Genomic DNA, 72089 nt, shown 5'->3' on the forward strand with positions numbered 1-72089 from the left:
TTGAAAGCTTCGTTCCCTTGATCTTGTCAAAGTGAGGGTCTCAGCTCTCTGTAGGTATCCTTGTTATTTCTCAACTCTCAATATTCAGTTCAATAGCAACTATTTTTCAACCAAGCGATTTGATATGGCTTTGAGATACATACACTGACTGTAAAAAAAACAACAATAAGGACACTCTCCCAATATTCAGTTGCCTATAGGCCTCATGGTTAGTAGCCTACAACTGCAAAGTTTTTTTTAGCACATAAAATCTACGGTTGGATGAAAACAAGCTAGCCGTGGGTATTATATTTAGAGTTAGTGATCTAAGTAATTTGTTTAGAGTTTCCACTTCCTCAGGTGTTGAACCCAACATGAATTAGCCTGTTATATTACTTAGTGCATTTAAAGATGTATGTAATTAATCTTTATTGAACATAAAAGTCATATTTTGACATTAAAATGTAGCAACTACTGTATAGAAGACCCCAGAAGATAAACTGAAAATTACCAACACTGACATTGCCTTCCTCTCACCGGACATTTTGCATATGTCTGTAATTTTCGGTGATTTTGCTACACAACATTCCTGTATATTGTTCTGAAACCATTATTTGGTCAACAGTAATAGCTTATGCATTATGTTGATTCCTGGTATGAAAGTATCTGCCTGTCCCTGTTTCACTTTCGGCTGCTGTGTGAGCAAGCCACACGGAGGAGGGAGAGAAGCACACAGTGGTGTGTATTCATGAATGCCAAGGGAAGCCAAGCTTCCCCCCAAAATGTTTTTACAAAATATATATTTTGTTGGGTGAGCTGCTCAAATTTTGGGGGAGATTTTTGCGTACTTTCTCTGTTATACCAGTGCCCTCGCTGGGGCCTACTGCTGTAATGAGTGAGCCACCCCCCCCCCTTCGCATATACAATTATTTTTCTTTCGTCTCTCTGTGTTTCATCATTTTCCTTCAATTCGCAAGAGGCTGAACTGAGTGAGCTCATCTTTGAATGGTCCCGAAGCCAGTTTGAATTTGGCGTCCCTCCTAGTAAATCACATTGAGAGAATACGTCATTGACAGCAACAACTTGAATTGTTGCATCTCGTGTTGTTGTGCTTCGGTGGCTAGTTTAATAAAATTGTCCCTTTCCTAAATTAGCCATGGATGGAGACGGGGATTTGGACTTGTGGTTTTACTTAATTCTCCGTACTGGCCAATTACCTTTTTTTTTAAAGATAGCACCGAAGAACATGGCTGACGTTTTAAATTCTCCCACCAATTGTGCTATCTTGCCATTTTTTTTGCATTTTGTGTAACTTATTTTTTTACCTATTGTGTACATAATGTTGCTGCTACCGTCTCTTATGACCGAAAATACCTTCTGGACATCAGAAAAGCGATTACTCACCGCGGACTGGAAGAAGCTTTTTCCTTTAACGAGTCCGACGATAAGGATATCCTGCTTTCACTGGAATAGGCCCATATCCATGCCTTTGCTTGAAGAAAAGACAGTGGAAAAGGGGCCGCAGATCGGGCAGCCTTCTGAGAATCCGGAGGCGAGAGTAAACTTCCACTGCCTTCCGTTCTTCTTGCTAACGTGCAATCATTGGAAAATAAAATTGATGACCTACCATTAAGATTATCCTACCAAAGGGACATTAAAAACTGTAACATCTTATGTTTTACCAAGACATGGCTGAACAAAGATACGGACAATATAGAGCTAGCGGGATATTCCACGCACCCTCAGGACAGAGACGCTACCTCTGGTAAGACGAGGGGTGGGGTTGTGTGTCTTTTTATCAATAACAGCTGGTGGGCGATGTCTCATATTAAAGAAGTCTTGAGATATTACTCGCCTGAGGTAGAGTACCTTATGATAAGCTGTAGACCACACTATCTACCAAGAGACTTCTCATCTGTATTATTCGTAGCCGTCTATTTACCACCACAGAATGAAGCTGGCACTAAGGCCGCTCTCAACCAACTCTATAAGGCCATAAGCAAAGAAGAAAATTCTCACCCAGAATCGGCGCTCCTAGTGGCCGGGGACTTTAATGCATGCAAACTTAAAATCGGTTTTGTCAAATTTTTACCAGCATGTCACATGTGCAAACCTGACCATAATTCTATCCTCCTGATTCCTGCTTATAATCAAAAACTAAAGCAGGAAGTACCAGTGACTCGCTCAATACGGAAGTGGTCAGATAATGTGTATGCTACACTACAGGACTGTTTTGCTAGCACAGACTGGAATGTGTTCCAGGATTCATCCAATGGCATTGCAGAATACACCACCTCAGTCATCGGCTTCATTAATAAGTGCATCGATGACGTCGTCCCCACAGTCGTCCACCCAACCAGAAGCCATGGATTACAGGCAACATCCACATCGAGGTAAAAGCTAGAGCTGCCGCTTTCAAGGAGCGGAAGTATAATCCGGACGCTTATAAGAAATCCCGCTATGCCCTAAAACAAACCATCAAACAAGCAAAGCGTCAATACAGGATTAAGATTGAATCACACTACACCGGCTCTGACACTCGTCGGATGTGGCAGGGCTTGAAAACTATTACGGACTACAAAGTGAAACCCAGACGCAGTGATGCGAGCCTACCAGACGAGCTAAATGCCTTTTATGCTCGCTTCGAGGCAAGCAATAAGGAAGCATGCATGATGAGAGAATCAGCTGTTCTGTATCTGTGTGATAATGCTCTGGGTAGCCGATGTGAACAAAACCTTTAAACAGGTCAACATTCACAAAGCCGCTGTGCCAGACGGATTACCAGGATGTGTACTCAAAGCATGCGCGGACCAATTGTCAAGTGTCTTCACTGACATTTCCAACCTCTCCCTGACCTAGTCTGTAATACCTACATGTTTCAAGCAGACCACCATAGTTCCAGTGCCCAAGGAAGTGAAGGTAACCTGCCTAAATGATTACCGCCCCGTGGCACTCACGTCGGTAGCCATGAAGTGCTTTGAAAGGCTGTTCTTTGCTCACATCAATAGCATCCTCCCGGGCATCCTAGACCCACTCCAATTCACATACCGCCCCAACAGATCCACAGATGACGCAATCTCAAATGCACTCTGCCCTTTCTCACCTGGACAAAAGGAACACCTATGTGAGAATGCTGTTTATTGACTACAGCTCAGCCTTCAACACCATAGCGCCCATGAAGCTCATCACTAAGCTAAGGACCATGGGACTAAAAACCTCCCTCTGCAACTGGATCGTGGACTTCCTGACGGGCCGCCCCCAGGTGGTAAGAGTAAGCAACAACACGTCTGCCACGCTGATCCTTAACACTGGGGCCCCTTATGGAGTGTGTACTTAATCCCCTCCTGCATTCCTTGATCACCCACGACTGCGTGGCCAAACACGACTCCAACACCATCATTAAGTTTGCTGATGACACAACAGTGGTAGGCCTGACCACCGACAACGATGAGACGGCCTATAGGGAGTAGGTCAGAGAACTGGCAGTGTGTCATCAACCTCTCCCTCAATGTGAGCAAGACAAAGGAGCTGGTCATGGACTGCAGGAATAGAAGGGCTGAACAGGCCTCATTAACATCGACAGGGCTGTAGTGGAGCAGGTCGAGTGTTTCAAGTTCCCTAGGGTCCACATCACCATCATCATGGTCCAAAACATACCAAGACAAGGGCACACCAAAACCCTTGTGAAGAGGGCACACCAAAACCTTTTCCCCCTCAGGAGACTGAAAGATTTTGTATGGGTCCCCAGATCCTCAAAGGGTTCTACAGCTGCACCATCGAGAGCATCCTGACCGGTTGCATCTCCGACTGGTATGGCAACTGCTCCGGATCTGACTGTAAGACACTACAGAGGGTAGTGCGAACGGCCCAGTACATAACTGGGGCCAAGCTTCCTGCCATCCAGGACCTATATAAAGGTCCTGGATGGGGCGGGGGTGGCAGGTAGCCTAGTGGTTTGGGCATTGGGCCAGTACCCGAAAGGTCCCCGAGCCCGAGCTGACAAGGTAAAAATCTGTCATTCTGCCCCTGAACAAGGCAGTTAACCCACTGTTCCTAGGCCGTCATTGTAAATAAGAATTTGTACTTAACTGACTTGCCTAGTTAAATAAAGGTTAAATAAAATAGTAGGTGGTGTCAGAGGAAAGCCCTTAAAATTGTCAGAGACTCCAGTCACCCAAGTTATAGACTGGTACATGGCGAGCGGTACCGGAGCGCCAGGTCTAGGACCAAAAGGCTCCTCAACAGCTTCCAAGACTGCTGAACAATTAATAAAATCACCACCGGACAAGTTACATTGACCCCCCCTCCCTTTTGTACACTGCTGCAACTCCCTGTTTGTTTGTTATCTATGCATAGTAACTTCGCCCCCACCTTCAGTACATGTACAGATTACTTCAACTAGCCTGTACCCCCGCACACTGGCTCGGTACCGGTGCCCACTGTATGTAGACTCGTTATTGTTATTCTTATTGTGTTGCTTTTTATTATTACTATTTATTTTAGTCTGCTTGGTAAATATTTTCCTCTTCTTGAACTGCACTGTTGGTTAAGGGTTTGTAAGTAAGCATTTCACGGTAATGTCTACACTTGTTGTATTCGGCGCATGTGACAAATAAAGTTTGATTTTGATTTAATTGGATTATAATGCCAATTCTGCTCCAACCATTAATTCATATATTCTACCCTGGCCTGAGGATGAACGTTCAATATGTATCTAGATGTAGAAGGCTAATGTTAACTAGCTAACATTGACCATGAAAGTTAGGTTAGCGAGCAAGTATTTTAGCCAGGTATTTTTTTAAAGTGTGTACTGTAGAGTGATAGACCATTTCGTCAACATGAAATAGAGGAGGATGGCATTGGCATTTCTCTACAAGTAGGGTGAGTCAACATGTTTTTTCTACTTGCACAAACATACACACACACACACACACACACACACACACACACACACAGAAAAATCAGAACTATGTACAGAAACATCATATTTAGCTTATGTTGACTTGACTAAATTGTTTTTGGTATATTTTAGTTCTCACTGTATTAGACTAACCAGGGGTCAGTTGATGATGTTGAAATGTTGAAGTTGAAATGGTGCTGGAATAGTAGATCGGAAAGTATTCAGACCCCATTACCTTTTCTGCATTTTGATACGTTACAGCCTTATTCTGAAATGTATTAAATAAATAAAAATCCACACACAATACCCCAGCAATACACACACACAATACCCCATAATGACAAAGCAAAAACATTTTTTTAGTGTTTGCAAATTTATAAAAAATAAAACATAATTATTCAGACCCTTTGCTATGAGACTCAAAATGGAGCTCAGGTGCATCCTGTTTCCATTGATCATCCCTGAGATGTTCCTACAACTGGATTGGAGTCCACCTGTGGTAATTTCAATTGATTGGACATGATTTAGAAAGGCGCACACCTGTCTAAGGTCCCATAGTTGACAGTCAGAGCAAAAACCAAGCCATGAGGTCGAAGGAATTGTCCGTAGAGCTCCGAGACAGGATTGTGTCGAGGCATAGATCTGGGGAAGGATTGACGGTACCCAAGAACACAGTGGCCTCCATCATTCTTAATTGGAAGAAATTTGGAACCGCCAAGACTCTTTTTAGAGTTGGTAGCCCGGCCACACTGAGAAATCGGGGGAGAAGGGCCTTGGTCAGGGAGATGACCAAGAACCCAATGGAGCTCCAGAGTTCCTCTGTGGAGATGGGAGAACCTTCCAGAAGGACAACCATCTCTGCAGCCATCAATCAGGCCTTTATGGTAGAGGGGTCAGACGGAAGTCACTCCTCAGTAAAAAGCACATGACAAACCACTTGGAGTTTGCCAAAAGGCACCTAAAGACTCTCAGGCCATGAAAAACAAGATTCTCTGGTCTGATGAAACCAAGATGAACTCTTTGGCCTGAATGCCAAGCGTCATGTCAGAAGGAAACCTGGCGAGGATCTGCAGAAACAGGTGTGCCAAGCTTGTAGCATCACACCACAGAAGACTCGAGTTTGTAATCGCTTCCAAAGGTACTTCAACAAAGTACTGAGTAACGGGTCTGAATACTTATGCTTTGTCATTATGGGGTGTTGTGTGAAGATTGATGATGGAAAAAAAAAAAATTAATACATTTTACAAATAAGCTATGACTTAACAAAATGTGGAAAGAAATCAAGGTGTGTGAATACTTTCCGAATGCACTATATATCACTGTCGCAAGGCATCACTGTCGCAAGGCATGTGAACTAACAGGTTATAATGCAAACAACGCAATTATCACAGCACACAGGTTGTATTATGGCTTTTTTTCTGGCTTCCCCAGTGATTTTACCCACACACCGCTGGAAGCACACGCATATCACGTTTCTCAAAATGCAATAATGCTCAAAATACAGTTTTCAAATAAACTACTGTTGTTCTAGTTACAGAGAGGAGAGTCACAGCTTTCTGTGAGTATATGATTTATTTCTCACTTCTTAATATTGAGTTCATGGCACCCCTTTACAATAGGACTAGGCTGAAGGGTGTCGGGGGCAGTAGAGTGCACCATTTGCAGTGAATAGGCCAACATCAAGTAGCCTAGGCCTCGCGCTGGAAAGTCTTTGTAGGACATTATCCTACCTTTACTGATAGATTAATCAATTAGCCTAGATGGCACAGGAGGTTGGTGGCATCTTAATTGGGGAGGACGGGCATGTGGTTATGATTGGAGTCGGGAATCAGGGGAACGGTATCAAATACTCAGAGGGGAGGACAGCTCATAATAATGGCTGGAACCGAGCATCCGTTCCAGACATTATTATGAGCCTTCCTGCCCTCAGCAGCATCCTGTGCTGCATGGCTATACACTGAGTGTACAAAACATTAGGAACGCCTACCTAATATCGAGTTGCACCCCCTTTTCCCCCTAGAACAGCCTACAGTGCCTTGCGAAAGTATTCGGCCCCCTTGAACTTTGCGACATTTTGCCACATTTCAGGCTTCAAACATAAAGATATAAAACTGTATTTTTTTGTGAAGAATCAACAACAAGTGGGACACAATCATGAAGTGGAACGACATTTATTGGATATTTCAAACTTTTTTAACAAATCAAAAACTGAAAAATTGGGCATGCAAAATTATTCAGCCCCTTTACTTTCAGTGCAGCAAACTCTCTCCAGAAGTTCAGTGAGGATCTCTGAATGATCCAATGTTGACCTAAATGACTAATGATGATAAATACAATCCACCTGTGTGTAATCAAGTCTCCGTATAAATGCACCTGCACTGTGATAGTCTCAGAGGTCCGTTAAAATCGCAGAGAGCATCATGAAGAACAAGGAACACACCAGGCAGGTCCGAGATACTGTTGTGAAGAAGTTTAAAGCCGGATTTGGATACAAAAGATTTCCCAAGCTTTAAACATCCCAAGGAGCACTGTGCAAGCGATAATATTGAAATGGAAGGAGTATCAGACCACTGCAAATCTACCAAGACCTGGCCGTCCCTCTAAACTTTCAGCTCATACAAGGAGAAAACTGATCAGAGATGCAGCCAAGAGGCCCATGATCACTCTGGATGAACTGCAGAGATCTACAGCTGAGGTGGGAGACTCTGTCCATAGGACAACAATCAGTCGTATATTGCACAAATCTGGCCTTTATGGAAGAGTGGCAAGAAGAAAGCAATTTCTTAAAGATATCCATAAAAAGTGTAGTTTAAAGTTTGCCACAAGCCACCTGGAAGACACACCAAACATGTGGAAGAAGGTGCTCTGGTCAGATGAAACCAAAATTGAACTTTTTGGCAACAATGCAAAACGTTATGTTTGGCGTAAAAGCAACACAGCTCATCACCCTGAACACACCATCTCCACTGTCAAACATGGTGGTGGCAGCATCATGGTTTGGGCCTGCTTTTCTTCAGCAGGGACAGGGAAGATGGATGGGAAGATGGATGGAGCCAAATACAGGACCATTCTGGAAGAAAACCTGATGGAGTCTGCAAAAGACCTGAGACTGGGACGGAGATTTGTCTTCCAATAAGACAATGATCCAAAACATAAAGCAAAATCTACAATGGAATGGTTCAAAAATAAACATATCCAGGTGTTAGAATGGCCAAGTCAAAGTCTAGACCTGAATCCAATCGAGAATCTGTGGAAAGAACTGAAAACTGCTGTTCACAAATGCTCTCCATCCAACCTCACTGAGCTCGAGCTGTTTTGCAAGGAGGAATGGGAAAAAATGTCAGTCTCTTGATGTGCAAAACTGATAGAGACATACCCCAAGCGACTTACAGCTGTAATCGCAGCAAAAGGTGGTGTCACGCCTTGGTCATTGTATCTTGTGTTTTTGTTATATGTTTGGGTAGGCCAGGGTGTGACATGGGTTTATATGTTGTATTTCGTATTGGGGTTTGTATTAATTGGGAGTGTGTATTATTAGGGGTGTGTCTAGTTAGGCTTGGCTGCCTGAGGCGATTCCTAATTGGAGTCAGCTGATTCTCGTTGTCTCGGATTGGGAATCGTATTTAGGTAGCCTGAGTGCGCGTTGTATTTCGTGGGTGATTGTACCTGTCTCTGTGTTAGTCACCAGATAGGCTGTAATTAGTTTCACTCGTTTGTTGTTTTTGTATTTTCAGTTATTTCATGTACCGCATTATCTTCATTAAAAGTAATGAGTAACCTACACGCTGCATTTCGGTCTGACTCTCTTCAAACAACAGACGAACTTCATTACAGGTGGCGCTACAAAGTATTAACTTAAGGGGGCTGAATAATTTTGCACGCCCAATTTTTCAGTTTTTGATTTGTTAAAAAAGTTTGAAATATCCAATAAATGTCGTTCCACTTCATGATTGTGTCCCACTTGTTGTTGATTCTTCACAAAAAAATACAGTTTTATATCTTTATGTTTGAAGCCTGAAATGTGGCAAAAGGTCGCAAAGTTCAAGGGGGCCGAATACTTTCGCAAGGCACTGCAAATTCATTGAGGCATGGACTCTACAAGGTTGACTCCAATGCTTCCCGCAGTTGTGTCAAGTTGGCTTAATGTCCTTTGAATGGTGGACCATTCTTAAGTGTGAAAAACCCAGCTGCATTGCAGTTCTTGACACAATCAAATCGGTGCACCTGGCACCTACTACCATACCCCATTCAATGGCACTTATATATTATGTATTGCCCATTCACCCTCTGAATGGCACACATACACAATCCAAGTCTCAATTGTTTCAAGGCTTAAAAGTCCTTCTTTAACCTGTCTCATCCCCTTAATCTGCACTGATTGAAGTGTACTTAACAAGTGACATCAATAAGGGATCACAGCTTTCACCTGGATTCACCTGGTCAGTCTGTCATGGAAATAGCCCTCAGTCTTGTACCCTCAGTGTATAGCAACAATATCATATTTAGATTTAGCAATCCAGCAAAGTATTTTGAGTTCCCACCTCCTCAGGTGGTGAATAATGTAGCCAATAGGCCAATACGCACAAAGATGTCGGCAAATTCTCTAAAGAGTCTGAAATAAATTGGATCATTCTGGATCCTATTTTGACAGGTTACATATCAAAATATCAATAATTCATTTCCTGGATATGTTAGATGAAATAGCTTACTTTTTCAATCATAGGCTTCACTAGCAGGTATCTTACTTGGCACTAGGAAATAATGTCTAAAGACCTGCTGCTAATTTAAAGTAGCTGTCCATAAAAAAAATACATTGTTGTATTTTTTGCTATCGAGCAAATTAGTTTATCACAAAATAACATTTTGCCCATATCACCCAGCTCTAGCACATCCCCCCCAAAAAATATTTCTTAATTTATCCGTGATTTATCATTATCACAAAAACATTTTCCATTTATGCCGATATGGATTTTTTTGCCATATCGCCCAGCTCTAAACAACAGTCCAATTGTCAATCCAAAATTCCATGACCATCACTGGATTAGCCTGAACATCATAATATCTTGAATCATGCATTCCTGCTTGGAAGTGTTAGATAAAAAAATAGTTTGAATCCCTCAGTAGTCTAAGAAGTATAATAAATAATAAAGAACTGTGAATTACTTTACAAGACGGTTACTCATGACTTGGGTCCAACCAAATCCTGGGCTGGTGCCATCAACTGTAAAAGTTAGTGACACCAGTGGGGAAATGTTAGTCTGGAGCCCTGTAATAGTAAGTCAAACTTGTGGTTAGTGTTGCTGCAGAACACATATGACAGGCACTAATTTACAATATAGCCTATGTTGGTCACTTGGCTTTTATAACGTATATCTATAAAACTTAAAGCAGGCAGACAGACAGGCAGGCAGACAGACAGAGAACAAGAAGAAGCACAGAGTGAGAAGATGCTGAGACAGATCGGCAGCACAGCAGGGAGGTAAACAAAATGGCTAGAGAAGCGACACAGTTATAGTGGTGAGTTGTATCTCCAGTCCGACCCTGTTTCTTAGTGTGACTGACAATGAGGTTCTCTGATAGCAGGTCGAAAGAAGCGTCACACTCAAACATTTTGTCAGAAGCTTTGCTAAAAATGTAATAATGAATAAATATAGACATAACACTTTGTATCTAAACTTTACATGTAATAAAAAAAAGTGAATTTGTCAATCAAGTGTCAATTAGTGACTAAATAAATATATTGGCTAAACATATTTTCTGCCTTGTAGACATAAGCTTCAAGAGTTTTCTGGACAAAAACTTCCATTACTATACTTGACATGTTTGAGAAACTTTTCTTGGATATTACATTGCCATCTTACCCATTTCCAATTTACATTTAGGGTCTGTAAAATTAAGGGATTAAAGACTAATCTAGCTCTGGCTAAATATCTTATCCGTACCTTATCGATAAAAGCTTAAAAATAAAATCCATATACATTCAGTTTGTATATCACAAATATTTGGGATGAGGCTGTTTGTTTGAGTAAACAGTAGGCTACTTTAGGATTGTTCCCTCACCTTCTTGCAGTGGGCCTTCAGCCGGTGTAGTATGTAAAATCAGGGATGAAATGGTAGCTTCATCCTCACTGGTATGACTGTACACCATCCATACCCTCCATGGGTGTTCAAGTTAACCAATCTAAAAAAAAAAAAAGAAAGAAGAAAGAACAGAATTTCTGCAAATATACAGTACATTACAACTACATGAACATGTTCATAGGTACTGAAGAGAGGTTTTTTTCCAACATAGAGGAAATTGAGACCACGGTGACACAAAACGATGGTGACTCGTCATCGCGTTGTCATTGTGTCAGTATGAAAAGGTACTTGATATGTGATGGGGGAAATGGGACTATGCCATGTTATTGTTTGCAAATGTGTAAGATCTTGACATACATGTGTGTGGACATGTGTGAAGGCGTCCTAGGATTGTGTAGCTTGGAAGCAATTTGGACCATAATGCACTGATTCACTATGACTGGCTGTAAGGAAGGGGAGAAAAACAAATTAGTCAAATGAAATAAATAATGTCTTCAAAAGGTGCTAGCACCTAGCACTACAAAAATAAAATATAATATTTTTAAAAATCCCTTCAATCTTGTCACTGGATATGCCGTACTTGTCCTCAGACTTCCAAGGCACTGCAACACAATTCCAAGAATATTCCAGGGAGTTATGGTCTGGCCTCCAATTTTCATTCTGTGTTGTTACTGACAATGGTAGCAATGATCTCACCAGGGTGCCGTCTGACTCTGCATTTAGCCATGTCTCTTGTAGAATCACCATGTTCTTTCTCAAATATTCAGTTATTTTGATCTTTCCAAGGTTGATGATAGTACTTTACACCACACTATTTATTCTATCAGCATGGCTGCTTTTAGTTATATTCAAAGTTAATAAAAAAGCTGAATTCAAAGTCTGCTTTTTTGTGTCCTGTAGATTTCATGGCTATGTTATTACCATGGTATTGTGGAATCTTCTTTGTAATAATCTTGTAAATAATATTGTAAGGTAAAAATACATCAAATAAGTTATACCCGATATTTAATGACATTGTAAGTATACAGTAACATGTAATGATTTAGGAGTAATGCACCAGCATTGCTCACCATGGCAACTTGTGAATAGTGGTGGACACTACAGAAAATACATACAGACAGACTCACATATTACCAGAGGTTAGGCTTGTGCACTGATCGTGAGATTTTGCTACATTATTTAAATATATTTCCCTAAACACATCTCCCATTGAAAAATCCCTAGGGACTTACAGAGCAGCCACCATCTTGTTTTCCAGTTGAACCCTATGTGATAGGGCGTTTGTGTTGAGTCATCAGGGTCATTCAGCAACAATTATAGTTATGATGTAAGTTTATGGAGCCATAACACACTGACAACACCACTTGTGTGTGTGTGTGTATTTGTGTGTTTTTGCGTGTGTGTTTGAATGCATAGGTATGTGTTTGTATACCAGTGCATGTATTTGCAAGCATGCATCTGCAATGTGCATGTATGTATGTATGTATGTATGTATGTATGTATGTATGCATGTATGTATGTATGTATGTATGTATGTATGTATGTATGTATGTGTGAGCTGCATGTGACTGCCTTCCTTTGGGCTGACAAGAAAGCAAACAGCACGATGTGTACTTTGGTGTGTACAAATATAGATAATATCACATAACATATAATATGTGTATCTAGATACATTTTCCATAATAAACTAACCTGAAATAGCACCTTAATTAAAATATAGGCCTACAATATTGCAGAGCTTCACTTTCAGTCCATATGACCATGGCATAATTATTATAACACATTTTCAATGCCATGCATATTATGAAAGTTAAAAACACAGGAGAACCGAATTATTTGACATCTTACTTTGAATACAGCACAATGCATTGGGAAAATGTCATACACTCAGGGCTTTTTAGCTAACAAAAAAGTATGAACTCTAAATTAAACAAATTATTTATCAGGCATATTTTGTGCAAGTTTCTCGGGAATGTCAAATGACAATCACTTTGAGTTAAAGTTTAACTGCATTGTTATTCAGCATGAGGAGGAAAGCATTGTCTAGAAGTGTTTTCATTCACTATGAACCATTATGAACCTGTGGTTTTTGCCTTGAAAAATACATTTTGCGTGGCGTTCTGTTATCGTCAGAGCATTCACTAGTGAATAACGGGCAACAAATTAAGCTCTACACAATAAATGTAATACACTATGCGACACAGTTTTGGTTGAATAGTTTGTCATATTTCTAATAGTCTAACTTCTGAATTCTGTCAACTTGTCTATACCTAAATTACACACACACAAAAATGCAAGCAATAGCTTATAGAAAGAAAGAATCCAAACAAGAAAGACAACATTAGACGCTGCTGTTATGCTAAACTGCACACTGGACGGGGCGTACAACTAAGGCAGGGTGAAAGGTTGCATGGTTCAACATCGGATCAAATGTATAGAATTCCATAAGGTAAACATCTATATTAAGTAACACAAAACATATATTAATTGTTTTTGACTGTTGACCAAAAATTGTTAACTTAACACAGCTCATGGGTATCCTATGTCAAATTACACTGTCAAAATAATAATAACAACAATAATAAAAATAACAATTGTGTAAAATAATGGGGTTTAAGAATATGAAATGACAATTAAAATGTTCCAATAGTAAAACTGAACACTTACAACTGTAAACGCAGCTTGAGAAGTCGTATAATCTTTAAAAACTCAGGAGGCCTATTCACTGTGAAAAAGCTCCTATAACACCGTGCTCTGTCCATAATGTGCATAAAACTGTCCTTGTCAGCTCTACATCCCGATGCACTCACTATCTGATTGAAGATTAGTGACGTAAGAAACATCAATCGCGACAGGCATGCCGAGATGGATGGAGGGATGGGTAGATAGACAGATGTTGGGGCGGTACTTGGAAATATTGCCACATTATTAGCCTCTTCCGACAACCACGTATGATCAGTTTGATAACACGTTGGCAATGTCTCAAGAATGTCGCACACTGAGAAGTAAGGATTTTATTTTAGTGGGTAAAACGATGACAGTAGTCTCTTGGTTAATAATTTGATACTTTTTGACTTGAGAAAAATATCTAACATAAAAAAGGATTGAAGTCGTGCGGCGTGAAACTTGAACAGATAGAGGCTAACATATGGTGCAAATTCCGAGAACTCACCCAGGGTCAGTTTTAAGCAAGGTTCATCTGCCGGCCGCCAGCCCGGGCGTTGGAAAGTTAATCCGTCTCTCACAGACACATCCGTGCGCCCGAGAATTTGTATAGAGTTGGTGCATTTGCAAGAACCAGAGGCCGTGGTGGTGATGGAAGCTGGGCTGCGCTGGGAAATTCTCCCAAATATCCGCTGCATGGGGTGATGGGTAGAGAGGTGCGTATATACTGCTGTGCAACGTAACACAGCTTCAATGTCACCCAAGTTATAGGCTAGCCTATTTAGCGCCATCAAAAGTGCATTAGGTAACAGATGCACTCACACAGTAGCCAAAGAGCATCTCATAAAAAAAATAAAAGGAAAACTAACTGCACGGTCAATTGGGGTTCTCTTGATTTCGTAGGTATAGAATACTTTCAACAGCTTGGCTATCAGTTATTGTACAAATAGCCACTCTTTCTCGATGCGGTCGGGCAGAATCAGTTGTATCAGCATGTTAATAACATAGTGAATGTTAGAAATTGATGAATAAGTAATGAATAGGGATGGAGTGCAGTGCAGTGCGGTTGCAGTCACAGTGGACTTGTGCACTCGGCGCCCCTCCCCTTCCCATGCGAAGCAGTCACTTCTTAGCAAGGTGTAGCGAATCAATCTGCAACTTTCAATGCCCATTTTTAAGGGTGTCACTGAAAGAGGTAAAAAATGCTAAATACCTTTACAGAAGCTCTGCAATCTAATATATGGCCTAAAAAGTTCAAGAAAGAATGCATTTCTGAAGAGAAAATAATAGAATAGCCTACAGAATATCCTGTCACTGTTATTTTCTATTTTGCAGTCCATGCAAAACGAAGGCAGTAATAAATAACCTAAGACATAGGCCTACGCTTGTTGGCTTATTGTCTCGTATGCTAAAAACGAATTTGAAAACCAACCATCATAATGCATGGACGTGGTGACACTTTATTCAGCATAGCACTGCATTGGACAGGGGCTGTTTTATAATCGTGTTATAGAAAATAATGTAGAGAAAAAAACAGAACAATTAAAAAGATTGACACGGTGGGCTCTGACTGTCAGAGTGACGCTTCCAGAGGGGTGGAGTAACGGAGAGGCAGGAAAGGCAACTCGATGTGTCTGTCTATCAGTTGAGCCTGTCTGATCATTCGCGCATCCCCCCAATGTGCGATACATATTTCTCACTGCGGAGACGAGACCCCCGCCTCGCCATCTGGAGTAAAACATAAGCAATAGGTCCACACTCGTATCCTTTCGTGGAGTAGCTGTTGGCGTTTCGCTTGTTTATGAAAAGTCTTTGGAGCAGTAATACATCAACTGTCCACATGAAAGCCGAAAGGACATCATTTTTGTGAGTATCGTCGGAATAGGCTATCCGAATCGAGCTCTGGGTGTTTCGGTCGCTTGAAGAGAGACAGAAAGTAGCTTATTGGCGGCATAGCCGTTTGAGCTTTCTGCCGTGGCTATCATGACTGACTGACTGACACGGACTGATTGACAGAACCCTCTAATGTCCATATCCCAGCTCTCTCTCCCATTTTGTGTCGACTTGCAGAGATTGAACAACCGAACAGCACCTGTGCAGAAACAGTTTGGAACGTTATCCATCGCCGTGGAAGTTTGTAATACATTGAAAGACTTCTTTGTTACTTTCTACGCGAAAATCGGTTATAAAGTGTCGTTCTAGGGGTGGAATCCTTTTTTTTTGTCATGGAAGCACGGCGGGATTGAAGAGGCTTTGGCTGCTGTCCACGTTCTCCACGGTTATACTGAAACCTAAACGGAGGTCTTGCTATTTTTGATCACCATGCAATGAGTTATTACTCTGTTTCTACTCAAAACATCCATAGAGAAACATATATTTTTGTTTAGAGATATGCTATTGGGTTCTTGACATTTGCCAAACAATTGCTGAAAGATTAATTAGGTTTTTATAAAAAAGAATACTTTCACCGACGCTCAGACTTCCTTTGCCAGTCAAAGAACGGGAATCGACATTCCTATTCCGATTCTATTGAAGAGAAGGACAAAACGACGAGATATTTGCTTTGATTTCGTTGCACTGGTTTCCTCTTGGGTCGTCTTTTATTTTGGTCTCTGCATGAAAAGTCAAGCGGAAAGTCTACCAGCAGCATGCCGAGGAGAAAGCAGCAAGCGCCAAGGCGGTCCGTAGGTAAGCACAACCCTGAAGTATTGTTTCCTCAAGTTCCCCGTAAAATCCTCTCAAATTCTCTGTTTCCCATCCTTATTTAAAATAACCCTAAATATACACATATTCATAACGGACCTTCTGTGTTATACATATTTCGCTTACAACCAAAAGGAGATAAATGTTACACCTTTTTTCAAATTGGCCAGAAAAAAAGTATTTACCAGCCTGTAGATTATGGAAATACTTTCCAGTTTTCTGTCACAGGTTCATATTCACATATATGTTTTCAAACCCCATCGGTCTATTGAACGTTCACACACAGAGATAATAGACCTAATGCAATTGGACGTGTGTTCGCTCATTTTATCTAGTGTTTGAGTCTCTTCTCTGCATTCCACTCGTGGATTGCCATCCTTGATTTGATGCCTGATTGATCGCCTGTCATGCGACTGCCTTTGATCTATTAATTCCTTATAATAATCAGTAATTCATTCACCATGGAAACACGCATGCGCTTGACAGCTTGAGCCACTCAAAAGACAACTTTGGCCCCTGTCGAGAAGCAGGAGAAAAGACTAATTGAAAGCAAAGTTCCCAAGCAGGGGTAAATACTTTGCGATTAATGACCAAGGGGGAGGGACAAGGGAAGGAGGCGGAGGGAGGCTGCTGGGGCTTGTCAAGTTCAGAAAGTAACACCCCAATACTCTTAAGAGTATGTTGACAATATTCCTGACTCTCTAGGCTACTCCAAACTCACTAGGCTGCTCTGTCCCGATTCACTAGGCTACTCTAAAAAATGTACTCACCTAGATTATATTTGAGGTTATAGTAGCCAATGCAGAGTGCACACTTTTTGTTTTCAGCTTTGATAGTGTGTTGAACATCTCATTCCAAAATCATGGGCATTAATATGGAGTCGGTCCCCCTTTGCTGCTGTAACAGCATCCTCTCTTCTGGGAAGGCTTTCCACTAGATGTTGGAACATTACTGGGACTTGCTTCCATTCAGCCACAAGAGCATTAGTGATGTCAAGCATTGATGTTGGGTGATTAGGCCTGGCTCGCAGTCGGCGTTCCAATTAATTCCAAAGGTGTTCAATGTGGTTGAGGTCTGGGCAGGCCAGTCAAGTTCTTCCACCCCGATCTTGACAAACCATTTCTGTATGGCCTCTCTTTGTGCTCGGGGACATTGTCATGCTGAATCAGGAAAGAGCCTTCCCTTAATTAAACTGTTGACACAAAGTTGGGAGCAGAGAATGTAATTGTACGCTGTAGTGTTAAGATTTCCCTTTACTGGAACTAACGGGAGGGAAGGGGTGTGGGGTGTAAGGGGTGTGGGGTGTGGGGGGTTGCTCGAACCATGAAAAACAGACCCAGACCATTATTCCTGCTCCACCAGACTTTACAGTTGGCACTATGCATTGGGGCAGGTAGCGTTCTCCTGGCATCCTCCAAATCCTGATTCGTCTGCCGGACTGCCAGATGGTGAAGTGTGATTCTTCACTGCAGAAAATGTGTTTCCACTGCTCCAGAGGCCAATGGTGGTGAGCTTTACGTCACTCCAGCCGACGCTTGGCATTGTGCATGGTGATCTTAGGCTTGTGCGTGGCTGCTCGGCCATGGAAACCCACTTTATGAAGCTCCCAAAGAACCGTACTTGTGCTGACGTTGTGTCCAGAGGCAGTTTGGAACTCGGTTGTGAGTGTTGCAACCGAGTACAGATGATTTTTACGCGCTTCAGCACTCGGCAGTCCCGTTCTGTGAGCTTGTGTGGCCTACCACTTCACAGCTGAGCCGTTGTTGCTCTTAGACGTTTCCACTTCACAATAACAGCACTTACAGTTGACCAGAGAAGCTCTAGCAGGCTAGATATTTGACTAACTGACTTGTTGGAAAGATGGCATCCTATGATGGTGCCACGTTGAACTGAGCTGTTCAGTAAGGCCATTCTACTGCCAATGTTTGTGTATAGAGAATGTATGGCTGTGTGCTCGATTTTATACACCTGTCAGCAACGGGTGTGGCTGAAATGGCCAAATCAACTCATTTGAAGTGCTGTCCACATACTTTTGTTTATATAGTGTATATTTTTGGTGAGATGCACAATGATTTCTTTGACACTTAGGTATTTTTATGAAGTATCATGAAAGAAGACCAGAGTTGAGCTTGTCATTTTGGAGGTGTTTTTTTTCTTAGAACAGTGAATGATTGACAGGGATTTCCACCAGTCACCTAATGAGAAAACTGCCTTTGAAGTTCAGGCATTACCGACTGCTGCTGAACAAAACAGTTCTAGAATATTAAACAGTATTTGGAAATGTGAAGTTAAGCAGGTTGGGAAGGAGAGACTTTGAACTCTGTGGGGTTGTGATTTCATCTTGACTGCAGAGATATACATGTGATGATATTCAGATATAAGTACGTAATGGATAAACTAGTAAAAAAAATGGCAACCGTCACACAAGGGTTTTTGTCACTACGCATGTCAGCTAAAGTCAACTCCTAATATATACAATGGCTTGAGACTGTCGTGAATCGATGTACTAAATTGGCCCATGCAACTACCCAGAGCAAAAACATTATTTGGGACTGGTAAACTGCAATGCACTTCATTATAGTATGCCCGTATCCAATGTGTACACGTAACAGGAGGGGAATATATTGCATGCTTTAGCCTAGTTTTACCATGCACTGAAATGTACAAAAGGCTGCTGAATTATCTGACCCAGCAGCTTGTGCACTTAACCGACCATCGTCTCCCTGCTCGACTCCCATCCGGCTTTTGAATATTGATTTAATTGTCTGTTTAGTGAAAGGCACATGCATCACTGGCAGTAATGCTCAATCAAAAGTTGGCAGGCGTCGTCTTTCCATTATTTCCCGTGCGTGACATATGGTGGTCTCCATCAATACACTGTGACAAGAACTAGTTTGTGTGTTTGTGTGACAGTCTCCTTCCTTACTGAAAAATGCACCCCCACGCACACACTCTTACACTCACACACACACAACTCAAAACACATATTTTAAGTGAAATTAAAATCTTGACACAAACACACATGCAATGTCAGGGAAAGACGAATGTGAAAACAACTAGCCGAATTTTACTGAAAGGCGATTGAATATCACTGTTTTAAAATGGAGGTCTCTGCTTTAGTGGTGATTTCTAGCCCCTCGGAGGGCGCTGTACCTTGTTGCTATAATGGCCAGTTAGTGTACATCAAGCTCTCCTCCATTTGGAACAACATTGCTGCATCTGTTAGTTTTGGCAGTTCCGTTCGATGCGGTGCAATTCGAGCAGCAGCAATTTTTTGCTGCAGTCATTTGATCTCCGGGAGGGTGCTTCATTCTCATTTTGGGTGTGTTTTTATTTTGCAAGACGCTCTAATTTGGAGTGACTTTCAAGTCCAGGGTAGGCTTTCTGTACCTCATCCATTTTCAAGCCAGAGATAAACAATCGGTAGCCTATGTAACGCAAGTGCCGTTTATATAAGAGAGTACTACTTTTCTTTACAAATGTGTCCAGAGAAGCTTTGTTACACTACATGACCAAAAGTACAGTATATCACAAAAGTGAGTACACCCCTCACATTTTTGTAAATATTTGAGTATATCTTTTCATGTGACAACCCTGAAGAAATGACACTTTGCTACAATGTAAAGTAGTGAGTGTACAGCTTGTATAACAGTGTAAATTTGCTGTCCCCTCAAAATAACTCAACACACAGCCATTAATGTCTAAACCGCTGGCAACAAAAGTGAGCACACCCCTAAGTGAAAATGTCCAAATTGGGCCCAATTAGCCATTTCCCCTCCCCGGTGTCATGTGACTCGTTAGTGTTACAAGGTCTCAGGTGTGAATGGGGAGCAGGTGTGTTAAATTTGGGGTCATCGCTCTCACACTTCCTCATACTGACTGGTCCCTGGAAGTTCAACATGGCACCTCATGGCAAAGAACTTTCTGAGGATCTGATAAAAAAATCATTGTTGCTCTACATGAAGATGGCCTGGGCTATAAGAAGATTGCCAAGACCCTGAAACTGAGCTGCAGCACGGTGGCCAAGACCATACAGCGGTTTAACTGGACAGGTTCCACTCAGAACAGGCCTCGCCATGGTCGACCAAAGAAGTTGAGTGCACGTGCTCAGCGTCATATCCAGAGGTTGTCTTTGGGAAATATACGTATGCGTGCTGCCAGCATTGCTGCAGAGGTTGAAGGGGTGGGGGGTCAGCCTGTCAGTGCTCAGACCATACGCCGTACACTGCATCAAATTGGTCTGCATAGCTGTCGTCCCAGAAGGAAGCCTCTTCTAAAGATGATGCACAAGAAAGCCCGCAAACAGTTTGCTGAAGACAAGCAGACTAAGGGCATGGTTTACTGGAACCATGTCCTGTGGTCTGATGAGACCAAAATAAATGTATTTGGTTCAGATGGTGTCAAGCGTGTGTGGCGGCAACCAGGTGAGGAGTACAAAGACAAGTGTGTCTTGCCTACAGTCAAGCATGGTGGTGGGAGTGTCATGGTCTGAGGCTGCATGAGTGCTGCCGGCACTGGGTAGCTACAGTTCATTGAGGGAACCATGAATGCCAACATGTACTGTGACATACTGAAGCAGAGCATGATCCCCTCCCTTTGGAGACTGGGCCGCAGGGCAGTATTCCAACATGATAACGACCCCAAACACACCTCCAAGACAACCACTGCCTTGCTAAAGAAGCTGGGGGTAAAGGTGATGGACTGGCCAAGCATGTCTCCAGACCTAAACCCTATTGAGCATCTGTGGAGCATCCTCAAACGGCAGGTGGAGGAGTGCAAGGTCTCTAACATCCACCAGTTCTGTGATGTCGTCACAGAGGAGTGGGAGAGGACTCCAGTGGCAACCTGTGAAGCTCTGGTGAACTCCATGCCCAAGAGGGTTAAGGCAGTGCTGGAAAATGATGGTGGCCACATATTGACACTTTGGGCCCAATTTGGACATTTTCACTTAGGGGTGTACTCACTTTTGTTGCCAGCAGTTTAGACATTAATGGCTGTGTTTTGAGTTATTTTGAAGGGACAGCAAATTTACACTGTTATACAAGCTGTACACTCACTACTTTACATTGTAGCAAAGTGTCATCTCTTCAGTGTTGTCACATGAAAAGATATACTCAAATATTTACAAAAATGTGAGGGGTGTACTCACTTTTGTGATATACTGTATGTGCACACCTGCTCTTCCCACCCATCACTGATATAACAGCCTCCACTCCTTTGTGATGGCTTTCCACTAGACGTTAGAACATTTCTGCGGGGACTGGCTTCCATTCAGCCAGAAGAGCATTAGTGAGGTCAGGCACTGATGTTGTGCGATTAGGCCTGGCTCGCACTCGTCATTCCAATGAATCCCAAAGGTGTTCGATGAGGTTGAGGTCAGGGCTCTGTGCAGGCCAATCAAGTTTTTCCACACCGATCTCGACAAACCATTTCTGTATGGACCTTGCTTTGTGCATGTGGGCATTGTCATGCTGAAACAGGAAAGTGCCTTCTCCAAAGTGTTGCCACAAAGTTGGAAGCACAGAATCGTCTAGAATGTATGCTTTAGCGTTAAGATTTCCCTTTACTGGAACTAAGGAGGTGGGCCTAGCCCGAACCATGAAAAACGGCCCCATACCATTATTCCTCCTCCACCTTAGGCTTGTGTGTGTGCGGCTGCTCGGCCATGGAAACCCATTTCATGAAGTTCCTGGACGAACAGTTATTGTGCTGACGTTGCTTCCAGAGGCAGTTTGTAACTCGGTAGTGAGTGTTGTAACCGAGGACAAACTATTTTTACATGAGACGCGCTTCAGCGCTCTGCAGTATGTGAGCTTGTGTGGCCTACCACTTTGTGGCTGAACTGTTGTTGCTCCTAGATGTTTCCACATCACAATAACAGCACTTATAGTTGACCGGGGCAGCTCTAGCAAGGCAGAATATTGACGAACTAACTTGTTGGAAAGGTGGCATCCTATGAAGTTGCCATGTTGAATGTCACGGAGCTCTTCAGGAAGCCCGTTCTACTGTCAATGTTTGGTTATGGAGATTGCATGGCTGTGTGCCTGATTTTATATACCTGTCAGTAACGGGTGTGGCTGAAATAGCCAAATTCACTCATTTGAAGGGGTGTCCACATGCTTTTGTGTGTGTATATATAGTGGATTGTCACACTATAGCTTATGGGTGACACAAACGATCCGTTTGCCACTGTCTGCAAATGCTACTTAAATATGTAAACAAAATATTGATATTTGTACTTTGATGCAACCTGTACTACAAGAGCGCAGAATGTCACATTTCACGTCATCACCAATGCCGAGATTCTCTCCAAGGGTGGTAAGATATTGAGGCCTTGTCTTGTTGTAATAGTACCATTTGCCACTTGCAATACAGTACGTGTTGATAAGTGTTGATTTGCAATACAATTAACTTCTATACCTCTACACGCAAACATTTTATTGTACGACCTACCCAGGATAAACTCCATAATATTCAGATACTTATTCATCACCTCAACGACAAACAAGAAACTGCGACCAATACAATCACACCTTTTCCATAAAATCACGCCTTTTCCATAAAATCACACATTTTCCATAAAATCACGCCTTTTCCATAAAATCACACCTTTTCCATAAAATCACACCTTTTCCATAAAATCACACCTTTTCCATAAAATCACATCTTTTCCATAAAATCACACCTTTTCCATAAAATCACATCTTTTCCATAAAATCACACCTTTTCCATAAAATCAACACCTTTTCCAGTGATAATCTTCCCAGTCAAAAGGAGATGAGTCTCTTAATTATCAACCGAACGACAGAGGGAGCGCGGGGGGAAAAAAGTTAAGCTTCCTCCCTTCGCTCGACGTCAAGCCAGCTAGCGGCATCATTAGCCCGACTCCATAATTATCTGGGATGCTGACGGATCTAGTGACAGGGCCCCGCCGATTAATGCTGACAAATTCAGCAAGTGTCAAGTTCCGCAGCTGCCTTGATGTAATCAAGTTGATATTAGCCCGGGTCCCCACACACAGACACATTCGGTCGCGCACACACACACCTCCAGTCGCAGTATTAACTCAATTATTTAGAAGGGGTGTGGGGGGGGCAGCAGACAAATGGACTACCTGGCTAATCAATTCGAAGTTGCCGAGGCAAAATAACACTGCTAGATAATGGCTGCGGTGAGCCTCAGACCTAAGCTGAGTTTCCATGAGTCTTGTAGAAGTGTCCTATAACAGGGATGGTTTAGGCGTCAGTGCATTGTGTAGGTTGCATTGCATATTCTCGTGCATCACCTTGATACCTGTCTTCCGCCTGTCCAGTTTGTTTATATAGTGGGGGGTTCCATTACGAACGGATGTAAGCTTATGTGTTGCTGACTTTTTGGTGTTTCTCTTCCTGTGTTTTCAGACTAAACATTTGGCAGCCCTGCAGGTTGTCAGACATTGCAGGTTATCAGACGTGGCTTCTCTTTATGATAAGCTGTGTGTGTGTGTGTGTGTGTGTGTGTGTGTGTGTGTGTGTTTGCATCTCTTAACCTAAGCTGTAGTATGTGTGTGAGTCTGTGTGTAGCTGCCACTGTCTCATTACCCAAGCTATAGTGTAGGATATGCAAAGTTTCATTAACAGTTGATATTGACTCTTGAAGTCGATAGTCATGTTTGCCCCCTTATTCCTCAACGCAAATAGTTTCAATTTGCATCTGGGGTTGCAGCCAGGGGGCCTATAGGAAATCAAAGAGTTGTGCACACACACACACACACATACTCCCCTTCCTCATCTACATGGAGGTTAAGTGACAAATGAAGATCGATGACTGCTCTTATGGAAAAGAAAGAGTGGTGAAAAAAATATGCCTGGATTAAAAGAGTGCCAAGAGAGTGACGATGTGAAGGCGTCTGCCTCAGAAGCGCCGCCGAGGTAAAACTATCCCGAGGTTTAACAAGCATTTACGCAACCGGGGAGAGCTGAGTTTCCACACACTCTGAGGGAGTTTTATTCTGTCTTTCTCGCATATACAGTACCAGTCAATGTTTGGGCACACCTACTCATTCCAGGGTTCTTCTTTGTTGTGACTATTTTCTACATTGGAAAATAATAGTGAAGAAGTCAAAACTATGAAATAACACACATGGAATCATGTAGTAACCAAAAAAAGTGTTAAACAAATATATTTTTTTATTTGAGATTTTTCAATGTAGCCACCCTTTGCCTCGATCACAGCTTTGCACTCTCTTTGTATTCTCTCAACCAGCTTCATGGGGTGGCAGGTAGCCTAGTGGTTAGAGCGTTGGGCTGGTAACTGAAAGATTGCTAGATCGAATCCCCGAGCTGACAAGGTACAAATCTGTTGCTCTAGCATGTAACCCACTGCTCAGAGGCAGTCATTATAAATAAGAATTTGTTCTTAACTGACCTGCCTATTTAAATAAATAAAAACTATTCATGAGGTAGTCACCTGGAATGCATTTCAATTAACAGGTGCGCCTTGTTAATTTGTGGAATTTCTTTCTTTCTTAATACGTTTGAGCCAATCAGTTGTTGTGACAAGGTAGGGGTGGCATGGAGAAGTCATATTTGGTAAAAGACCAAGTCCATATTATGGAAAGAACAGCTCAAATAAGCAAAGAGAAACGACAGTCTATCATTACTTTTAAGGCATGAAGGTCAGCCAATCCGGAAAATTAAGAACTTTGAAAGTTTCTTCAAGTGCAGTCGCAAAAACCATCAAGCGCTATGAAGAAACTGGCTCTCATGAGGACCGCCACAGGAAAGGAAGACCAAGAGATACCTCTGCAGCAGAGGATAAGTTCATTAGACTTACCAGCCTCAGAAATTGCAGCCCAAATAAATGCTTGACAGAGTTCATGTAACAGAAACATCTCAATATCATCTGTTCAGAGGAGACTGCTTGAATCAGGCCTTCATGGTCAAATTTCTGCAGAGCAACACTACTAAATGACACCTATAAGAAAAAGAGACTTGCGTGGGCTAAGAAACACGAGCAATGAATAATCTGTCCTTTGGTCGGATGAGTACAAAATTTATATTTTTGGTTCCAACCACTGTGTCTTTGTGATACGCAGAGTAGGTGAATGGATAATCTCTGCATGTGTAGTTCCCACCGTGAAGCATGGAGGAGGTGTGATGGTGTGGGGGTGCTTTGCTGGTGACACTCTCAGTGATTTATTTAGAATTCAAGGCGCACTTCACCAGCATGGCTACCACAGCATTCTGCAGCGATACGCCATCCCATCTGGTTTGTGCTTAGTGGGACTATCATTTGTTTTTCAACAGGACAATGACCCAATGCACCACCAGGCTGTGTAAGGGCTATTTGAAGAAGGAGAGTGATGGAGTGCGGAATCAGATGACCTGGCCTCCACAATCACCAAACCTCAAGCCAATTGATATGGTTTGGGTTGAGTTGGATTGCAGAGTGAAGAAAAAGCAGCCAAAAAGTGCTCAGCATATGTGGGAACTCCTTCAAGACTGTTGGAAAAGCATTCTAGGTGAAGCTGTTTGAGAGTGCCAAGAGTGTGCAAAGCTGTCATCAATGCAACGAGTGGCTACTTTGAAGAATCTAAACTAGAAAATATATTTAATTTGTTTACATATTTTTTTTTGCTTACTACATTATTCCACATGTCTTATTTAATAATTGTGATGTCTTCACTATTACTCTAAAATGTAGAAAATATATATTTTTAAATGGAATGAGTAGGTTTGTCCAAACTTTTGACTGGTACTGTGTGATATACATCTGTCCACTCATTACTAACAGCATGAGACCGAGACGGAGAGAGAGTGAGGCAGAGACGATAAAATGAAATGGAAGAAAAGAAGAGTCATGACCTGGAGAGGAGGGAGAGTGGAAGTCTGGAGAACACTCTGAGGTCAATTTGTACTCTGGAGAGTCCCTGTCTGAACGGCCTCCATCACACTGTGTGTGTGTGTGTGTGTGTTTGTGTGTTTGTGTGTGTGTGTGTGTTTATTGTTTTTCCTCCTTTCCTATGTTTCCTTCGACTTGTCTGATATCCAACTGCCTTTCAGAAGGAGTCAACATCCGGGAACTTTGTGTAGCTCCTCCCCTAACTTATCAACTGCCTGTTTCCCACCTCCTATCTGTACAAAACGAAAACAAAATCACACAAATAAAAATCCTCTTTATTCCCTTAGCAGAAGCTTTGGACACTAATGTAGTAGAGTGAATTAAAGGGTGAGTGGAGGGAAGAGAGTGGAAAAAAAGTAGTGAAAGAGCGTGGGGCTGGGGACTGTGAGGAAAAGGTATTAAAAGTGACAGATGAACAGGAGTGGGGAGAAATTCTCCCGCGGCAGCTGGGACTGCCGCCATTACCCTGACAGGTGTCAATTAAGAATTACTGGCGAGGCCCCCAGTCATTTCTACTACCCCCCACCACAAAACACCCAGCCCAGCTGTGTTGCGTGCAAGAGAAATAACACTTTACCCTTGTCACTGTGTTAGCACTGTTAGCACGTAGCCACAGTCCCCCATTGAAATTGAGCCGTCGGGCGGCGGGGTAGCCTCGCTAATCGATAACCAGTGTATTAGCAATTATTCTCCCCATTGATTTACGAGGGCCAGCGACTCCCGCCGCGCTGTTATTAGCCCTTGACTAGATGTGTCTGCGCTACACGCGTACACACACACACTCCTGCACACTCTGCACTCTGTTCTGCCTCTGTTGCCAGGTGGATATGTGTTGGACATCAACACACACACGCATGGATACACACACACTGTCCTACAGCTGTTGCTAGGTGGATATATGATTCCTTAGAGGCAGTGGGGTCTAGAACAATCTCTCTCTTTCTCTCACACACTCTCTCTCTTATCACAGGCCTCCCATTTTACGCTGAGGAGCCCTAACACCCTTGGGCAAGCTGAGGGTAGGAGAGGGAGGGGGAGAATGAAATACAGGCCCATTTCAGGTAGTCATTTCTGTGTGTGTGTGCTCTGGATGGATGCTTTTGATAGGGTAGCATGTATTCACGACTACTTGAAGGTGGCAACATTGTTCCATGTTAGCTAGTGTAATGAACAGCCAATTGACACTTGAGAAGTTTCATGACATCAGCAGCAGTTTCCTCATGCTTAGATAGCGCAAAGACTAAGGTTTTGACGGGTGTTGACGTTTTAGTGCTCCAAATAAATTGTGTCAGAACATTCCTTGGATTCATTTGGCTTCAGCATTGATCAAATATCAGATTCTCTTCCTATCACTCAGAGCACATTGCTGTGTCAGCAAAGGTCTCCCCCCCAAACCCAGATTTAAGCCTATTCCTCAAATAAAAATAATGCCCAATTGAGAATCTCCATTAAAATTGCCTTTAGTCCAGAAGATTAGTCCCAAAATACTTTGTCTAAGTGCATTTCAGTTGCCAGGACCCGTGAAAAATAGTATGTTGAACCCCTAATCAGTGACTTGTTACAAAGACTTACATCTATAAGGCTTTCCAGACACACCAGGGGTATCAACAAGCCATAAGCATGTGTGACAAGGCTGCCATACTTGGAGTAACATCCCGACAGAAAAGTCAAACGTACCGCTTTACAAGGCGTTGTTGTATCGTTCGTCTCGTAAAAGTTTCACTTGAAATGTGTGAACCCCTTGCGTTTTTGTTTCCCCTACCTTACTTGTTGGGGTTGAGATGTTTACATTGCGACGCTACTCATCTTTCTCTCCTTTTGTTCGTGATTTGGGGCATTTCGATATAAATCCGCGGCTCTATATCTGCGTTCGCAGTATATCACGACTTAAGACAAACATAAAATTGGTGCTGTTTTTGCTGCGAGCTGATGGATAAAAGCTGGTCTCAGCACATTGCGATGGCGGGGGTTCTATCCCCGCGGAGTGTTTATTTAACCGATAAGGGTCTTAGAAAAGCAATGAATATAATTTTTTCCCGGACAACAGTTTACTGGGCCCTGTAGATAAGATATCTGGGAATGGATACTGCCCACAGATGACAGTTTGTCCTTGAGACTGGACCAGACGCTTTCTGCTGAAGCCTCACCTCCCTCTCTCTTTTTCCATTTCTCTCTCCTTCCTCAATCTCTCTGTCACAGTCTCGGTCTCATCTTTATTGCTCTCTCTCTTCTCTCTCTCTCTCTCTCTCTCTCTCTCTCACATTCTCTCTCTCATTTTGTCTACCCCTTCTCTCTCTCCCTCAGGTGTAACCGCGCAGAGCCAGCGAGCCTGTTGTAAGAATATGAACTAGAAGACAAAAGGAGAGAGTGTAATGCACTTCTCTCTTCGGCTCAGTGAGCTTGTGTCCTTTGCAGCACTCTGGCAAACCTGTTTTTTTTACATGTGCCTTTCCTCGGTCTAGCACTGTCGATGGTCATGAGGCGCCATACGTCCTCATTGTACAGTCTCAATAGGTTTTGGAGAGGGAAAGGAGGAGTGCAATCTACTGCTTTTTGTCTGGTTTCTTCGATGTGGCCACGAAATGGTCCGAAAGCTTTCTTTGATCCAATGCAGACTCAGACAGTGTCAGTCACTGGGTGGGGGGGGACTCTAAGTCTTCTGTCTTAGGGAACAGCGGGGTGCCTCCAGACCCCGTCTCGGTCTGTCTCTCTGTCTGTGTCATGTCTGCCCTGTCACGTAGTTTGTCATACAGTCTGTCTTAAGACTTGTCTCTGTCTGTTCGTAGGGCTTTTACTGTGCGTTGTCCGGACTCGGTCTTTCAAATTGTCTGTATGCCCTTTCAGTGGATCTCTTATGTGTCTGTCTCTCTTTCCCATGTCTGTCTTGTCACTCAATCGCTCATACAGCCTGTCGGAAGACTTGTGTGTGCGTCTGTCTGTCTGTCTGTCTGTCTGTCTGTCTGTCTGTCTTTCAAGTGGTCTGTCTGTACGTCCCTCTGTCTTCTACTCCTGCGGTCTGTTCATCTCTCCCACAGCGGCGAAAACGAATCAAGCCATCTGCAATGATTTGAATTCTGTCTGTCTGACACTGAGAGAGCGAGACAGCTGGAGTCAGGCAGTGATTTAGCTAAGTTGAACATCGGCTAACTATTGTGGCTGACTCAAACATCCATGTTTTTTAATATCTCTGGTCATCCGGCAATCATTGCCCCGGTTCGTTGTTGGCGCCTCCAGTATCTGTCTGCCTGTGAGGACACCGGCTCAGACGTTAAAAGGTTAATTGACTATAGATGCTTTTGGTTGGATTGAAACTAATGATAATTTACCCAATTATCAGTCCGACGGGATCCGTTTGATCAGACAATGTGACGCAAGGTGATTTTGTAGAGTGTTGACGCTGCGCACTCGCAACTAAAATGTAGTAGAGCTAAAACACACCGCGCAAGTGTGACGTTTCACTGCTCTGCAGATCATGTTTAATCGCACTTGGTCGTTGCAGTGATAATCCGGTGATAGAGAATTTGAAATATCCACTGTCTGTTTGTTGCCAATAATGGAAGGGCTATTAGCCCTGCGTGAGTGCGAGCGTGCGTTACAGCATAGAGGGACAGAGTGTCTACGTCTTGGGGAGGACAGTGAGGGGACAAATAGACGAGGTAAAGAGGCAGACGGCGTGATGTGAGAGGGGGAGTGGTGAAGAGGAAGAAAGGGGCTGAGCAGAGTGACTGTAAAGAGAGGAGGAGTGAGAAACAGTGAGGGGGAGGTTGGGTGGGAGAGTGCCATAGAGGAGAGAGCGAGAAACAGTGAGGGGGAGGTTGGGTGGGAGAGTGCCAAAGAGGAGAGAGCGAGAAATGATGAGGGGGAGGTTGGGTGGGAGAGTGCCATAGAGGAGAGAGCGAGAAACAGTGAGGGGAGGTTGGGTGGGAGAGTGCCATAGAGGAGAGAGCGAGCGGTGAGGGGGAGGTTGGGTGGGAGAGTGCCGGTGAGGGGAGGTTGGGTGGGAGAGTGCCATAGAGGAGAGAGGAAACGGTGAGGGGAGGTTGGGTGAGAAATGATGATGGGGAGGTTGGGTGGGAGAGTGCCATAGAGGAGAGAGCGAGAAACAGTGAGGGGAGGTTGGGTGGGAGAGTGCCATAGAGGAGAGAGCGAGAAACGGTGAGGGGAGGTTGGGTGGGAGAGTGCCATAGAGGAGAGAGCGGTGAGGGGAGGTTGGGTGGGGAACATAGAGGAGAGAGTGAGAAATGATGATGGGGAGGTTGGGTGGGAGAGTGCCATAGAGGAGAGAGCAAGAAACAGTGAGGGGAGGTTGGGTGGGAGAGTGCCATAGAGGAGAGAGCGAGAAACGGTGAGGGGAGGTTGGGTGGGAGAGTGCCATAGAGGAGAGAGTGAGAAATGATGATGGGGAGGTTGGGTGGGAGAGTGCCATAGAGGAGAGAGTGAGAAATGATGATGGGGAGGTTGGGTGGGAGAGTGCCATAGAGGAGAGAGCAAGAAACAGTGAGGAGGAGGTTGGGTGGGAGAGTGCCATAGAGGTTGGTTGGGAGAGTGCCATAGAGGAGAGAGCGAGAAACGGTGAGGGGAGGTTGGGTGGGGAGAGTGCCATAGAGGAGAGAGCGAGAAACGGTGAAGGGGAGGTTGGGTGGGAGAGTGCCATAGAGGAGAGAGTGAGAAATGATGATGGGGAGGTTGGGTGGGAGAGTGCCATAGAGGAGAGAGCGAGAAACGGTGAGGGGGAGGTTGGGTGGGAGAGTGCCATAGAGGAGAGAGCGAGAAACGGTGAGGGGGAGGTTGGGTGGGAGAGTGCCATAGAGGAGAGAGCGAGAAACGGTGAGGGGGAGGTTGGTTGGGAGAGTGCCATAGAGGAGAGAGTGAGAAATGATGATGGGGAGGTTGGTGGGAGAGTGCCATAGAGGAGAGAGTGAGAAACGGTGAGGGGGAGGTTGGGTGGGAGAGTGCCATAGAGGAGAGAGCGAGAAACGGTGAGGGGGAGGTTGGGTGGGAGAGTGCCATAGAGGAGAGAGCGAGAAACGGTGAGGGGGAGGTTGGGTTGGAGAGTGCCATAGAGGAGAGAGCGAGAAACGGTGAGGTGGAGGTTGGGTGGGAGAGTGCCATAGAGGAGAGAGCGAGAAACAGTGAGGAGGAGGTTGGGTGGGAGAGTGCCATATAGAGGAGAGAGCGAGAAACGGTGAGGGGGAGGTTGGGTGGGAGAGTGCCATAGAGGAGAGAGTGAGAAATGATGATGGGGAGGTTGGGTGGGAGAGTGCCATAGAGGAGAGAGCAAGAAACAGTGAGGAGGAGGTTGGGTGGGAGAGTGCCATAGAGGAGAGAGCGAGAAACGGTGAGGGGGAGGTTGGGTGGGAGAGTGCCATAGAGGAGAGAGCGAGAAACGGTGAGGGGGAGGTTGGGTGGGAGAGTGCCATAGAGGAGAGAGCGAGAAACAGTGAGGGGGAGGTTGGGTGGGAGAGTGCCATAGAGGAGAGAGCGAGAAACAGTGAGGGGGAGGTTGGGTGGGAGAGTGCCATAGAGGAGAGAGCGAGAAAGAGCATGAGCAGGATAGAGAGAATGGAAAAAAGGCAAGCAACTGATAAGTAGGGAGAGAGGAGCAAGTGAGAGAGGAGGAGGAGTGAAAGAGAAGCAGTAAGAGAGAGAGGGAGAGAGAGCAAATGGGAGGGAGGGAGGGAGGGTGTGAGAGAGAGAAAAGGCCTGGAGTAGGTCAGCCATGCCTGCCACTCATCACTCACTCCTTAATGACTCTTTTCTCTCTCTCTCTCCCTTTTCCCCCGGAGTCTCAGCCCAGCCCAGCGCCCAATCAAATCGGGTCATCCAAAGTTCACGACCCCCACTACCACCGCAGTCCCCACAACACCCGTGCATTGTTGTGTGTGTTTTGTGTGGCAACTAGATTTTTCAGACATCTGAGAAAATGGCAGGTGTGGATGGTTGATGAGACTTCTGTCAGTGAAGTATTACGGAATACAGAACTTTTTTCACTGTTTACAATTGTGCGCAATAAGATATTCTATCGAATGTCCCAGTTGTAGTTTTTTGTACTTCTGTTCAGTCTTCTGTTGAATGTCTGTGTGCGTGTGTCTGTGTGTGCACTATGCATTGGTGTGATGCTAGCATCAGCTCGGTTCCTATTCCAGCTTGCGCAGGGTGTTGACGGACCAGGTGTGTGTGTGTGTGTGGTGCCACATTGTCCCATTCCGCTTGGTTTGTCAGCTATCTGGCTCTGGGAAGCATCAAGCAACAAAACTCAAAGTAAAGGCTTTTCACTCTCCCCTGCACACCACATTTGGGAAACAGCTGGAAAGACCATGACTATGATTTGTCTCCCTCTGCTAGTATGTCTGACAGCTTCTATTGCACCACACACGAGAGAGAGAGAGAGAGAGAGAGAGAGAGAGAGAGAGAGAGAGAGAGAGAGAGAGAGAGAGAGAGAGAGTATTCAGTATATTAAATGAAGAGAGAGAGAGAGAGAGAGAGAGAGAGAGAGAGAGAGAGAGATTTGCAAAGTTTGAGAGGAGAGAGAGAGAGAGAGTGGAGAGAGAGAGAGAGAGAGAGAGAGTGAGAGAGAGAGAGAGAGAGAGAGTGAGAGAGAGAGAGAGAGAGAGAGAGAGAGAGAGAGAGAGAGAGAGAGAGAGAGAGAACACGCAGGTAGACACCCACATGTACTTATACTCCCCTTGAGGAGATATAAAATGAACAGTCCAATTTGGAGGTATTCAGTATATTAAATGAAGTTAGTGTCTCTGGGGTGGACAGAGGGAGATTGGATAGGGTTTCATGGAACGAGTGGAACTATTCATTGTGAGAGGTGTACTTTCCTACAAGGTGTGTGTATCAGATAGTGTGTGTTCTCAAATATCTATTTGCAAAGTTTGAACACACAGGGTCTCATATAAAGGAACACACACAGGGTCTCGTATAAAGGGCTGTGGTCTTTTGGTACTCGCTGCCAAAATGGCCCTGATTTCCTTTAGCCCAGCTTGGCCGGGTCATACATCACTAAGGGGCCTCTCAGCTCCAGTGGCAGGGGCTGACACAATGACACGTGTCATTTATCATGGAGGGGCCAGGCCTTGGGAAACTGTGAGAGAGAGACTGTGAGAGAGAGACTGTGTGAGAGAGAGACTGTGTGAGAGAGAGACTGTGTGAGAGAGAGTGTGAGAGAGAGTGTGAGAGAGAGAGAGAGAGACACATAGTCTCTCTGTCCTCTACATATCCCTCCTTCTTTCTCTATTTTTCTCTATCTCACATGTACCCATCCCTAACCCCGCCCATCCTCCCCCTTCTCCTACTCTCCATCTCTCCCACCAAGTCACTCGCCTGGCCCCCTTTTTCATTTGTCTTCATAAGCCTAATTTATTTTGGCTGCCACATGCAAGCTGACAGGGATCACTCACTACTGTTCTCCACACACACACATTTCTCTTCACGACTGTTCTGAGATCAACCCAACAGTCACCATTCCCTTGGTTAGAGGGCACTTTCAGAGACTGTGCAAAAGTTTAATTGCCAGGGAGGTAAGCTTCTCTTTCGTCTCCATTTCTAGAATGTTCTAGCACTCCATAGTCTGCCCTCAGTACGATATTATGTTGTGTTGAGCGATGGTTTCCTGTCTCTCTCTCGCGTCCATTTCTCACCGCTCATTTCTCACCATGCTCTCCTTCACTACAGCTTCTTCTTCGCTCTCTCTCACTCTGTCACTGTCCATTTCTCACCATGCTCACTCCTTCACTTCACTCTCACTCTGTCAGTCCATTTCTCACCATCTCTTCTTTACAGCTCTCTCTCTCTCACTCTGTCACTCTGTCCATTTCTCACCATGCTCACTCCTTCACTTACTGCTTCTCTCTTCGCTCTCTCTCACTCTGTCACTCTGTCCATTTCTCACCATGCTCACTCCTTCACTTACAGCTTCTCTCTTTGCTCTCTCTCTCTCACTCTGTCACTCTGTCCATTTCTCACCATGCTCACTCCTTCACTTACTGCTTCTCTCTTTGCTCTCTCTCTCTCACTCTGTCACTCTGTCACTCTGTCACTCTGTCACTCTGTCCTCTGTCCATTTCTCACCATGCTCACTCCTTCACTTACAGCTTCTCTCTTTGCTCTCTCTCTCTCTCACTCTGTCACTCTGTCCATTTCTCACCATGCTCACTCCTTCACTTACTGCTTCTCTCTTCGCTCTCTCTCTCTCACTCTGTCACTCTGTCCATTTCTCACCATGCACATTCCTTCACTTACTGCGTCTGTCTGTCCTCTTTCTCCTCCCCTCTCTCTCTCCCCTAAGCTGTTATGGATGGTTTACTAAGAGTCATGTCCCTACCCTGGGAAATCTCAACACACACCACTGTGAACAGGCGCACGCACACACAACACATACACACACACACACACACATACAATCAGAGATGTGGGTATTGATCCCCAGTGACGTGGTTTCTTCTGTGAGAGGCCAGTTTGTGATTTAGTGTCTCTCCTCCTTCAGGGCCTCTCGTTCCCCCTATGCCTCCCTCTTTTGTCAGTTCACTGTCACGGCCATCAGGAAAAGGCCTCACGCCCCCCCACCTCCTTTGTGCGCACACACACATATATAAACACACGCGCACTCCAGTGTGGACTGACAGAATTGTTACTCTTTCTTGTCCCCTTTTTGTTCATTGCAGGAACTTTCCAGTTCCGCTTTACGTAAAAGGTATAAATGAGGCTGTTTGACCACACAGATCAGTGCAATACTGTAACAAGATACATTTTCTGTCACGTTGTTTGCATTTATGTGAATGGAGTTGGCATTGTTTTGTGGAACGAAGACGATGTTCTCATGTGATCAGTGACTTGAGATTTGGCAATCACTGTGTTTGCCTGTGTACATGTGTTTGCCTGTGTACATGTGTTTGCCTGTGCATCCAGCTTTGCTGTCTCTGATCTGACTCATCCACAGGCTGTGTGGGTTTTTCCCCGTAGAGACACAGGGTCAGTTTCAGTTTCAGCCCTGTGTGTGTGTGCATGTTGTTCCTCAGCGGTGTACAAAGCAGACAGCCCATGTGAATATAGGGGAGGGCTGAGGGTACAGGGAAGGGTTGATTGATGGGTTATTGTGCAACCAGACCCAGACAGAACTGGTGAGGTCATGGCCTCTCCTTGCCCCCCCCCCCCTCTCTCTCTCCCCCCCTCCCTCTCTCATCATTCTCACCACTATTCACTCCCCCATGCTGCCTTTCTCCCTTCACAGTCCACTTTGTTTTCTTTTGTCTCTCCTCCTCTAGTGCAGTTTTTCGTTACGCGATTCATCTTATCAGGTTTCATTTTACAGCCTCTATTCACTGGATGTGGACCTAAAAAAAACGCTGCCTCTGACTTTCGAGAAACTCGCAAAGATCTGTCCAACACAAGTTTCAATGTCCCTTTTTTGATTTGCTGCCATTTTTGTTATGGCCAAGCCGATTGGGCAGCGACCGGTGATTATCCAATCAGGGAGATAGTAACCATCTAACTTCTCTTCCTCGTGGGAAATGTTCAACCAAACAAAGTGTGACTGATGCAACAGGGTTCATGGAAAGGTGTATCTGAGAGAGCCTTTTGTTTTCTCTCCCTCGCCATTTTCTCTCCTACGCAGAAAGAGTGATTTATGGTAATTATCCATCTTTGGGGTCATCCATCAACTGGTTGTTGCTAGGAGATGGGAGCAGCTGTTGTTTGGGCCAGGGAAGGTCCACTGTCAGGGGGCTGTACACAGGTGACTTCAGGGGGAGATTTAAAGGGACAGGCCCTATTTTTGTTTTCTTTTTTTCCCCAGAGAGAACTCTTGTACATGTGGATTTCAGTTTGTCTTAATGTGTTTTTAGGTTTAGTTCATGCAGAGAAAAACTAGGGCTGGATAGAAACACTAAGGACTGAATTTCGTCAAGCTCCCTGGAATTCCTTGAGGTCAAAGAATACCTGTGGAATTAATAGGTAGATAGTGATACAAATAATGTCCCCACATGATTCAATTTGGCCCTACCAATGCCACAGATAATTGGGAAGGATGTCACTGCAGGTGCTCTTAGGAAATGCTTATGCTAGAACATGTTTGGCGGAGTCCTACCCTTAGCGAAACCTGAGCGCTTCTAGTGGCTCTAGAAGCAGTCCGATATTGACTTTGTTAACCTTTCCAAATCCGTAGGTTTTTAAATGTAGCTCTTCAGAAATTACTAGACGAAGCAGAGGCTTCACTAACTACAATAGCCAAACCTTGCTGTCAGTTTCTCCCAAACCTTTACCGGGTGGGAGTCATAGGCTACACTAACGCTCAACTAACATTAGCAAAACGTTAGGACCTCTTTGGTTGGATTATTTCAGAGAAGCAGTGATATTGGGGGCAGAGGCTATACTAGTCCATTATGTTCAGTAACATTCCGCTAACATTAGCGCAACGTTGGGACTTTGTAGTTGCATAGGTTTTAACAGCAGCCAGCTAGATGGGCATTGGCTCTGCAGTGCTTATGATATAATGGCCATTGTCTCATCTCTGAGCAGCCTGGAGTTGACAGTGGAGGGAAAAGGTGATTTATAGACTGCACCCGTCGCTATGGCTGCTCAAAGATGGCTCCCAGAGAACATGGACAAACAGAGGAGGGGAGAAAGGAGAAAATGAGAACAGGGAAGGAGAGAGACATGTACTGCAATGCAGGAGCGAAGAGCAGGGGATTAAAATGAGTGATTACCAGAAGTTTTTTGGTGACATTTTTGTTTGTTTTTTTTGTTTGTTGCTGAATCAGTTAACTTTAAGGTTTCATGCTGCTTGTTCATAATAGTTTAAAGGTGCGCTACTATAGTAGCCACCCTTTGCCTTGATGACAGCTTTCCACACTCTTGGCATTCTCTCAACCAGCTTCATGAAGTAGTCACCTGGAATGCATATCAATTAACAATTTCCTTGTGAAAAGTGAATTTGGGGAATTTCTTTCCTTCTTAATGGGTTTGAGCCAATCAGTTGTGTTGTGACAATATATGGGTGGTATATAGAAGATAGCCCTATTTGGTAAAAGACCAAGTCCAATGGACATTAGACTGGTGGAAATCTGTCCTTTGGTCTGATGAGTCCAAATGTGAGATTTTTGGTTCCAACCGGCATGTCTTTGTGAGACGCAGAGTAGGTGAACAGATGGTCTCTGCATGTGTGGTTCCCACAGTGAAGCATGGAGGAGGAGGTGTGATGTTGTGGGGGTGCTTTGCTAGTGACACTGTCGATGATTTATTTAAAATTCAAGTCACACTAAACCAGCATGGCTACCACAGCATTCTGCATCGATATGCCATCCCATCTGCTTTGTGCTTAGTGGGACTATTATTAGTTTTTCAACAGGACAATGACCCAAAACACACCTCCTATAAAGGCTATTTGATCAAAAAGGAGAGTGATGCTGCATCAAATGACCTGGCCTCCTCAATCACCTGACCTCAACCCAATTGAAGTGGTTTGGTATGAGTTGGACCGCAGAGTGATTTGTTTAACACTTTTTTGGCACAATCGAGAGCATCCTGGCGGGCTGTATCACCGCCTGGTACGGCAACTGCTCCGCCCTCAACCGTAAGGCTCTCCAGAGGGTAGTGAGGTCTGCACAACGCATCACCGGGGGCAAACTACCTGCCCTCCAGGACACCTACACCACCCGATGTTACAGGAAGGCCATAAAGATCATCAAGGACATCAACCACCCGAGCCACTGCCTGTTCACCCCGCTATCATCCAGAAGGCGAGGTCAGTACAGGTGCATCAAAGCTGGGACCGAGAGACTGAAAAACAGCTTCTATCCCAAGGCCATCAGACTGTTAAACAGCCACCACTAACATTGAGTGGCTGCTGCCAACACACTGACATTGATACTGACCCAACTCCAGCCACTTTAATAATGAGAATTGATGGGAAATGATGTAAATATATCACTAGCCACTTTAAACAATGCTACCTTATATAATGTTACTTACCCTACATTATTCATCTCATATGCATACGTATATACTGTACTCTATATCATCGACTGCATCCTTATGTAATACATGTATCACTAGCCACTTTAACTATGCCACTTTGTTTACATTGTCTACATACTCATCTCATATGTATATACTGTACTCGATACCATCTACTGTATGCTGCCCTGTACCATCACTCATTCATATATCCTTATGTACATATTCTTTATCCCCTTACACTGTGTATAAGACAGTAGTTTTGGAATTGTTAGTTAGATTACTTGTTGGTTATTACTGCATTGTCGGAACTAGAAGCACAAGCATTTCGCTACACTCGCATTAACATCTGCTAACCATGTGTATGTGACAAATAAAATTGGATTTGATTTACATTATTCCATGTGTTATTTCATAGTTTTTATGACTTCACTATTATTCTACAATGTAGAAAATGGTACAAATAAAGAAAAACCCTTGAATGTGTAGATGTGTCCAAACTTTTGACTGGTACTGTATGTATGTGCATATATATTTTGGGTGATTGGATTGGAGTGATGGAGACAATTGCATTGTTAGAAGCTACAATATTAAAGCTGATCTACCCCCTAAAATGTGTTATTTATTTGACTAAATAATAATAAATTATGAAACGGCTGGTCACGGTTGGTAACTTTTCCCATGACTAAGAATGTGTGGTGGAAAACATGCATTGAGTAAACCGTTAGTAATGTCTTCATGTCGGACTTATCTCCCTCTTCTGGATGGGGATGTCACAGTGGTCAGAGATGATAGAACTCCCCCCTCAACAACCCAATAGTCCTGTCACCTCCCCTCCCCTTACCCTATTGTTTGAAGCTAATGTAAAATGCACGGTCTACAGTATATGACCCATTTTAGCAGGCCATTACCATAATTTGGCTGTGGCCAGCGAGTTAATGTACTCGCAGATGACAGGGAAATTGTGCTGCACAACCTTAGGGTTTAAACAAAAGACCTACGACGAAGTAGGCCACGCTTTGCATAAGGGTGGACATTACATTGTGTGTGTGTGTGTGTGTGTGTGTGTGTGTGTGTGTGTGTGAATTGCGCCGAATACAACAGGTGTAGTAGACCTTACCGTGAAATGCTTACTTACACACCCTTAACCCACAATGCAGTTCAAGAAATAGAGTTAAGAAATTATTGACTCCATAAACTAGAGTACATTTTTTATAAAAAGTAACACAATAAAATAACAATAGCAAGGCTATATACAGGGGGTAACGATACCAAGTCAATGCGCGGGGGGTACAGGTTAGTCATGGTCATTTGTAAAGTGACTATGCATAGATAATAAACAGCAAGTAGCAGCACTGTAAAATCAAAGGGGGGGTCAATGTCCGCTGGCCATTGAATTAATTGTTCAGCAGTCTTATCACTTGGGGGGTAGAAGCTTTTAAGGAGCCTTTTGGTCCTAGACTTGGTGCTCCGGTACAGCTTGCCATGCGATAGCAGAGAGAACAGTCTATGACTTGGGTGACTGGAGTCTGACAATTGGGCCTTCCTCTGACACAGACAGTATATAAGTCCTGGATGGCAGGAAGCTTGGCCTCAGTGATGCACTGGGCTGTTTGCACTACCCTCTGTAGCGCCTTACGGTCGGATGCAGTTGCCATACTGCTCGGGTTAGGATGTTCTCTGCGGTGCCACCTTAGAACGTTTTGAGGATCTGGGGATCCATGCCAAATCTTTTCAGTGTCCTGGGGAGGAAAAGGTGTTGTCGTGCCCTCTTCACGACCTGTCTTGGTGTGTTTGGACCATGCTAGTTTGTTGGTGATGTGGACACCAAGGAACTTGAAACTCTCGACCCGCTCCACTACAGCCGCGTCGATGTGAATGGGGGCCTGTTCGAAAGGTGGATGAGAAGGCACAAATATATTATACCTTTGATAAAAGGTGTATCATATCAAATGATCTTAATACAACTTTTGTTTCTTTAATGTATATCTTTATTATCTTTATCCGACATTTCACGTCTTGTCAAAAGTGAACGCGGGCACTCAGTTGCGTAGCAAACATTGTTGTCCTCCACCTCATGAAGATTTGGAAAGCCGAGTAGATGAATTTGCACGTCCTGCTGGAACAGTACACCAGCTATTGGAGGCCCCGCAGGTATTGTGCCATATGGGTAATTATTCCACATGGGCGGCGGGGATTGGGGGGGTGTGGAACTGTGAACAGACTTTTCTAAGGGGAAGTTGAGGGAAAAGCATATATTAATTTATAGCAACCACTCCACAGAATCCACGGCAACACAAATCAATGTCACCTTCTAGAGGTGGGAGGGGGCGTTATACTGGAGAGAGGTGGGTGGAGTCTGTGTAAAACAAGCCTCAGAACTCCAAAGCCCCCACCCCTGCTTAGGGTAACTCTCTAAGCAAGGATGGTATGGTGGAAAAATATAATTTATTTGTTTAACCTTTATTTAACTAGGCAAGTCAGTTTAAGAACAAATTCTTATTTACAATGACGGCCTAGCAAAAGGCCTCTTGCAGGGACGGTTACTGGGATTGCTCTTCCCTGCTGTAGGTTGTGCCTGGGCAAATTGGTTTGGACACCCGAAATAGCATTCAAACTTTGCTTGCTGAATAATACCTTCATTATTTCTTAAAGGAGATTGTATACCATCATCAGTCATGAGAGAGTGAAGAACAAAACAAAGATGTCCTCACCATTACAGTAAATAAAATGCCCAACAAATAGGATGCCCTGTGGGTTTTATTTTTATTTTTACAAAGAGAACTGAGAATCATCTCGAAATGAAGCCTACGCTGTCGACCCTTTTACACACAGACGTAAATGAAAAGGTCTGTTTTTCCTCAGTCTTAGGGAACGTAGGCACTAGGCCTAAACGCCAGTTTGCTTTAGCATCGGGCCCACTAGCGCTTGGAACAGACAGGATCACACCACCCCGGCATGTGCAGCAGTGGCTGTCCCAGAGAAGAAGACGACGAAAGAGAAGAGGGAGAATGAGATTGTTCTGTATTCTCCCTGACATGCTCTGCATTACCATAATTGGCTTTTCTACATGATAGGACAGAGGAAATAATAATGTCATTTTATTTACAGCCTGTCCCACTGTCCCCCTCTCCCTCACACACACACACACACACACCATGCAGGTCAAATGACACACACTGATCAGGCCTGTCCAAAGCCATCACAGCGGAGGGGCTGGTGACAAAGCGAAGCGGGGAGAAAGGAATACGACTCTCAGCGTTTCAGCCCCCATTTTGAAGGGCGTCTAAACGGCGACTCGGTTGCCCGTCTGGAATAGCAGAGAGCCCGACACAGGCTAAATCAGAGGAGTGAGAGCAGGCGGAATTGGACATTAGCACCACAAATGACTGCCGGGATTGGTCCTCTTCTCAGAGACAGAGTAAATAAATAAGGAGAGTTGAGAGGGGTGTGTGTGTGTGTGTGTGTGTGTGTGTGTGTGTGTGTGTGTGTGTGTGTGTGTGTGGCATGTGTGTGAGTTGCAATTCGGCGGTGCTGCTTCTCGCTCAACTGCACTCGCTCCCTGTCTCACGTTGTTTCTCTCCCGAAGGCTTTGGTTAAGTTTGACACCAGCCAAATGGTGTAGCCTCAGCGTCCCATGACAGATAGCATTATGGGTTTAAGTAGCAGATTTGCACAAGAGAAACGAGCAAGGAGAACTATACAGTATGTGAAATGACTCCATTTTTCAGATGTTCTAATATAACATTATATGGAGAGAGAAACTGCCGGTTCTCTCGGAAAGCAAAAGTTCATTTCCACCTAATTTTGTTTTGAAGCAGTTGATTCTCAAGTTGTTCCGATGTCATTTTTGAGAATGTCAACGCAGTAGTGCGTGTGAGAGAAAGCACAGCTAGTTGGGAATTCATTGTGCATAGTATCACAAACTCTGTGCCATAGACACAATGCAGAAACAGTACTGTGAGAGTACAAAGGTTATTTTCATTCTTAGCTATAACGGATGACAATTTTTTTCCGATTAATGTAGTATGGTATTGCAGATTGGAGCTTTGGCATAGAGAAGGCTTGTACATGTTTCCATGTGAGTGACTGTGAGAATGTTCGTCTGTTTTTATCTATGTACTATACACTTAGGGGTGGTGTGTGTGTGTGTGTGTGTGTGTGTGTGTGTGTGTGTGTGTGTGTGTGTGTGTGTGTGTGTGTGTGTGTGTGTGTGTGTGTGTGTGTGTGTGTGTGTGTGTGTGTGTGTGTGAGTGACAGCAAAGGCCCGGTAGTGTCCTGCCGAGGTGTCACCTGTCTGGAGGAAGCCCGGGCCAAAGTGACAGGCTCGTCTCTGGACGCAGATGGCCTGCTCTCCCTCTTCTTTCCACAGCCGTCACACGTCCCCTCTGTGTTTGACACACACACACACTGACACACACATACTAACACACACACACACATGTCATTGACACTGACACAAACACTTAAGTGACAAACACACACATGGGTTGTCAGATACAAGAAACACATGAATGTAGTGAGACACACACACACACACACACACACACACACACAGGGACACACCTGATGGATAGATGCACACAGAATATCTCCCTAGCACACCAGGTGGATAGATAGGAATAAATGCTTACAAACTAACCCTCACTGACACAAACACACATACAAATGCACACCTTCTACTTTGTGTCTTGCTGCCTCAGGTTACAGTCAATTTCACATACTACCATTTCAGACCCACCCATAGACAGACCAACTCTCCTGCTCACACCTCTGTCAGCTAACTTCCTAAATGCACCTTTTTTTCACTCTTTTTTTTGTTGTTGTTACAAACCTTTTCCTCTTCCATTCTCCATGACAGCACAAAGTGGGCTTGTTTTTTATTTTCTCTATATATTTTTTGGACTGACAACCACAACAGCATCCCCCTTCCTTCCCTGCCCCATTTTTAATCCTCCCCCTCCCTCGCCCCTCTCTCCATTGTTCTGAGTGAGGCTTGAAAGCGGGCGGCTCAACGAGTAGTGTCAGCATCTCCCCATCTCTGATTGCCTTATTAGCCGCCGGTGGCACCAGGAGCTCTTTTTCTTTCTCCCCGCAGATGCAAAAAGAAAAGGAGGGAGAGAAGAAGAAAAAATGTCTGACGTCTATGTTGTTGTTTTTTCTTCTTTCGCTTTAGAAAGAAAGGCTCGTTTTGTGGACACTTGACACCCACCACCCTGACCCGAACACCTGACACCCACCACCCTGACCCGAACACCTGACACCCACCACCCTGACCCGAACACCTGACACCCACCATTTGACCCGAACACCTGACCCTGACCCGAAACCTGACACCCACCACCCTGAGACACTTGACACCCACCACCCTGACCCGAACACCTGACACCCACCACCCTGACCCGAACACCTGACACCCACCACCCTGACCCGAACACCTGACACCCACCACCCTGACCCGAACACCTGACACCCACCACCCTGACCCGAACACCTGACACCCACCACCCTGACCCGAACACCTGACACCCACCACCCTGACCCGAACACCTGACACCCACCACCCTGACCCGAACACCTGACACTGACCCGAACACCTGACACCCACCACCCTGACCCTGACCCGAACACCTGACACCCACCACCCTGACCCGAACACCTGACACCCACCACCCTGACCCGAACACCTGACACCCACCACCCTGACCCGAACACCTGTGACCCGAACACCTGACCCAAACACCTGACACCCACCACCCCGAACACCTGACACCCACCACCCTGACCCGAACACCTGACACCGATACACGATGTGACACTTGAACTGCGCCGTTGGTTAAGGGCTCGCCAGTAAGCGTTTCGCGGTATTCGGCTCATGTGACAAAACCGATTTGATTTGATTTGATGGCTGTCGAGGTGGAGGCAGCAGACTGGGGACGTCGGGGGAAGTGTGTGTGTCGGGGGGGGTCTGGGAAAAGACAGTGCAGGAAAAGACTGACTTTATTTTTCAGAGATGTCAGGTTGTCCTGTCTGTCTTTTCAGTCGAGGCTGTCTCTCTTTACCCGTTCCACTCATTAAGAGCTACGGGTAACTATAGTGGAGACGGCAATTTTTTGGGGGTGGTGTGCCTTCTTTAGTGTGATGAGCTATTTAGAGACGGCGAGAGAGTAAGCGTGATGGGGGAGTTTTCAGTGCTTTGAGGTACTCAACCAAACGCTCTAATGAAATGAAATAGGGAATGCTCTCGACAATGCACCGACTGTTGATTTTTATATTCTTTTGACATTGGCTTGAATTTGATTCTTTTTGAAAGGGTGTAATGTCGGGCTCTGGGGTAGGCATAGTTGTAATATTGGACAGATAGATTGCAGGTATTATGTGAGCAATAGTGTAGTATTATCTTTTGTGTGTCCACATATTCAGTACACGCTAGCACAGCGATGGATGTTCATACACATTTATACCAGCACACGCACGCAGACACAGAGAGACTGAGACACACACACACACACACACACACACACCGTAGTCACAGTTGCTTATGGCCCTCCAGCTTTTCCCAGGCAGCAGTAAATGGCAGCTCACAAACATCAGGTATTATGTCTTCTCTGATTATGGGCCTGAGCGGCAACACGCTGTTCTGGGGCTGACAGCACATCTGCCTCCTCGCTAGAGACTGATACTGGCACCTTGGACAAGCATCTTATGGGAGAGGATAAGGTGAACTGCCCGAGCTCTGTCTCCATCTGTCTGTCTCTGTCTCTCTTTCACTCTCTCGCTCCCTCTCTCTGTCCTTTTCTCGATGTATTTCTCCTTCACGATTACCATGCAGCACATTGTCATATCGAATGAAACATTACGTAATATTGCAAAGTTCTAACAGGTTTGACAGTTGGAAATACGTTCCTCTACAACTCTTTAATTTGCTACTTAGTGCAGTTTAGAGAAAGTTCATGTCTGACATTGTCTCGGAGTCCAGAGGGCCTGGAATTATACTTGAGAGACGGTTGACACTGTGTTTATAGACTTATTCTCAAAGTAACATTTCTGCCATAATTCCTGCATGGCTACAGGGGTTGGAATCCCATGTCGTTTGTCTGCCATTAAAGATAACCACTCAGGCAGCTGATCAACACAGGCAGTGCCTTGTCAAGTGCTCGGTCCTCTTCCGTAATGGTCATTAAGTAAATGGTATGGATGGAGTATTTTTCTCTCATCTTGTGCCCCGACAAAGAGTTCCATTATTCTCTTTCCGAGGCTGGCAACACTTAAAAAGTGTCAAACCCAGAGGAATATGTTATTTCATTAGCCACATGCCATGCTGTTGTTACTCATTAAACATTTAATCCTCCTTTATCTGATGAACTACCACATTTACATTTACATTTAAGTCATTTAGCAGACGCTCTTATCCAGAGCGACTTACAAATTGGCCACATAAGGACTACATCACCTTTTTGGTATTGAAGAAAACATGTCTTTTTATAAACATGTAGGTCAAATGTGTAGTTTCTCCTCGATTCTGTTTTTTTTTTTTAAATAGTAAAAAGTACTATGATTAAATGTAGAGAAACCTTGATATAACCTTGACAGTCATTCTGTGTGGAGAAAGTATACTCACAAACTCACGCCCCCCCCATCCTCTGTGGGTAACACTGTTTCCCTTCTCCCCGCCAGCCGGCACACTTGACTCCCTGAGAACTAGTACAACGTGGACGGTGACAACATGGCATGTCATGTCCACCGGCAATTTCCACGCGTCATACTGTGAGGACTTCCACTGCCAATGCCAACTCTGTGCCATCCCAGCCGAGGGCCTGGCACGCTCACCCGCTATCGCTATGTCACACATCACAGGCAGGGTGTGAGTGGCACAGTGGCTGGTTCAAAGTCGGAGAGAGTCCGTGCCCTCCATCTAGAAGAGAGGGAGCCATTTTAGTACATGAACTGGCTTGTGACTGTGGGGGGTCACCTTTTTTTTCCTGGGCAGTCTAATCATTTGGATATTTGAAACGGATAGGATTTAAGACGGTCAACCTTCCTTTTGTATCTTTTTTGCATTCAACAGTATACATCCATATAGAGTGTATGACAGCGTGCAGTTGAAACGTCAAAGCACGACAAAGCAACAAACACGAGAGTTCTAACATACTGAATGTGGGCTACTGACCTTTTTTGTCAAACGCAGTGGACTCTCGCTGTTGATTAATATGCATCTGCTGCTTTGGGGAACCGGTTTTCCATCATGTAGAATTGTGCTTGTGTCCCTAGTTTTTGAACTCAAGGGGAAATATTCCTCTTGCTCATCTTTGTTCTCCTTTACCCTTGCTGAGCCATACTGTTTGATGCCTTCGTTAGGCTGCACAGTGTAGGGGACTATCTATCATCGTCAAGATATGGACGTTTGCCACTTTTATAATTGCAAAGCAGCATCCTCCTCCAGGACTATTGACTCAGATATCTTAAGAATCATTGCACCCACCCACTCTTACACACTCCGAGACACAGACATGCAGGGTATACACACGTCAAACACAGACACCCATTACGGGGTAAACACATCAAGAATCTCTATACACATCTGATGAGATGTTCTGCCCCGATGAGTTGGCTGATGTCCCTTTTTCCTCTCATCTTGTGTTTTTCAGCTTACGGGGACGAGGAAGAATTTAAGGCCGATGACAAGATCGACGAGGAGCACCTGCAGGACGACGGCCTCTCCTTAGACGGCCATGACGGCGAGTACCTCTGCACTGAGGATGACGACGCCGGGGAGCGATTCAGCTTCCAGAACTCCCCGCACAGCAATGGGACCAACCCGGACGCCGGCTATGCCTCTCCGCTCAGTGATACCAGCGACCAGCTTATTGACTTCCAGAGTACTCCCTCCAAGGACGGACTTGATAAGGAGGAGGAGGAGGCGGTCAGAGGAGAAGTAGAACACCTGAAGGTCCCCAACGGCCTGTCTCTGCAGGACAGCCTGGCTCAGATGAAAGCCGTCTATGCTAACCTGATCTCTGAAGCCTCTTGGTCCAGCATCACCATGGACATGCTGAGAAGTAACAGCAACAAGGTCAGCAGTGTGATCAGCAACAGCAATGGAAGCAGCCACAAGGGGAGCAACGTTATCCTTAACAGTCATGCTAACAGCCTTGTGAACAATAATAACCACACCAACAGCAGCAGTGGCACCTCTGCCCCTGCCAACACTACCAGTAACACTAGCGCTACAAGCACCGCTAATACTACCAACACTGGCAGCACTGGTGGAGTGGCCTACGACTGGCACCAAGCTGCTTTGGCCAAAACTCTTCAGCATACACCCTACAATCTCCTCCCCGAGCCAAGCCTCTTCAGCACTGTGCAGCTGTACCGGCAGAACAACAAGCTCTACGGCCCGGTGTTCACCGGTGCCAGCAAGTTCCGATGCAAGGATTGCAGCGGAGCCTATGACACACTGGTGGGGCTCACGGTGCACATGAGTGAGTCGGGCCACTACCGTGATGACAACAAGGACAAGGAGGAGGAGCGGGGAAAGAGGTGGTCCAAGCCCCGTAAGCGCTCCCTCATGGAGATGGAAGGCAAGGAGGACGCTCAAAAGGTGCTCAAGTGCATGTACTGCGGACACTCCTTTGAATCGCTGCAGGACCTGAGCGTCCACATGATCAAAACAAAACACTACCAGAAAGTGCCTCTAAAAGAACCCATGTCAGCCCTCGTCTCAAAGCTGGTGCCCCCTACCAGAAAAAGAGCATTTCAGGACTTGATGTCCCCATGCTCACCAGAGTCTGTACACAACACACCTGGTGTACACCTGGGAGAGACCTCAAAAGACCAGAAAGTGGTTAACCCCTATGTCACAGCAAATAACCGCTACGGCTACCAAAATGGCGCCAGTTACACCTGGCAGTTTGAGGCGCGTAAGGCCCAGATCCTCAAATGCATGGAGTGCGGGAGTTCCCACGACACCCTGCAACAACTGACAGCCCACATGATGGTCACAGGACACTTTCTGAAAGTGACCAACTCGGCGTCCAAAAAGGGGAAGCAGTTGGTGTTTGACCCCGTGGTTGAGGAAAATATACAGTCCATTCCTCTCCCTCCGACCTCTACACGACTCCCGGTGTCCAATGTGAAGTCACAGCCTGATTCTCCTCCCTTGCACTCCTCCTCCACTGAAGAGAAAAGGGAGGAGCATGAGGAGAACATGGAGATGATTGAACCAGAGAAGAAGATCAAAGAGGAGAAAGAGGATCCGCCTGAGAAATGTGAGAAACCTGGCAAGGCTGGACATTACAAGTATCTCACAGAGGAAGACCTGGAGGAGACTCCCAAAGGAGGTCTGGATATCCTGAAGTCCTTAGAGTTCACTGTGTCAAGTGCAATCAGCAAGGCCCAGACTGGCACGCCCACTTGGGGTGGTGCTGGCTACCCTAGCATCCACGCTGCCTACCAGCTCCATGGGTCTCTGAAGTCCTCCATGCAGAGTGTCCAGGTGGTTCAACCCTTGTTCAGCACTAGCAGCTTGAAGATGATGTCCTCTGACTCCAGCAATCTGATCCACTCTCCGAGCAGCCCTTCCCCACCTCCAAGCCACAAGAACAATGTGTTGGCCATGGAAGAGCTGGTGGAAAAAGTCACAGGGAAGGTCACTGTGAAGAAGGAGAAGGAGGAAAAGACTTCTGAAAATAAATTCAAAGCGAGATCTGCCAAGTCACCCTCTCCACTGTCCAAGGAGAGGAGGGGCTCACCCAAGGTGGATAGCCTCAACAAGCCAGTGAAACACATTGCTGTAGAGGATCAGAGTGAGCCTAGAAGCAGAGAGGGAGAGGCAAAAGACAACAAAGCAGATTTGTCAACGAAGAACGGAACAGATGTGCCAAAAACAGCAGTTGGAAACAGCTGTAACAGCTTGGGAATCATCACTGATCACTCACCGGAGCAGCCTTTTGTCAACCCCCTCAGTGCGTTGCAGTCCATCATGAACAATCACTTGGGAAAGGCCTCAAAGACGGCCACCCCCTATCTAGACCCTCTGTCGAAGCTGTACAAGATCAGTAACAACATGGTGGAGAAGCCCATGAACATCTCCACTCAGGTCAAACCGTTTCAATCAATCAATCCATTCTATGACAACAATGACCAGCCCATGGACTTGACGAAATCCAAAGTTACTAATGGACTAACTGCGAACAGCACCTTCACTACACTAAACAGCACTCCCAACTGTAATACCAATAACAGCAACAGACCCATCCTCTCAAGCTTGTCAGAATCTCTGTCGTCCCAAAATGCTTTGATGGACATCTCCGACATGGTCAAGAACCTGACTGGTCGTCTGACGCCCAAATCCTCCACTCCGTCCTCCATCTCAGAGAAATCGGATGCGGACAACAGCGCCTTCGAGGATGGCTTGGAGGAGCTCTCTGCAGTCCAGAAAAGGAAAGGCCGGCAGTCCAACTGGAATCCTCAGCACCTCCTCATCCTTCAGGCCCAGTTTACCTCCTGTCTCCGGGAGACGTCTGACGGCAAGTTCGTCATGACTGACCTAGGCCCCCAGGAGCGGGTCCACATCTGCAAGTTCACCGGTCTCTCCTTGACCACTATCTCCCATTGGCTGGCCAACGTCAAGTACCAGCTGAGGCGGACAGGCGGGACAAAATTCCTGAAGAACATTGACTCGGGCCAGCCCCTGTTTCTGTGCAGTGACTGTGCCTCTCAGTTTAGGACTCCTTCCTCTTACATAAATCATTTGGAGTCCCACTTAGGCTTTAGCATGAAGGACCTCTCCAAGCTTTCAATAGATCACATTAGGGAGCAGCAGGCAGTTACCAGAATGATAACAGAGAAGACTTTCAGTTCCCTGGGACTTACCGAGGAAGACTCGGGCTCTGTATTTCAGTGCACGCTTTGCAATCGGACCTTTGTCAGCAAGCACGCGGTCAAGCTTCACCTTAGCAAAACACACGGCAAGTCGCCAGAGGACCACCTCGTCTTTGTCACTGAACTAGAAAAGTTTGATAAAGCCTAGATGAGGTGGACGAAGCTGATGGCATGACTGATTACTGAACCGTTGCACTATATCTCAATACTGCACTGCATCTCAACTGAGACTTTGTGGAATCAGTCCGAAGTAAGTGCTGTCATAGAACTGGGCCATGTTCTGTTTTTGGATTTCAGTTGTCTTTTTATTTTTCAACACACATTTAGCGGATCGTTTCTATGATCTTTAGGATCTTTTGTCTGTGCATGTTTTTCAGTGAATTAAGATTAAACCAACGTTTAAACAAAACAAAAAATTGACGCAAACACACAAATTCTGAAAATATATGATTTGATATGAAGGTTTTTTGTTGTTTTCAACTAATCATATTGGAAATACATTTTAAGTGAAAAAGTAAGACGGATTTCTGCACTTGGGCTACTATGAAGAGGTAGACATTAGGATTGTTAAAATAAACTCAAAAATGGCACTGATATTTCAACGTTTAGATTCTCACTTCTCCTGATCACCTCCAAATTGCATATGGGGTAGAACATGTTAAAAGGATGATATGTAAGGCCTAATGACAAACTGCAGAAATAACAGAATACTCATGACTATGTTCAGCTTTTCTCTGCATATTTGTTTCACTAATCAAGTATGATTTAATGGCCATATTTGCTTTGATGCCCGTTGTAGTTTTATTATTGTGTGCCGCTTCAGTTTCAACTTGTAAATGATGGTTTTAAAACTGATAAATATATAAATGATCAGCAAGTATGTGTAAATGTATGTAATCACATCTTGCTATTTGCAGACGCTCAACATTCTTTGTACTGTGTGCATTTTTCTATTGTCACTTTATAGAAAATATGGAAAAAATAAATAACTATGTACTGTATATAGGTATAAATATATACAGTATATATATATATACTGTAGAGCCAGAACATGTCCTTTTTCAATGAAAAGTAAGTCCTTCGTTGTGGTTTACATGATTTAAATATAACTACACGGGCCATCTCTTCTGATGCATGGTACTGTGTGTTAAAATAAACATGCAATGCACAATAAATTATACATTTCAATGTTTTATCATTAATACTGTTGAGAATTCTATCCCCTAAATCATGAAAGTATTGTTTTTTTCTGCAATTGTAAAATAAACTCTAAACCTGGATTCTGCTTTGTTTAAATTTGAGTTTTTTTTTCTCAATAAGGCAATATAGCATCATGGAGGAAAACATACCTTTTATTTATTCGTAGTGGATATATAACCTGACCCTCAGAAAAATGTTTGTGTTTTAAGTGGTCAAGACATGACCTTTCATATGTAGTTTGTCTATCACTGATTTAGAGACACTCCTATTGACTGTCAAATTGTGTGTTTTGTCTGTCAGCCTCTTGATGACACACACCAATGAGCATTAATGAAGTCACAGAAACGAGGTAATGTGTTACAGGGACCCACAAACAACAAGCTGCACTTTGAAGAGATTCACGTGACAACGGAGTGGAGAAACTTGTGGGTTTGGCACAACAGCGCCTGTTAAGCTACTCTGTCTTCTCATAGCAGTTTGTTTCTGGTGACGGCCTTCCCCTTCTGTTAATGATCTTAGAGCGGTCCTAGCGCTTAGACTATGTCAATCGCTGTAATCATAAGTAAGGCCACAATGCAGCTACCTGCAGAGCAGACGACAACATCGGGAGGCACAGTTAAGCAGATTTGCATAGCTTTGCCTCGAACACAACACACTGGATTCCAGGGGGATTCGTGGACCTCAGGAATCAAACGTTTACTCCTTTCAACTCAATTAAGGGACGGTTATGTGTTGTGGACACAGGGGGCCACAGAGAGAAAAAATCAATACGGGGTATGAGAGAGAATATATCATCTCAAACTCTTTTACTTGAACAGACAAATAGTTTCCCAAAACCGTACACATCAGTCAATCAAATACTATTATGAATCTCTTGAATGTCATGGATTGGTAATGACAGGTGTCATAGTATAGTCATAAGTGTTGCGTATGTCATGTGCCATAAATCATTGGTTAAATAGTATCATAGGTACACCAGTGTGACCGGTAGAGAACTAAATGTATTGTTTTGATGATAGCAAAATCTAATATCCTCTGCCCAATCCAATGATTTCATTAGATAATGTAACATACACATTGTATATTACAGTGAGTTTCTATGCCATCACAGATAGGCCAGAGCAATTGTCCTCCACAAGTTCAGAGATCAGTAGTCAATGGCATCTGACTATTTGAAAAAAAACAGAACTCAGAGAATTGACGCTCAGCGCATTTAATCCCAGTAGGAATAGCTTCAAATTTAAGTTACCATAGGACATGGGTATATACAGTAGGCTTAGTCACTTCTCTTGCCAAAATATAGAGAATAAAGGACATTGTCATTAAAATCAGGATTTGTGAGGGACTTAACAGTTTCAGATGTATTATAGAATTAAGCCTCCAATTTCTCTGAGGCACCTGGGAACTCGATAAAGGGGGCATGGCAGGTTTCTTCCGGAAGGTATTTAAGATGACACAGTACTTCCACCCAACACATCTCTTTTACACTCGCCTGAGGCACTTTAGAGAGAAACAATAAGGAGCCGGGGAAGTCAGTACCTGGAAGTCATAAAAGGAAAAAAACACATTCTAAGGGATTTAAGTCACAGAGAAAAGTTGAGTCGACATGGGACATAAACATTGGGGGTAAACACTGCTTTGAATAACGAATATATGGGGTTTGTTCAGTTGGTACAAACAGGTGGAAATATTCTTAAATGGAAAACATTTATTGGGAGAAGTTCAGGTACAGTATCTTATGAAATGATGTATCGGCTTATGTTTAGTCACTGATTGGGTAGACGTGGGGTCCACTTACCAAGTTCCCTTTGTGTAAAGAAGTTGCTGGTTGAGTGGTATAGTCTGCTATCTACTGGAATTTAATAAAAAATGCTTTACCTGGGCTTGATTGAGCTTGCTTGGCACAATGGAACAGTCCCAAATGTGCAAACCATCTGGTACTAAAGGCTGGCTCCAGCAAACACTCAAGGCCATTTGAACTCATGGTCTGGTATCACATGGGTTAGGGTTAGGGTTAGGGTTAACCCTAACCCTAACCCATACCCCTTGATTTATTCCACATTTTGTTTTGTTGTGTTACAGCCTGAATTCAAAATGGATTAACTGATTCACCCATCTACACACAATATCCCATAACGAGAAAGTGATTTTGGTCTTTTGAAATATTAGCAAATGTATTGAAAATTAAATACAGAAATATCTAATTTACACAAATATTCACACCCCTGACCCATTGTCAGTGATTACAGCCGTGAGTCCTTCTGGGTAAGTCTCTAAGAGCTTTGCACACCTGGGTTGTACAATATTCACACATTATTTTTTTAACTATTCAAGCTCTGTCAAGTTGGTTGGTCATTGCTAAACAGCCATTTTAAGGTCTTGCCCTATATTTTCAAGGTGATTTAAGTCAAAACTAACTGGACCACTCAGGAACAACTACAGTGTATATTTGGCCTTGTGTTTAAGGTTATTGTTCTGCTGAAAGTTGAATTTGTCTTCCAGTAAATGCTGGAAAGCCGACTGAATGAGGATTTCCTCTAGGATGTTGCCTGTGCTTAGCTCTGTTCCGTTTATTTTTATCCCCAAAAACTTCCTAGTCCTTGCCGATGACAAGCATACCCATAACATGATGCTGCCACCACCAGCTTGAAAATATGAATAGTAGTACTCAGTGATGTGTTGTGTTGAATTTGCCACAAACATAACACTTTGTATTCAGAACATGAAGTTAATTTCTTTGCCACATTTTTTGCAGTTACTTTAGTGCCTTTTTACAAACAGGTTGCATGTTTAGGAATATTTTTATTCTGTACAGGCGTCCTTCTTTTCACGCTGTCAATTAGGTTAGTATTGTGGAGTAACTACAATGTTGTTGATCTATTCTCAGTTTTCTCTTATAACAGCCATTCAACTCTGTAACTGGTTTAAAGCCACCATTGACCTCGTCAAATCCCAAAGCAGTTTCCTTCCTCTCCAGCAAAAGAGTTGGGTAGGATGACTATCTTTATAGAGTCTGGGTGTATTGATACACCATCCAAAGTGTAATAAATAACTTCACCATGCTCAAAAGGATATTCAATATGTGCTTTGTTTTTTTTTAGCCATCTACCAATAGGTGCCCTTATTTGCAAGACATTGGAAAACCTCCCTGGTCTTTGTGGTTAAATATGTGTTTGAAATTCACTGTTTGACTGAGGGACCTTACAGATATGTAATGAACACAAGGGGAGACAGAGAGCTGGTTTCAAGCGCAGGGCGCAGCAGGTGTTTATTGCAAAGGACAACAGGAGGAGGCAGGTAGCTGGGTCTAGGAGCAGGCTGTTGGTCATACACAGAGGGTCCAAAAGGACAACAGTACAGGCAGGGAAAAGGCTAGTAACGTAGTCCAGGCAATGGGTAGATAACAGGAAATCCAATAGGCTAAAGGCATCATTAGCGAAGCAGGCAAAAACTATCATACACGGGAGGAGTAAAATCAAGGGGGTGGGGCTCAGAAAGACGTGTGTCACAAAACAAACAATACCTCACAGTGATGCCGGTGCAAAGAATTTAACTAAATAGTGTGATAATGACATACAGGTGTGTGAACAGGTGATTAGAATTCAGGTGATTGGGATCTGGGGAGTGAGCTGCGTTCAGGGGACCAACGTGTTTGAGGGTGTGAGCTGGAAGCGGAGGTTACAAGATAATTGCATGTGTGGCGTAAAGAGATGAGGTAGTCATAAAAATAAATAGTGTTGAACGCTTTTATTGCACAGGGTGAGTCCATGCAACTTATGTGACTTGTTAAGCACATTTGTAAACATTTCTGAAAACCTAATTCCACATTGAGCTAAAAGAGGGGTATTGTGTGTAGGCCATTGACACACAATCTACATTTAATCCATTTTAAATGAATGTGGTAGCACAACAAAATGTGGTCAAGGGGTGTGAATACTTTCTGAAGGCATTAGACGTAATAGAAAAGCCCAATCACAGAATTAAGTTTTAACATGGACCAGCATTGCTTTCAACCATGGGAAATATGAATATATGTTTTTCTGGATTTCATTTGCCCGTTTTGTAAAGGAGCTGTCATCACAAAAACACAGCCCCTCAATCAGTCAGCCAATGTTTTGTTTGTTCTCTTGCGATTCCTCTTTCTTTGCTTTAAAGATAGCCAGAAAAATGAATTGGCTAGATGTCACCAATAGTACCCGACAAAACACACACACACACAGGCAGTGGCATACATATGATGTTAAGCAAAAGGGTGTTTACAGCAAAAGAGCGTCTGCTAAATGACTTAAATGTAAATGTAAATGATGAATTCTATTTGTTTACGATTTATAATAATCGAAAGGAAAAGCCCTGAGTCAGAGTGCTGCAGTGTACTGCAAATGAATTTGACTATGTTTGAAAATATCATTCCGTGATGTATTGGTGGCCAGACAATTGGAGAAAGTAGCTATGTTTCCATCCAATTGGTGACAGATTTTCATGCGAATAAAAATATGCATCAAGAAAATATGCGCAACTTCCCACCAGTAGGGTGTGATGATGAAGTAGTGCACACAAAACAGAATTATTTTCCTTCAGTTTTCATGTATCGAATACCAAATAAAAAGTTAAATATGTTTCCGTTGCATTATCGACTCTACCGATAGTTTTGTCACAAAAACTGTTGCTTTAAATAGCAAATGTGCCTCCTCTAGTCTTAGTACGTGTGCTCTTCCCCAACAGCTCAACAGATAGCCTACAGTGCAGGTAGGCTGTGCGGGTAGGCTAGTCTACATGATGACATTATTATGGTTAAGAATATTTGTATTTGTCAAACTACAGTCAAGCATCGATCATTATGTCACCAGAATAAGACCCTTGATACTTATCGTAAAGGAGCATCAAACTCATCACCCTGCGAAGTTCATCACAATTTCTTTCATCTGTAGCCTAACAACGTGGAACTGGTTTTCCAGGTCCTAGTCAGAGGACCACACACCATGTCATCGATATGATGGTTATTATATCAATATTTGCGCATAAAAGGCATTTCCACCGTAATATCTCGCATTATGAATTTTACAGACACATAAAAGGTCCCACCAATGTATCGAGAGAACAAATGATCTGTAGGGATTTATAAAGTTGTACCGAAACATCCGGTTTCCATCACAGCTGTTGATTTTCTTTACATGGCGTTCCTTTACTTGCATAAAAACTGTGGCTGGAAACATGGTGAGTGAATGTAAAGTCTTGCGACTTGTGGCAGACATATCGTTGTACGTTCATTTCCTCCTCACAAAATGAATACAAAGGGAAACTGTGGAAATAATATAAATAAACCCGTGTCACTCATCTTATAGTTCTCTGGTCCACACAAGACACCTGCAAGAGTGCAAGTAAAAGTACAGAAGAATTACAATCCTCGAACGACATGCACTTCACCTATATCTCATAGTAGGGACTTACTGTATGTCATAGGGAGTAGGGATGTCCTAAACTGTACTCTGCATTGCTGCTATGATCCAATCATACTGTAGACGATTAGTCGCTAACTTCCATCATCTATCCCAGGGGTACTCAACTACCATTTGAGAAGGTCCGGTCACACACATTTCCTGTGGCAAAGGTTCCGTGGATATTGCCATTTATTGGCGTACAGTAGTAAGAAATCACCACCTTATTTTGTTTTTAATTTTTTTGTCAGGACCTGTGGTCCGTATGAGCCTCTTCTGGGTTCGACTTCACACCACAGTTCGCCTGTTGAGTATGGCTGATCTATCCTCTTCCATTTCCTGGCCTTCAGGCCTGAAGATAGGAAATGAAGACTCAAAACAAAAACAAAAACGTTAATGTCGGACAGTGTTCATTCCATTGCTAGAAATAGAGCCATCTTGTAAAGTGTCGTGTCCCTGTCAGAAGTAAACTGTGTTCAGAGATAGAGCTCAGCCGCTATTCATCAGGCTAACGCTCCTGAAGAATGGAGACGTGACAAAAGCTTCTCTTTGGAGAATAATGATGGCTGCCCAACTGTGTTTTTGAATCTATCAAACACTTTTTCTTGATGATGCCCGCAGGTGTGTGGTGATGACAGGCTATAGCATCTTCGCTTTGGCATCAGACACTGTTGGAAGCAACTGAAAGCATACCTCTTCATTGTTGAATAGCTTAACTTTTTATTTTACCTTTACTTTGTCTAAATGCTGTTGTACACTGAACAAAAATATGAACACAACATGTGTTGGTCCCACGTGTCATGAGCTGAAATAAAATATCCCAGAAATGTTACATACGCGCAAAAAAACATATTTCTCTCAAATTATGTGCATTTGTTTATATCCCTGTTAGTGAGCATTTGTCCTTTGACAAGATAATCCATCCACTTGACAGGTGTGGCATATCAAGAAGCCGATTAAACAGCATGATCATTACACAGGTGCACCTTGTGCTGGGGACAATAAACGACCACTCTAAAATGTGCAGTTTTGTCACAAAGCACACTGCCACAGATGTGTCAAGTTTTGACTGCAGGAATGTTCACTAGAGCTTTTTCCAGAGAATTGAATGTTCATTTCTCTACCACAAGCCACCTTCAATGTCATTTTAGAGAATTTGGCAGTACGTCCAACCAGTCTCACGACCACAGACCATGTGGAGGGCGTCATGTGGGCGAGCAGTTTGCTGATGTCAACAATGTGAACAGTGTACGCCATGGTGGTGATGGGGTTATGGTATGGGCAGGCATAAGCTGTGGACAACAAACACAATTGCATTTTATCAATGGCAATTTGAATGCACAGAGATAATGTGACAAGATCCTGAGGCTCATTGTCGCGCCTATCATCCCCCGCCATCACCTCATGTTTCAGCATGACAATGCACTCCCCCATGTAGCAAATCTGTACACATTTCCTGGAAGCTGAAAATGTCCCAGTTCTTCCATGGCCTTGATACTTACCAGACACGTCACCCATTGAGCATGTTTGGGATGCTCTGGATCGACGTGTCCGTCAGCATTTCCAGTTCCAGCCAATATCCAGCAACTTCGCAGAGCCATTGAAGAGGAGTGGGACAACATTCCACAGGCCACAATCAACAGGCTGATCAACTCTATGCGAAGGAGATGTGTCGTGCTGCATGAGGTAAATGGTGGTCACACCTGATACTGACTGGTTTTCTGATCCACACCCCTAAGTTTTTTTAAGGTATCTTTGGCCAACAGATGCATATCTGTATTCCCAGTCATGTGAAATCCATAGTTTAGGGCCCCATTTAATTTATTTCAATTGACTGATTTCCTTATATGAACTGTAACTCAGTAAAATCTTTGAAATTGTTTCATGTTGCGTTTATATTTTTGTTCAGTATAATTTACCTTGAAGTGACTCAATAAGCCATTACATCCTTTCTGACTGATGGGATATATACCATCTCACGGATAGGGATATACCATCTCATGTACAAACAATGAGAAGAAATACATTTTTATGTCTAATTTATGTATTTTTCCCTCAGTCCACATGCATTGTGGTAAGATTAGTATACATTTCCATGCATTCGAGACTAAATGATTGAATTGCACAAAGGCTGAATGATATTTATTCAGTCTGTAATTGCATAGGGCCTCCATGGGCAACAAAAGCTACTACTGCTGCAGTGGGATTCCTCTAGCAATCAAATGTTAAATTGATAAGAGAAGGAAAAAAGTCACCTGTGTACATTAGTAATAACAGAGATAGCTCTTTCCCCTTTTGTGTATAGGAACATGTAGATTTGTCCTTTAGGGCCTGAGGAAGAGAGATGGCTCGTTCTTTCTCGAAGCCCGAGGTTCTGTCGACATTCCCTTGTTACCTGAGACTATTCCTGGCACAGGTTGCCCGATTTTAATGTCAATGTGTTTCCCATCCCCCCGAGGTACAAGAGAAACCACTGTCACATGGTTGGTATATAAGCCTTGGACATTGTGGTGGGTCCCGTAACGTGTGGAGTCTCATTCACATTCTGTCCAATCCTGATTCCTGACATTTGCATGAGAATAAGCGCAAACTCTAAAAAGTGACACGTCCCAGACAGGCGATCACAACTTGGCTGTCATAATTATGCCTGTGAATTCAGGTGACACAGATCTTGTGTCCTCATCAAGTCCGACTTGACAGTGGTTCATGTTCTCTCCTGCTTTTTTTTTTTTTTTTTGGGGGTGGTTTTGTTTTTAATCAGCGAGACGGCTGTTTCCTGGTTGCGGGAGCCTACGGAGGGGCAGCGGTCTAGCCAGTGCGGCATCATTAGCCAAAAACCTGCGAGCTGCTGACACATGTCGGAGGAGGCTCACTCGACCCACGGACGATGCATCCGCATAATGTTGAGAGGTGAAGGCGTTTCTATGTACAGCAGCGCTGTCAGGTGGATTCTCGCAGGGAAGGGACTCCAGAGGGATGATGGGAGGAGATGGGGGATAGAGATTTCTACTTCAAAGGACTAGATAGGTAGTCATACACACTTTCCATAACTGCAGTGTCCTTATTGGCAGTCAACAACAACTCAAAGTCAACAACAACACTGACTGATCAAATTTACAGTATAGTATGTTTCCCCATCGGAACAGCAATGGTCATGACTTCTACCTCTGCAGTCCCAATCGGTCTCATGTTCATAGCATTCACTTGTCATGAGAGCGACAATCGCAACATTCAAATATTCATACAATATCCATCACACACACAAAAAAAGTCAACGATGATAGTGATTCATTGTCATGCATCCATGCTGAGAAGCCGACTAAACCTCACTTGCGTCCTGCCGGATGCACTCACAGCATGTACAGACATGTCCTATCGATTTGAAATTGATTCAGAAACGTTTGTATCTATCACTGCTGCCGGTGCTGCCGACATCATTGACATTGTCGGCCGTCATGTCACTTTGAAGGTACACTGTTTCTTCTCCATCCTCATCCATCAGTCTATCTATGCATAATGTATATCTGGGGTCATGTACATGGTTTTTGGGGTCATGTACACGGTTGGCTCTCCTCTCTCTGATGTAGTAACAAGACTCTAGAGGGGGAAGGGTCATTTTGTGGGGACTGGAGAGGCTTCCTTATGACCTCATCAAGGGTAACAAGACGAGTGTATGATGAGAACTGAGATCATCATTACAATTCAGAGGGTGACCTTTGAACCGAAATGAAGGTAAGGGCAAATTCCTCGATATTGTGCTTTCCCATATTAAGGAAAATGTTAGTGATTTAGTTAAACAAACTGTATCTTACAGCTCGCGACTTCTCCACACAGACCCAATGCTAATTTCTTTTTGCAGGAGTCACGAGGTGAGTTCAAATGGGAGGCCATAAATTAACCGGCGCAACTGCGGAACTCGGCCGACAGTTTGACGGCAACTATCAGACATACACAGTTCCTTCAGAATATATTCACACCCCATCACCTTTTCCACATTTTGTTTTGATACATAGTGGGATTAAAATTGATTTAATTGTCATTTTTGGTCAACAATCTACAGAAAATACTCTGTAATGTCAAAGTGGAAGACATATTCTAACATTTATTTTAAAAAGTTATGAAAAATCCAACTACTCTATCTTCATTAGATGGGTATTCACCCTTTGAGACAATACATGTTAGAATCCCCTTTGGCATTGAGTCTTTCTGGATAAATCTCTAAGAGCTTTGCACACCTGGATTGTACAATATTTTCCCATTATTGTTTTTAAAATTCTTCAAGCTCTGTCAAGTTGGTTGTTGATCATTGCTAGAAAGCCATTTTCAAGTCTTGCCAAAGATTTTAAAAGTTGAAACTAGGCCACTCAGGAGCATTTAATGTAATCTTGGTAAGCAACTCCAGTGTAGATTTGTCCTTGTGTTTTGAGTTATTGTCCTGCTGAAAGTTAAATTTGTCTCCCAGTGTCTATTGGAAAGAAGACAACCAGATTTTCTTCTAGGATGTTGCCTGTGCTTAGCTGTATTCTGTTCCTTTTCATCCTAAAAAACCTGCTAGTCCTTGCCGATGACAAGCATTCCCATAACATGATGCAGGCACCACCATGCTTGAAAATATGAAGCGTGGTAGTCAGTGATGTGTTGTGCTGAATTTGCCCCGAACATAACATTTTTACTTTTTTTGCAACAACTTTGGCAGAATTGCTTAAGTGCCTTGTTGCGAACAGGATTAATATTTTGTACAATTATGTATTATGTACAAGCTTCCTTCTTTTCACTCTGTCATTTAGGTTAGTATCTACAAAGTTGTTGATCCATCCACAGTTTTCTCATATCACAACCATTAAACTCTTAACTGTTTTCAAATCTCTATTGGCCTCACAGTGAACTCCTTGAGCAGTTTCATTCCTCTCCATCAACTGAGTTAGGAAGGATGCCTGTATCTTTGTAGGGACTGGGTATATTGATACACCATCCAAAGCCTAATTAATAACTTGCTCAAAGGGATATTCAACATCTCCTTTAAAAAATATACATTATATGCCCTTCTTTGCGAGGCATTGGAAAACCTCCATGGTCTTTGTGGTTGAATCTGTGCTTGAAATTCACTACTAGATTGAAGGACCTTACAGATAATTGTATGTGTGGTACAGAGATGAGGTAGTCATTCAAAAATCATGTTAACCACTACTATTGAACACAGAATGAGTCCATGGAACTTATGTGATTTGTTAAGCATATTATTACTCCTGAACTTATTTAGGCTTGCCATAGCAAAGGGGTTGAATACTTATTGACTCAAGACATGGCATTTTCTATTAATTTAGAAAATGTTCTACACACATAATTACCTTTTTACATTACGGGGGTATTGTGTGTCGATCAGTGACACAAAACCTCCATTAAATATTTGTTTTATTCAGGCTGTAACACAACAAAATGTGGAAAAAGTAAATGGGCGTGAATACTTTCTGAAGGCTCTGTAATGTCTTTAAGATATCTATTAATAGGGGAACAAACAATCCACTTAATGCCCAAAGTGAAGGGGAGAGTCCCCCAGATGAAATTCATTCCCTTCTGCCGCACCTACATCAGGGTCGATGATTTAGACGGACCTGCTGGTCCTTTGTCACTCAGCTCGAGTCCTCGTTCTCTGGCAGATGGCAGGAGAGAGGCTGAAGTTCACCACTAGCAATAACACTAAATGCATGGCTACACGATGGTCCGATAGCTCATGAATATGAATATAAATATAAATAGACATGTTGAAGAGGGGATGGATGCTGGCTTGTCACTTTTGTCTTACCTAACATTTCCACTGAGAGTTTGCCGTGTCCCAGATCTTGCCACGGAAGCAGCAGAGCTGACTTCAACTAAGTTTGCAGGGGACAGAGGCCTATAGTTTGTCACACTTTGAGAATACGTTGTCACACCTACTTTTCATGTCAATTAGATTCCCAGGTGATCAGGTTTTTGTCAGCGTGAACACAATTACAGCAGAATGGATTAATCGAATGCAGGGATGCTCACCTGCAAATAGCCGGCTGATTTTAAGTCCTTGTTTGGAAGTGCTTTAGAAAAAAATATGTCTTTCAATTACATTCATTGTGCTTTTTCATCTGTACTGACATTAAAGAGCAGACAACAAATCTTAGTTTTCAGATCAGTGAAGATGAAGGGGAGGAGATGAGATGAGGAGAGGAGATGAGTAGAGTAAACCACTTCTGACTGTAGAGATGCATCCATAGAGTCCCAGCTGACCAGAGGACCAATCAGAAGGGTGGTGGGCGTGGCTTACTCCCGTAGATGCTGAGATTCTCAATTGGGCAAAAATGAGTTCTCTCCTCGACTACTCCGTCGTCCTCTCCTCCGTGACCCGGAAACCGATAAGCGGTTGAATGGTCGAGGAAAGTGTCAATAAGTTAATTGGCAAACAGTGGAGTGTCTTCCTTGACTCGATAGCCTCCTCCTACTAAGGAACCTCGTGTGTCCTATTGGCTCCCTTTCGTGGGACCGTTTTGAAATCCACAACACCCCCTTTGAATCAGCTGTTGTTTTCCCGCAGGAGAAAAGCATGCACACGTTTAAAAACAATCAGCTACTTATCTTCTATCTATAAAATGTCTGGCACAACCAGCTATATTTCTTTTTACCACTTATATTTTGGGATTCCTCTGTAAAAAAAAACAACAACATTCTTCCATCGTCCGTGTTAGGGTTAGGGGAGGGGCTAAAGTCCTTCTGAAGGATACACTCTAATTTATGCATCCTCCTCCTTGTAGCTGGTTGGATAGTGAAGCTACTGTGCCCTGGTTATAACTACAAGCAATGCAAGGGCCAGTTCTATATAAAGCAAAGACTAGCACATTTGACTAAGTTAAGCCCCCTGTATTAGCGTAGCAGATTTGAACCACATATGGTTGTTGACATTGACATACTGCACACAGGGTTGTTTGACTGTAGGGCAGTACACTAAATAATGAAACGAGTGATGGCAGTTATTATTCACAAGCATTGTCACTTCTTATAATATTTGTTACGGTGGACATCTCTGGAGGTGCACAATCCAGGAATACACTCTGTACTGACGATTAGAAAGTGCTGCACGTATCCTAGCTGCCCAGTCATCGAGTTTGATGGGTATAGGCCTTATTTTGAGTTGAGCAAGACACTCGCCAAACCCGTCTTTCTGTCTCCAGCCCGGGCTGCGACTTCCACAGTGTCACTATCTTCGCTGGCTTCCATTTCACCTAACAGTGGGAACTTTGACGTGCGACATTGAATGCGACTCCCCTAGCACAACAACACACAGAGATTGAGTTCAACTGGTGGTGCACTCACTGCCTGTGTGTCTGTTGTTGTTGTGTTTTATAACTTTCACTCCGAGTTAAGCCAACCCCGACTGCCAGGAGATGTGTCAAAAAACAGGCGGAAGAGGGGAAAGAGGGAGAGCATTAGCGTATGCCAAAGCCAACCTGTCACTCAGCGACAGGCTGTTTGACAATCATAGGCTGTCATCACTTTCTGATCAGACATGTCAGCGGGAACGCGGGGAACGAGACAGCAATGCAGAGGAAAAATCCACACGTTTCAACCCCCAAACACACACACACACACACGCACATCACTGATAGGCGAGTCACTTCTGTTATTTATATACACACACGCCACATTTCGGAGAGCCAACAAATCAAATATGTCACGAAGTGCCACACAACACCATTGCGAAAAAGCCTACATTTTGAAATCAGTTCTATGGGCCAATGTATTGAAATAAAAAAAAATTGTATGTGTATGTAAGTAATGGGATGTTATATTTTACTTAATTGTTATGAGTTAAAACATTTCCTGAAAACTTGATTGGAAGCTATCGAATTACCCCGTGGTCTACTAGCAACTTAAACTAACAAATCCAGTGTAAAGTTCAGAAAACTAGCTGAATGTCCCTTTTACATGTGCGGGAGTATGTGTTGGGAATGTGTACAGTGCACTGACCTTGCACTCTGCCAATAGCTGACACTCTACTGATGGGTCGTTTGCAAATGAGACGGATCTTTGAACCAGCTCTTTTTGGCCTTGCTTCCTCACTTAGGATTTCTGGTGTGTTTAAGACTACAAGACGTGTTTCAGATCGAGGATGGCTCATGTAGCCCGTTCCTGCATTCAAATGACCAACTGGCCTCATCGGTGGAATGTTATTAACATTTTTCCAATATTTCATAATTAATAAATATTATAAAAAAAAATATATATATTCCTTCTATGTCAAATGATTTTGTTATATTTCAGTCTTCTGTCAAGTATTACTGAAAAAATATATAAACGCAACATGCAACAATTTCAACGATTTTACTGAGTTACATGTCATATAAGGAAATCAGTCAATTGAAATAAATTCATTAGGCTTTATGGTTTTCACATGACTGGGCAAGGGTGCAGCAATGGGTGGGCCTGGGAGGGCATAGGTCCACCTACTTAGGGGCCAGGCCCACAAACTGGGAAGCCAGGCCCAGCCAATCAGAATGAGTTTTATCCGACAAAAGGGCTTTATTACAGAAATAAATACTCCTCAGCTTCATCAGCTGTCCGGGTGGCTGGTCTTAGAAGATCCTGCAAGTGAAGAAGCCGGATGTGGAAGTCCTGTGATGACGTGGTCTGCGGATGTGGAAGTCCTGTGATCACGTGGTCTGCGGTTGTGAGGCCTGTTCGCCGTACTGCCAAATTCTCTAAAACTACGTTGAAGGCAGCTTATGGTAGAGAAATTAACATTAAATTCTCTGGCAACAGCTCTGGTGGACATTCCTGCAGTCAGCATGCCAATTGCACATTCCCTCAAAACTTGAGACATCTGTGGCATTGTGTTGTGTGACAAAACTGCACATTTTAGAGTTGCCTTTTATTATCTCCAGCACAAGGTGCACCTGTGTAATGATCATGCTGTTTAATCAGCTTCTTGATATGCCACACCTGTCAGGTAGATGGATTATCTTGGCAAACGAGGAATGCTCACAAACAGGGACGTAAACAAATTTGTGCACATTTGAGAGAAATAATATTTTTTGTGCTTATGGAACACTTCTGGGATCTTTAATTTCAGCTCATGAAACATGGGACCAACACTTTACATGTTGCGTTTATATGTTTGTACAGTATAGATGAAACAGTAGTTAGCCTCCGTCCAGAATGATTGGGTTAATCAAGACTTTTGGGAACCACTATGGCGCCGCTGGCAGAGGGCGGTTTAAGAATGTTCATAACAATGGCATGACGTGACCGCGTGACGGAGTTGTAAATCTATGAATTTAGTTAATTACTCTATGATGTCATAGAGGAAGTACTGGCCCCATGAATTTACTGATCCGTGCTACTGCAAGTTTACCGGCTAACGCCAGCTGAACACCTTTTAGTTTACAGGCTAAAAACATTACCTTTGATCCATGCAACTATCGATTTAACATTAACCTTATTGTCTGCTGCTATGGAGTTGCGATTATTGTGTTATTTCAATGTAGTCGTTTGTGATTGTGTGTGTGCGTGAGTGTGCGTGTCGGCCTGCTTGTGTATGTGTGCGTGTATGTGTGCGTGGTTGTTGGGATGTAGGGTCTGTCATCAGAGAGCGAAACCCCTATAGTGCGTCCATTTGACTCTGTAGTGGTAAAACAAACAAAATCAGTGTTCAAATCAGCCTACAGTACAACTAGTACTCATAACTCTCCCCTTTAAAACAGCAGTGGTATGCTATGTAAGGGTACTGCAATCTAATGCCAGGCATACAGTATGATGATGGCTCACTGAGTGTGTAGAGATGGCTGCCACTCTCCTTCTCCTTTAATGGGTCATTACCAAGGCCCATTCCAATCCTCTGCTTGGGGCCTTGTAATATTACCATTATCATCAGGAGCACACGTAGCCTCGTCTGCTGGAGACAGAGGGGTGTGTGTGTGAGTGAGTGAGTGAGCGTGTGTGTGTGTGTGTGTGTGTGTGTGTGTGTGTGTGTGTGTGTGTGTGTGTGTGTGTGTGTGTGTGTGTGTGTGTGTGTGTGTGTGTGTTGTGTGTGTGTGTGTGTGTGTGTGTGTGAGAGAGAGATAAGAGATAAGCACGGGTTGAACGCACCTTGGGGCCTGTTCGCTGTACTAATTGCTTTCAATATGACACACTCAGATCCAAACAACAATAACGCTGGTGTATATGCACGCACACACACACACACACACACACACACACACACACACACACACACACACACACACACACACACACACACACACACACACACACACACACACACACACACACACACACACACACACACACACACACACACACACACACACACACACACACATACACATACACACACACACACACACACACACACACACACACACACACACACACACACACACACACACACACACACACACACACACACACACACACACACACACACACACACACCCCAGAACAAGAATCTCACTCTCTGATAATACATGGACACTCAAAGGACTGTGTTACACCACCCTAGTGGTCTGGGAGATGGTTAATATGAAGCCCTAACAGCAAGCAGTGCCTGGAGCCATCAGAGGAGCTTTTTGATCAGTTTGATGGAAATGTGCTCGGCGGGCAGTGTCGGGAGAACAGATCAGTAGCCAAGGCGATGTGGAGTGACGCACAGGCCAAAACCGCCTGCCATCATATCCGTCTTCTGATGTCTAGCCGGCCTCACTCTGGGTTTTTTTTTCACCTCCCCCCCTCTTTTCGTTCTCTTTTCTCCAGGCCCCTCTTCATCGTTCTCTTTCAGGGGAAGCCTAGGGGGTGCTGGGTGGGTGTGGGGGGTTACATTTTCACCAAGGTCCGTATTTTAAACCTGAGCAAATGCGGTCATGTTCGATAACACAGCTTTTTCCTAAACGAGCCCAGAGAGGTCATTACATTGACGAACCATGGTGGGGGAAAGTCGACATGGTGAGTGGAGCCCAAATGGAGAACGGGTGAGGGGAGCACTAATGGAGAACGGGTTAGCCACCAGAGACTGAGATCAATGACCGTCATATCCTCTGATAGCAGCTCCACAGAGCACTTGCAAGTTAGACCACCAGCGATGTGTAACGAAGGGGTCGAAGGATGCAAATGGATCTGTGCAATGGAATCTGCAGTTCCAAGAGGATGAATCTACCCTGAGCCCTGGGTACCTTTAAAGCTGATCAGTAGGCATACAATTTGTGTGGATATGTACAGTAAGTGCAGCTGAATAGGGAGATGGCGAATCTGAAAACGACTCGACTTATGTTTTTGAGTTAGTTGCATTGGTGGGGCTTGAATATGTAAGACAAGCTTGACCAACTTCGTTCATTCTGGCCATTTTGCGTGCTGTGGCATGTATAGGCATCTACTTCTTGTCTACTTTCGCTGTGTTTTGAAACTCCCTTTTCTACAATTGAATTCCGGCCTGTGTGTCCTCAGCCTCTATTTACTGTAGGTGTGTAGTGGTGTAAACCATGTTTATCCCCAGAGAATGATGATAACCCAAGTCTGTAATTAACAGCCTGTCACATTATCCTCTTGTATTCAGCCATATGCCTTTTTTGGTAACGTTGTATCGAGGACTGTCTGAAGTTGTACACGATAATTAAAATCAAATGACAATTCCACTTGGCTTTTTAATTATCCACTTAAGATGCGCATTAACACATGAGCACAAACACACACACACACACACACACACACACACACACACACACACACACACACACACACACACACACACACACACACACACACACACACACACACACACACACACACACACACACACACACACACACACACACACACACACACACACACACACACACACACACACACACTCAAAGATAATGCCTCTTTTAACCACGTTGTGTTAAGTGTCCACACTTCAACTTTGATGTTATTCATGAAGAAATCACCTCCCACTCACACATTACTCAGGTTCTGATCATTGGCGTGCAAATTCATAAACGTTTGATGATAAATTGTATTTAGAAGTGACACCCCAGAAGCAGCAGATTTTTGTACGTGTCTATTACAGCCTGTTTGGCTGAAATAGGTGGCAATAGCTAGTTCGCTATGCTAGGTCTAATTAAAGAGGTGAATTCCGAAAACAATAAATGAATATGCAAATGATCTCTGTCTGCCGCTAATTTTCCAAGGCAGTGATAACAGAGTGGAGTTAAGCTTTTTTTCTCTTAACCCTGATTTCCTTTATCCACCATAACAAACAAACATAAACTATAATCCTATTATATCGTTAATGGTACCATTTTGCTTTGCTGAGGCGTTTTTGTGAGCCCATTTTTTTTAGGTTTTCTGTATTGGAACTAACACCACTTCAAATCAATTTCCATGCATTTTTATTCACCCTTTTTCAAATTTGATACCCTTCTCACTTATCTTTGTGCCTCAATTCCCGTTGATTTAATGTCTCCTTTCCCTTGTCTGCGTCACTGTGCTTAACGCCTGTCCCTGGGAAGACACCGATAGCAAACAATTGATGTTTTTTTGTGGAATTAACATTAAGCATCTCACCGTCATGTTGTCATCGGTGTTTTAGAGTTGCCATTCCTCATTAAGATATGTCAGATACTACTGTATGTACCGAAACCATGTGTACGGCGTCGTGTGGGCGAGCGCTTTCCTGACGTCAACATTGTGGACAGAGGGCCCCATGCTGGCGACGGGGTTATGATAAGGGCAGGCATAGACTACGGACAACGAACACAATTGCATTTTGTGGATTGGTAAGTTGAATGCACAAAAATACCCATTGTGAGGCAGATTTGTTTTTGTTTCCGGTATCTGTAACCCACAGATGCAGATCTGTATTCCCAGTCGAGTGAAATCCATAGATTAGGGCGCTATACATGTATTCCAAAACGACTGATTTCCTCATATAAACTGTAAAAGTAAAATATTGGACATTTTTATGTTCAGTACAGCGTAAAAACAAGGTGGCGCTTGTATGTGCAGGCAATACAACTATAGAAAGCTGTCCTTGGACAATGAAACAAAGTAAAAACACCAGTCACTTCCACCAATGATTTAGCTCTTTATACAAGACTTTAGTCATTGTGGTAGCACATAGAAACAACCGTCTGAAACATGGGGCTAATTCAAGAGTGCAACGTCACAGACCATTCAGATAGAATAGACGTAGGATTTCTTACGTGCATTGTTTTGGATATTTGAACCTTCTTAACAAACCCCTGATGTCACTCATTTGACTAGTGTAACACATTGTTCAATCAGACCGATTCAGAACAGTAAATTACAACTAAGACAAGCCGACCAAGTCCTAGACATGTCAATAAGTAAACCGCACTATGGTCTGGCTTCGAGCCAGCTCTGAAAGATAGATGGTCGTTTCTCAGCCAAACCCCCCAGCTTGTACAAATGGCTACTCATGTTTACATTCAATAGTGGTTCTGCTAGTCACAGCCCCAGAGTTCTTGACAGGCTTGTCTCGAGTTCAGCAACCTTGTCTGCGTTGACAGCTGCCGCTATTAAGGGCATGGGGCTGCCATGGCACCCGGCTGTGTTGCTGACTGGTTAAAGGCACTTGGTCGTGGAGTGCATGGGGTTATTTTTCCCTCTAAAACACCCATCTAGTATGTTTCTGTCAGCTAGCTATGCTATACATGTGTCTTGCTGTCGATCCATGGAGTATCAGCACAAAGGTTGAGACGTGTGAAGGTGTGAAGCGTAGATGGAGATGGAATGAGAGGAAAGAAAGAAAGGTAATAGAGAAAGAGTGAGGGATTGGCTGTGAAGTTGTGGAGTTGTCCTCCTACTGTAAGTGATGTAGTTCTAAAAATGCAATGTGCGTCATACTGAAGATGCCTGGAGTACATTTTGAACTTTTGATTGTGAGTACTCTCTCTCTCTCTCTCTCTCTCTCTCTCTCTCTCTCTCTCTCTCTCTCTCTCTCTCAGAAGAAGCTCTGCAGTCTCGAAATAGCTTAAATTGGAGATTACTTTGGGGTGTATCAAATTAGAGTTAAGATGATGAAAAACTGACAGGCAATACTTTACTACCAGTGTTGGATTAGAGTTATTGGAACAATTTGCTTTGGCTTTATGGCCCTAATGTGCTGAAGTCAAAGAGGAATACTGAACCGAAACTGTCTAATACAAACAGTAGTGTAAAGATTGAACTGAAAATGAATAAATTACCCGTTGTCTTGCTTAATATTATTACCTCATATTAAGTTGTCTATAGTATTTTTGATTTGGGTCATTGAATCAGAAATCTAATTGATTTTGCAAACACTATACCAATTCACCACCCATTGCCATAGCATAGATTATAAAGATTGATTGGCATTTTCTGTACTATTCCAGTATTTCCATTGCACCAGGCAAGCTCAATAAAGCACAGCTAAAGTATTTGAAAGAAAACACATACAATATTGAAACCTGGTCTGATTCATCCTGTAAATAGGTTTGGTGTACGACCGACTGTCTTGTCTGCCTCTCCTCTTCAGTGACCTTCCACACTATGTGTGGTAACATTAGGAGACATGTGACAAGAGCCAATATGACAGCTTTTTCAGGTGTGAGTGGAAAGAGCACAAAGTTTTCAAGGACACAGTATGTGTGTACGCACCTAGAAGGGCCAACAAACGCCACCAACTGGCACAGCAAGCGCTACAAAACTGGGCTACTGGCGAGAAACAGAGAGTATTGGCACCGGGGAATGTTCCCATGTCTTGGAAAAAGGATGGTACAGAGGAGAGACCACAATGATGATAAATAGATTGGGGTCAATTCCATTTCAATTGAGTCAATTCAGTTGATCAAATTCCAGTTTACTTCCTGAAATTAAAATGGAATTGGGACCAAACCCTGGTTTACAAGATTAAACAATTGTATATGCCATTGCATTTGCAATTATGTATGCCATTCATTACATTTGCAATTGATGTCTGAAATGAATTAGAAATGTATGTTCTGTGTGTGCTCACCCAAATACTGCTACAAACTGGACAGGATTAAATTAAGATGAAGGAAAAGTAGACTTAAATAGTCCATTAAAATGTTCCTTCCTAAACTTAAATAATACCTAACTTGCAATGATGGTGTCCTGAACAGTTGACGGGTAGCTATTGTGGAAGTGTTTGTTTGGGTCTCAGTTGTCAATTAAGTTCTTAAGAGGCTAAGCCAAATCCTTGTAAAGTGTCTCCTGAACCCGGCTCAAGACGTTGAGTCCTCTTTAATATTTGCGGTGCTGTATGTGGTGACATGCTTTTCAGACGCACCTTCCAGTTTAACTGTCTTTATTAATCTCTCTCTCTCTCTCTCTCTCTCTCTCTCTCTCTCTCTCTCTCTCTCTCTCTCTCTCTCTCTCTCTCTCTCTCTCTCTCTCTCTCTCTC

General features: G+C 43.8%; 1 protein-coding gene and 1 long non-coding RNA gene across 4 annotated transcripts; one reads left to right on the forward strand and one right to left on the reverse strand.

Moving 5' to 3' along the window:
• Nucleotides 1-15172: 15172 nt before the first annotated feature.
• LOC118370573 (teashirt homolog 1-like) lies at nucleotides 15173-51335 on the forward strand. Its single transcript, XM_035755622.2, has 2 exons — nucleotides 15173-16312; nucleotides 46816-51335. Exons 1-2 carry the CDS (start codon nucleotides 16273-16275, stop codon nucleotides 50196-50198), a joined length of 3423 nt encoding a protein of 1140 aa, XP_035611515.1. The 5' UTR covers nucleotides 15173-16272; the 3' UTR covers nucleotides 50199-51335.
• Nucleotides 43311-43880, reverse strand: LOC127909362 (uncharacterized). Of its 3 annotated transcripts, none has more exons than XR_008070904.1 (3): nucleotides 43799-43880; nucleotides 43550-43745; nucleotides 43311-43424 (listed from the first exon to the last, which is right to left on the reverse strand). It is a non-coding gene; the product is annotated as an uncharacterized LOC127909362 (long non-coding RNA). The 3 variants fall into 3 exon arrangements; XR_008070902.1 differs by having other exon boundaries at nucleotides 43317-43452; XR_008070903.1 differs by having other exon boundaries at nucleotides 43317-43452; nucleotides 43522-43745.
• Nucleotides 51336-72089: the final 20754 nt, after the last annotated feature.

Source organism: Oncorhynchus keta, chromosome 19 (genome assembly GCF_023373465.1).
Source record: "Oncorhynchus keta strain PuntledgeMale-10-30-2019 chromosome 19, Oket_V2, whole genome shotgun sequence".
Classification (NCBI taxonomy): Eukaryota; Metazoa; Chordata; class Actinopteri; order Salmoniformes; family Salmonidae; genus Oncorhynchus; species Oncorhynchus keta.

Coding starts and splice junctions, on each gene's coding strand:
- LOC118370573 (XM_035755622.2), top strand. CDS start 16,273: ATGCCGAGGAGAAAGCAGCAAGCGCCAAGGCGGTCCGTAG. Junction 16,313..46,815: donor AGCGCCAAGGCGGTCCGTAG/GTAAGCACAACC, acceptor TGTGTTTTTCAG/CTTACGGGGACGAGGAAGAA.